Raw genomic sequence first — 72089 nt, forward strand, 5'->3', positions numbered from 1 at the left:
TCTAGGTGTACCGACGATCGAGTGTACCATTGGACAAAAAATCTTCCACAAGACCTTTTGCGACATTGGGTCGGGTGTCAACATAATGTCCAAGGTAACATATGAATACTTATTTGGTGATGAACCTTTGTTCCATACATATATGCAATTACAGTTGTCGAACCAGTCAATAACTAAAGATGTCATAGTAAGAATACATGATGAATATGCCCCTGCCGACTTCATGGTTCTAGACATGGGAGAAAAAGAAGACGATACACTCATCATCCTTGGAAGGTTGTTCCTTAACACCACAAATGTGGTCATCTATCTTAGATCTAGACAAGTCCACTTCCAATTCCTTAGAGAAAAGGTACACTGCTATTTCAATAGTTATACCACCTATGAGCAGCCAAAGAAGACCTGCTCCAAGAGGAGATGTCGACCATCCCAATGCCAAAGGAATCAACACCCAAAGAATGGATGGTAGGAAGATGAAAAGCCTGTAAAAGATGAACCTAGTCCGCCTAAGATGAGTCCATAGACCAAGCAAGTGTGGAAAGAAAAGGTGACATCATTAGAGTCATCATCACAAGAGGTGCAACCATCAAGGTCTCCATCTCTAAGACCGATAGATGCACCCATGAAATGAACAAGATAGGAGAAAAGTCCTATCCGGAGGACTTAAAATTCCAAACCCTTGCCGTGAGGTAATAATGGTGGTTATCCAAATTTACTTCCTAGCATTGCATGATTTTTTCACTTTAGCATATTTACTTTTCTGCATTAGCATTACATTTAGAAAAGAAAGATAAAAAATTTCATGACTGCATTTTGTCATGACATTATAAAATCCTAAGCTCCATGTGAATAAATCTACGGTATAAATACCCATGGGAATATTCACTGTGGTGGCATAAAAATGAAAATACATGAATTATATTCAAAAAATCAAAAAATACTAAACAAACATCCTGCTAAAGATGTGTGAATACAAAAAACATTTCTAAATCCCAAGAATAACTAATCTCTGAATGGCTGACCGCTAACCCTTTTATCCTAATCTGTTCCATGAGTTTTGGTGTTCTTGTTAACATTTTTGCAGGATGATATACATGAGATCAAGAGCAAGCTCACCCAGCCGTCTTCATCTCACTCCACTCATGGACGAGAAGGACATCTGCTGGCAAATCTGCTCTGAGAAGGATTACCCAACTTCAACATTCGACCACGTCAACAACTAGCATGGGGGAAGGGCATATCCCATGTATCTAGCTAAGTATTTCTTTCCCTTTTACAAGTGTGCTTTATTAGCTAAAAAAGAGAGATGCATAGTTAAAAACAAAATAAAAATTTATCTTTCTAGTAGATTTCTGTATTAGTAAGGTGTGATCTTAAAAAAGAAAACAAAATAAAAAGTATGTGTGTCTAGATTGATTTTGTTTTAAGAGCTAAATAAAAGGACTCTAAAGATAATCCCTTAAAATGGAAATGATGAATAGTTGCTCTGTTGTAATTCTTTTCAAGTACCTAGTTTTCAGCCTTGAATTCGCCCGAGTTTTAGATAGGACTATTTTTTATATAAGAATTTACTCTGAACTTGAAACTCATGGGTAGCATATGCTTGATCTAAGTCTAGGTAATTGGCGGATATGATATGAGAAGGTCTGAGCTGTTGTTTATCATATTCCAAGTGATACTAAAGTTCTGGAGATTTATCTTTTGAAAAAACATAAAAAAAATTTACATGATGAGCTCATGTATGACAGAGCTTAAATTCCTACCAGAGCTGAATATGATATTTAGGCTAGGAAAACTTCCACTCATATATGCTACTTATTTTGCATTGAGTTTAGTCAAGCTTTGTTAACCCTTATGAGAGGTTTGTGATTCTCTTAAAAATCAAGATCACGTACACACACCCACAGATGCACTACTCCTACACTAAGGGTAGGTGCAAAAACATGCTTTCCATCACATGCAAAAATGTTTTACTCCTGCACTAGGAGTGAACACCAAAAATATGCCTTATAGGATATCCACCAAATAAATGCTTCAAGTTCTTGTTGCTATCTCTCAAAAATTTTGTTGCAGAAAAGAAGCATTGGGCTATGCAAAAGTTATTCATAAAAAAAAGGGAGAGAGAATTGAAAAAAAACTTACAAGTGTCTGAGATATTGAAAACAATGGGTACTTAGATGCCCGCCTAAAAAAGAAAAAAGAAATGAATAAGATAGTCCATGTTTTCTTGCAAAATGTTTCAAAGTTTAAAAGAGAGATATGTTTTCAAGGAGCATAGTAGAATTAGATTAGCCACCATATATATCCACCATATGTCCACACACATACACATTGATTTGATTGTATGACTTAACTCTCTTTGGATTCAAGGTTTGACTTTACAATATATGCATTGCAAGTATGCTCTTTTATGCTATTTCCACTCCTATGAGCTCCACATAAGCCTTAGTTGTAGAAAGAGAAAGGCAGAACATCACTATTGCCTTGGTGAGGATCCACAAATACCACATATATTGAGAGACTTGAGAGTGTCAAACAATGGAAGCTCTAAGTTTTATTTTGAAAATATACAAAAACTCTAGAATAATAGTTAAGCAAAGAACATGTGACATAGTACTTGACTTGATCGTTCTATCTTTCAATTGCTCAAGACTCAAGTGAAGGCTAAGAAGCTCCATACTTGAAGATAATATGGGTAAGTTTCAAAGTCAGAATAGTTTATTCTAATCCAAAGGAGAATTCTTGTTTGAACGCATGTGTACTTTTAAGGAGTTGCATCAATGTTCTCAAAAATCTTTAAACTCCTGATCCATTACTGAGTTTAGCATTGGTCAGGGATGAGCAAAGGTTAAGGTTGGGGAGTTTGTTGACGGTAGTTAATAAACATTATAAACCATCAATGTAACATACATAAGGGCATGAATATACTCACCAACAAAGCATGGTGATAATATGTTGTTTACCTATGGATGCACCCTATATTCCGTGCCATGTGGTAGATCGTGGATGTGATAGTACCGTTGAGTCCTTTGTAGTCCACTCTCCAAATATAGGACAAGTAGGATCTAGTTACGAAGGAAGACAAGTTCTGTTCTTATTCTTCCATAGTAATATCCCTTATGTGTAGATATGAAGTTATTCTTACCCGTGATTACTAAGTGTAATTGCACTAATCAATGTATGCTTTGACTTGTAATTAAGAATGGCTTAGGAATTATTCCTCTAATATTCTACTTAGCCATGCTAATGCCATAGAAAGGAGTACTCTGAGTAATTAATTATCATTTATCATTACTTATCATATACATTTATCTCTTAACTTATCCCTATTATGAGTAGAAGTTTGGTTATGGTTTATTTCTCCATCATACATATAAGTTATCAATATATTCCAACTGCCCGTCCTTTCCTATGGTAAAAATATAAATAACAATATCTAGAATACTCTCGGGTGAAGTGCTACAATGGTATATTATCTGTGCGCTTGCAGATCCCCTTCCATTCATATATATATATATATTATTCTTTTAAGACACAAGTAAATACCAACAAGCATTTCTGGTGTCGTTTCTAGAGATTAAATTCAAAACCTTGTTCATAGTAGTGACGTTAAGAAATGGCAATAGTTACCTAGATAAATATTTTGCAGAGCTTGATGCACAAATGGGTGCCGATGCCAATGAACAAGGTGGTGATGCTAGTGGTTCAGATGGTAATGACGAAGGTGGTGCCAATAATGATGGCGGAGGATGTGTTGGGGATGAAGATGATTATGATGATTTGGATCAAATGAATCGGGCCATTGGACCAGAGATTTTATTAAAGAGTCCAAAAGGTTTAGAAAATTTGGAAAGGGTGAAAAAAACATTGAAGGAGACTGTGTATAGTGTTGAAAAAGGGTTGTCCGACACACTAGACAGTGCTACATTTTGTGCTTGAGCTACTCATCCTAAAGGCTAAGTACGCCTGGTCAGACTGTAGTTTTAATGATCTATTGCATCTCCTATCATGGTTGCTGCCATAGCCAAACTCAGTTCCTGCCAACACATACCAAGCAAAGAAGGTTATAAATCCATTAACAATGGGGGTAAAAAAATCCATGCATGCCCCAACCATTGTATCCTTTTTTGTGGCAACACATTCAAGTCACTAGATAAATGTCCTAGGTGTGGGGCCAGTCGGTACAAGAATAATGACCTTTACAATGAGGACAAAACCTCCATGGGGAACAAGAGGAAGAAGGGTGGGGAAAAGGTGGTACAAGATTCTCAACCCCCAAAGGTCACTCCATTAGGCAACGATGCAAAGTAGAAAAGAATTCCTACCAGTGGTTGACCGCTTGAGGTGTATGTTCCAAAACCCTAAGGAAGCCACACTCATGACATGGTGGTATGATATGCGCAAGGTGGGTGATGATGTGATTGCACACCTGGCCGATGGTACTTAGTGGCAACGCTTCGATGACAAGCACAAATAATTCAACAGTGACCCAAGGAATGTATAGTTCAGCTGGAGCATCGTTGGAATGAATCCCTTCAATGAGAGGACCAGTGACCACAACACATGGCTAGTGATCTTCACCATGTACAACATCCCAACATGGCAGTCCAAAACAACTAGGCATTGATATAGATGTGTTCCTCGAGCCTTTGATGCAACAAATGGTGAGGGTATGGAGGCATGGGGAGTCCATGTATGATGCGTTCAAAAAGGAGGACTTCATATGTAGAGCCATAATCTTTGTTACTACCAATGATTACCCCATGCTATTTGCTTTGCCTAGTGTTGACACTTCCTAGCATCACTACTAGAATGACACTAAGGAGTATACTTGGTATTTACTTGTGACTTAGAAAGAATATATATAATTGAGAATGTTCTACAAGCGCACAGATATACCATTATAGCACTTCACCCAGGAGTATTCTAGGTATCGTTATTTATATTTTTACTAGAGGGAGGAGCGGTGTTGAGATCATTAACTAAACACTTACCCTAAATAGGGGTAAGCCAAATGATATATAAATAATAAGTATAGGGCAATCATGATAATCCATAGATAGAAATAGATACTCATAAATGTAGTATAGCTAGACTAAGTGATTAATTAAGAGAAAGATTCCTAAGTCATTCCTACATACTAAGTATTTTGTACACCTTAAATAAATAAACTATAATCTATAGCGTAATTAACCCTTCATCTATGCATATAGAACAGAGCTTGACTTCCTTCGCAATTAGGTCCTACTTGTTCTATAGATGGGGAGTAGACTACAAAGGACTCAATGAGAGTGTCACACTCACGATCTACCACATGGCCTGGAATGTAGAGTGTGTCCGTAGGTAAAAAAACATATAAGCACCACGCTTAAATAATGTCGACCACTTAACTCACTCGAATACTGAGCTAAGCTTTTTGCAAACTTATGCATAAACTTAGTATCAACTATGACTATATCAAGCATACTACCGAAGCAAACAAAGAACATAATGGATAGAAACATAATATAGATTAAGCACAAAGTCATGGATAATACAGGATACAATGGCTATACCAGCCTCCAGATGACGAATCCAGAATCCTAAGTAGTAGCCCAACTCTACTTAAATCTACTAGCTAGCCTATACTAAAAATTTAAGGAATTGGAGATCCATTCCATTCTCTCTGGAAACTCTGAAGATGATGATCATCAACTAATTGATTGATTGATTGATGCCTCAAGGGGGTCTGGGGTGATATATATAGGCGGCAGCATCAATTCTAGACCCTCCGATCAAACCCACCTTGAGCAATGGTGTAGATTTGATCTTTATGGTAGTGGAGAACTGACGTAACGAGGATAGGCTGACTGGTGGGGCCCACTTGCTGGCTGGCCTACAGGTGGGGCCGCCCGGCCCCACATGGTAGTGGCATGTGCCCTGTCGCGGTGGTTTATCTTCTAGAGTGTTCTGGAGTCTTCCTAAGTTAGTTTCATCGTGGATAAGCATGATTAATTCTGATGATTAGGTCCACCTTAATAGTTTTTTGGATATACCCTACTGCAAATATAGATTCACCAAAACTCAAAGAATTTGTCAATTAAAACCCCTAAACCTATCTTGGTGATCATTTTCATGCATTTATACAATTTATATTGATGGTTTATGATGAATGTTAACTACCATCAACAAACTCTCCCAAGCTTAACCTTTGCTCGTCCCTGAGCAATGCTAAACTCAGCAATGGATTAGGAGTTGCTACAATGTTTTTGGTCCTAAAAAATACCCATGTGTTCAAACAAAAATTCTCCTCCAGATTAGATTAAACTGATCTAACTTTCAAACTTACCCATATTACCTTCAACCATGGGGCTTCTTAACCTTCACTGGGGTCTTGAGCAATTGAAAGACAAAATAATTAAGTCAAGCACTATGTCTCAAGTTCTTTGTTCAACCATTATTCTAGAGTTTTTTTGTAAGTTTTCAAAATAAGACTCAGAGTTTCTAGTGTATGACACTCTCAAGTCTCTTAATATATGTGGTATTTCTGGATCCTCACCAAGTCAATAATGATGCTATGCCTTTCTTTCCTACAACTAAAGCATATGTGGAGCTCATAGGAGTGGAAATACCATGAAAGAGCATACTTGCAATGCATATATTGTAAAGTCAAACCTTGGATCCAAAGAGAGTTGAGTCATACTATCAAATCAAGATGTGCATGTGTGTGGAATATTTGGTGGATATATATTGTGGCTAACCTAATTATACTATGCTCTTTTAAAACTTATCTCTCTTTTGAAACATAAAAATATTTTGCAAGAAAACATGGGCTAACTTATTCATCTTCCCTTTTTTCTTTCCTTTTTTAGGCGGGCATCGAAGTACCCATTGTTTTAAATCTTGAACATTTGTCTATTTTTTTTCTCAACTTTTTATTTTCTTTTTTATGAATAACTTTTGCATAGCCCATTCCTCTTCTCTACAATAAAACTTTTGAGACATAGTAACAAGAACTTGGAGCATTTATTTAGTGGATGGAAAACCTATCAAACATATTTTTGGTGTTTACTCCTATTGTAGGAGTAAAATATTTTTTGGTGAATCTAAATGGAATGGCATATTTTTGCGCCTACCCCCAGTGTAGTAGTAGTGCATATGTGGGTGGTGTGTATGTGATCTTGAGTTTAAGAGCATGACAAAGTTTTCTTAAGGGTCAACTAAGCTTGACAAAAATCAATGCAAAACAAGTAGCATATATGAGTGGAAGTTTTCCTAGTCTAAAAATGTTTGGCTTTGGTAGAAATTCAAGCTTTGTCATACAGGAACACATCATGTAGCATTTTTATGTGTTTCAAAACATACAACAACAACAATAGAGCCATTTAGCCCCAAGCAAGTTGGGATAGGCTAGAGTTGAAACCCAACATGAGCCCCTAGTCATGGTTCATGGACGTCAATAGCTTCTTTCCAAGCACTCATGTCCAAACAAAGATCTCTTGGCATGGTTTAGGCACATCAACAACTTTTTTTCACAATGATAATAAAATAGATAATTTATTTTGGAACATTGGCTCTGCGAACACTAAACATTGTCTGCACATCTTATTTTTAAGGATAATAATGAGACTTAAGATCTACAACCTTAAGTACAACAACCTAGAGTAATGAAGACCTCAATATGATAGCCTTGTAAAATTATATCTATGCTATATTGCATCATGTAAGCAACAACAACAACAACATAGCCTTTCAGCCTTAAGCAAGTTGGGGTAGGCTAGAGTTGAAACCCACCAAGAGCCCCAAGTCATGGTTCAGGCACTTCAATAGCTGCTTTCTAAGCACTCCTATTCAAACCAAGGTCTTGCCTCCCCACATGTTAATTTTAGTCTTCCTCTACCTCTTCTCATATTATTAGCTTGGCTTAGGACTTCACAATGCACTGGTGCCTCTAGAGGTCTCCTTTGGACATGGCCAAACCACCTTAACCGATGTTGGACAAGCTTTTCTTCAATTGGTGCTACCCCTAGGTGATCACGTATATCATCATTTCAAACTCAGTCCATTCTTATGTGACCACAAATCCATCGCAACATACGCATTTCTACAACACTCAATTGTTGAACATGTCGCATCTTTGTAGGCTAACATTCTACTCCCTACTACATAGCTAGTCTAATTGTCATTCTATAAAAGTTGCCTTTTAGCTTTTGTGGTACCCTCTTGTCACAGAGAATGCTAGAAGATTGTCGCCACTTGATCCACCCTGTTTTGATTCTATGGCTAACATCTGCATTAATATCTCCATCCCTATATAGCATCGATCCCAGATACCGAAAGGTATCCTTCTTAGGCACTACTGGACGTTCCAAACTCACATCTCCCTCCTCCTATGTAGTTCTGCCAAAGTTGCATCTCATGTATTCGGTTTTAGGTCTGCTCAATCTAAAACCTTTAGACTCAACGGTCTGCCGCCATAACTCTAGTTTCCTATTTACTTCCGCCTGGCTTTCGTCCACTAACACTATGTCATCAGTGGACAAAATACACCAAGGGATATCCCCTTATATGTTCCTGGTAACCTCATCCATTACCAAGGCAAAGAGATATGGGCTTAAGGCTGACCCTTGATGAAGTCCAATTTTAATCGGGAAGCAATTTGTGTTACCATCGTTTGTTTGAACACTAGTCACAACATTGTTGTACATGTCCTTAATGAGGGGTCACATACTTTGATGGGACTTTATGTTATTCCAAAGCCCACCACATAACATTTCATGGTATCTTGTCATAAGCCTTCTCCTCCAAGTCAGTGAGAACCATGTGGAGGTCCTTCTTCTGCTCTCTAAACCGCTCCATAACTTGTCTTATTAAGAAGATTGCTTCTATGGTTGACATTCTGGGTATGAAACCAAATTGGTTTGTTGATATATGCGTCATTCCTCACAGGTGCTGCTTGATGACTCTCTCACATAGCTTCATAGTGTGGCTCATCAACTTAATTCCCCGATAATTAGTACAACTTTGGATATCTCCCTTGTTCTTGTAGATTGGTACCAATATGCTTCTTCTCCACTCCTCAGGCATCCTTTTGATCCAAAGATATTGTTGAACATCTTGGTTAGCCATACTATAGCTATATCCCCGAGACATCTCCACACCTTGATTGGGGTACCATCAGGGCCCATCGTAGAATTTTAGTGTCACTTGGAATAAGATAAATAGCAACTCAGACCTTCTCATATCATATCCATCAATTACCTAGACTTAGATCAAGCAATTGCTACCCATGAGTTTCAAGTTTAGAGCAAATTCTCATATCGAAACAATTTTATCCAAAACTCAGGAGAATTCATGGCTGAAAACTAGGCACTAGAAAGGAATTACAACAGAGCAACTATTCATTATTTCCACTCAAGAGATCTTGAGAGTTCCTTTTTATTTAGATCTTAAAGATAGAAACTAAAGCGAACTTTATACACACTCTTTTTATTTTGTTTTCATTTTTTAGATCACAACTTACTAGAATATATATATCTAATACAAAGATAATTTTTTTAGTTATGCATCTTTTTTTAGCATATAAATAAAACAACTTCAAAAAAATAAAACACAAGAAAAATAAATACTTACCTGGATACACGGGGTATGCCCTTCTCCCAAGCTGGATGTTGACATAGTCGATCAATATGGTGGCCAGATGTGTAAGTGCTGGAACAGAGCATCCCAGTTCTGGTTCTCCTATTGCTGATTCTATTGGATGTCGATGATCGTGTTCCCCATGTTTGCCTGCCATTGTGAGTGTTGGTGTAGTGTACCTTGTATGGCAACATTTTGTTCCTCAATGGTGGTCATTCTATTGTCGAAGCATTGGTGGTCCATTTCTTAGTCATGATACCCCGGTCAGAGTAGGAATGCGTCCTCCCTGGTGGCCACTTGAGGTTTCTTTATAGGTATGCTGTTGGTAGTTGTGGTCGTTCTCGTCTTGCTAGTGCTCACTTGCAGCCTGCTGCCAAGAGCCTTCATATTGGTGAGGAGATGGTTGTTCCCAATGAGCATGTTTGGTCTGGAACCCACGGGAGGATCCCGCATGGTCCCAGACATCATAGCCAGTGTAGGCTAGTCCTTCAGGCATCGGGTCAGTGCTATAGTAGCGAGTTCACAGTGCACAGGTCAGTCTCACGGAAGAACTCCTATGAGGTGTTGTGTCTTTTGCCTGCAAATCAAAGGTGTAAGAGTCAACAAAGTATTAACTGAGATTCTGGTTAGGTAATGGAATCTTAGTTGAAAAACCGCGAAACTTCATGACAATCTTTCCATCATCTCTCTTTTTAAGCAGTTGGGCTTGACATAAATAATCAAAATCAATATATAAGCGCTCCTCATCAATATAAGAGACCAAAGCATTATTCAACAGACCCAAGTTTTGGGCAATTCAAGTGACTAAAGAAGTGCACTCGACATCACCCATGAGAGTAAAAACCTCCAACAAATGGTGAACTATAAATTTAACGAGCGAAACCTTTGTCCTTTTTACCATAGCATAAAGCAACTTGAGATAGTCTACCCTCACAGGGTGAGTATCAGGTCTAGGAAACATGGTAAATCCTAGCCATTTATGCATGAAACAAAGTGTGGGATGTTAAATGTCATATATGCGGGGACAATAAAATTTATAAAGCCCCAAAATTTCCTTCCAGAATTTTGGTCTATCAAAGTCTTGTAAAGCATGGTCTACATCAACTACACATTGTGAATTAAACCCTAGGAGTAAACTTAGGTCCTTCTATGGAGAAGAATACTATTTCTAGAAAAGCCTAAATTTAAGCCCAGTGTCGGTGATTTGCAATGTGCATAAAAATTCTAACGTCAAAAGTTTAGACCCATGCTCGGCAATATTCCAAAAACCATCCCAACCAACAACTTGTAAAAATGAAAGCGAGCTCGGTGTCCATACCTGTTGCTTGCAGTAGGAGAGGATCATACACAATGGTGTGTACAAACCTTCAAGTCTTTAGCTTCTTGAAAGCTTCATTTTCCTCCTTGGATCACCAGCAGATATGGGATTCCTCCAGCACGATGTTGTCCGTGAATGATGACAATTGTGGCGACGCTCTGGTTACATGAGATGGATCATCGACTAGCATGCCGGAGCTCGCCCTAGAGGATGAACTCCTCAATGAACGGGAAGATTGCGAGCGGGTAGACTTCCCCTTGAAAATGTTTCCACATCCTACAAAAATCAACAGAACAACAAAACTCATGGAACGGGTTAGGAAATAAAATAGTCAACGGTTAGCCATCCAATAGTTAGACATCCAGGGGTTAGTCGTTCTGATTGCCAATAATTTTCTCCAAGCAAAATTTTAGCATAACCTCTACCCATAATATTTTTAGCTTTTCATATTTTCTACAACACTTCTACTAATGAAATTACTACACTTTAGAACTGAATTCGAAATTTGGAGGAAGGAGGCTGGTTTGCAGCTATGTGTGAGGTAGAGAGTAGCCATGAGGTGGCAATTTATAGGCGGTGGCAGTAGCAGGCTGGCCGGCCAAGTGGTGGGGCCGGCCGGTCCCCCTTAGGCCCATTTGCATCAATTCTCCACCATCTAAAGCTTTACTTAGATGCTAGGCAAGTTTTGGAGCTCATCAGTGCATATGCACCAAATTTGACGATGGAGAGAGCATGAGGTGATGGTTTTGGGTTCCAAGTGTCTGTGGGTTCGTATACCTATATTTCCTCTATATACACATGTATATATGTGCTATGCAGAAAATATTTTATGATACTATGAAATATATATAGATGTATGTATGGTATTTTTAAATTTTTACGCCTCCACGGTTAATATTCTTGCAGGTTTTTACACCCCGTAAAAATTATCCACATGGGGCCTAAAGATTTTATAATGCAGCGATGGATTTTTTTTTATTTTCTAATGCAAGTGTTGGACAGTAAAAATGCCAAAGTAAAAAAAAGAATTTACGCAATGTAAAAAGTAAATATGGATAACTATCGATTTTACCTCCCGGCGAGGGTCTGGAATTTTGAGTCCGTCGAACTAGACTTCTCTAGTCTTTGCTTATTCTTTGGGTGCATCAATCGGTCACAGAGATGGAGACCTTGAGGGTTGCACTTTCTTTTCTTCCCATACCAATTTAGAGCATTGTTCCGTTCTTGGCTTGAAGGTGAGTCATTCTTCCTTCCCATTGATATGGAATCTGATTTCTCCAGCTCGGACATCAATGTGTGCATTTGTAGTGCTCAGAAAGGGTCCCCGAGAATGAGGGGTGTGTTTATGTCCTCCTGCATGTCAAGCACCAAAAAATCGACTGGTACAAAGAAATTTCTTATTTTTACCAAAATATTCTCAGTGATTCCTATAGGGCAGCGAACCGATTGGTCGGCTAGTTGTAGGCACATTGATGTTGGAGTGAGTGTTGAATAGTTGAGCTTGTCAAAGTCAGCTTTGGGCATGACACTAACGCTTGAGGCGAGGTCACATAGTGCATTTTCAAAATTCTTGTTTCTGATCGAATAGTCGATAGTGGGGCATCCTAGATCCTTCTTCTTTATAGGTGATGTGTTCAGGATGGCCGCACTACACTCCTCCATTAACTTAATTAATTTAGTGGTGGGAAGTGGTCTCTTGTTGTTCAGAATGTCTCTGAGATACTTCACATAGGTAGGTACCTGTATAGCATTTAGTAGAGGGATATTGATATATAACTTTTAAATTACCTCCACAAACTTACCAAACTGCTCATCCACTTTGGTGTTTTGATTTCTACGCGGAAACAGTAGTAGGTTGGTGTCATGGAAATCTTGTTGGATTTCTTGCTCTAGTGGCTCAACTTCTTCAACTTCATTATTCTTCTTCTCCTATTGTACTACTGGTGTCTTATCTGTCCTTGTTGGGTATGGAGGATCACGAGTAGACTTGCCACCTCTTGTGGTTATGGTGTTGACCTTTTTTAGGTTAGTGGCAAAAGGTAGAGTAGGGGCCAACTGAGCTATTTGTGATTCTATTTTTTTATTATAGCTAAGTTGGTCTTTTATAGCAGAAGAAAAACTTTCCATTTTAGTGTTTATATTTTCTAAAACCTTATCATTAAAAGCATGTTTTTTAGAAATGTTCTCATTAATCTTAGCCTGTTCTAAAATCAAATCTCTCAAGGATGGCTATTTAGGATTAGAAGAATTATTGTAATTGCCTAGGTACTTACCTTGATAGTTTGACCGTTGTTGCTATTGACTCCATCCTTGTCTCTATTGCTGTGAACCAGAATTGTTGATGATGAAGTTTACATTTAGTTGTGTTATGGGACCGTTACTCTTTGAGTGCTCGATGGTTCCATAGATTTTGCAGAAGGTTTACAAATCATAAATGTTCTGGATGGCTTGTCGATCTTTCTTGTAATTAGCTTGTTGTTCGAGCCAATTTAGCAATATGTCCATTTTGGTCAATAGTGCACACACTTCTTGTGCTTCTTCGCTCTTGTTGCATGATTGGATACTTCCTTGATACCGCCTTGGTTAGAGGCTATCTTTTCTATGAGAGCTTCAACTTTTCTAAGGGTGAGTGACATAAATGCTCCTCCAGCAGTTGCATCAAGTTGTTCATGAACTTTCTAGGTTAATCCATGGTAAAAGCCCTTCATGAACTTTCATATGACTTTGTTCCGACAACTCAAATTTTGAATTTCAAAAAATTACAACTTCAAACCAGATTTTGATACCCTTAATGATTTCAGCTGAAAAAGTCATGAATATTTAAGTTGTAGAACTCATCAAGATCTATAACTTTTATTTTGGTTATTTTTTCATCCGACAAAGTGGTAGTAAACATTGCTCACAAATTCATAAAACTCTCACATAGTTTATGAAATTATATGAGACATATGTCAATCTATGAACAATGTGTACTAACACTTTGTTGAATGAAGAAATGACCAAAATAAAAGTTGAAGGTCTTAATGAGATCTACAACTTTGGTATTCATGACTTTTTCAGCAGAAATCATTAAGGGTATCAAAATCTGGTTTGAAGTTGTAATTTTTTTAAATTAAAAATTTGAATTGTTGAAACAAAGTCACATGAAAAGATGACCAAAATAACAGTTGTAGATCTTGATGAGTTCTACAACTTTTATATTCTTCACTTTTTTAGTTAAAATCATTTGGTATTTCAAAATCTAGTTTGAAGTTGTCATTTTTTGAAATTCAAAATTTAAATTGTTGAAACTTTGTCACATGAAAAGATGACCAAAATAAAAGTTGTACATCTTGATGAGTTATTCAACTTTGATGTTTACAATATTTTTATTTGAGGTCATTTAGTGTCCCAAAATTCTATTCAAAGTTTCAAAATTCAAAATTTTAATTTTTAAAATATGTTTTTATTTTTTGTAAAGAAGAAAATGTGGAATTACATATATCAGAAAATTGTTTATATAATATATAGAATAATTAAAAATTATTATATAAATTTATATATAAAATACAAAACTAATAATTAAAAAATTTTGAAAAACATTTGTAGGGGCGGTTAGTGGTTTAACCCGACCCTACAAATGCCCTTCGGTATATAAGTAGGAGGGCGCGAGGGTCTAGAAATTTGCTAAGTTGGGCGCTCATTCTTCTCTGTGACACCGGCAGGCTACTAAAATTTCCCGCGGCTGCTGCTGCCGCCTCTGATCTGTGCCTACCTTCATCATGCCCTAACTCCCCCGGTCCGGCTCCAACCCCTGGTCTGCCTTCGTGCCCACCACACACATCGTCGTTCCTGGTGCCAACACGGCGGCTAGGGTTTCCACTGGTGACCTCAACGACCACTGTCGTGCCTCCCTACCATGTCTCTGACCTCGAACGATGTCCATACTCCCTACACCGGTGCTCGTGCACTCCGTCATCTGTGCTCCCTCCTCCAGCGGCCCTAGTTCTCGTGCGCACCAGTGGTCGGCCTGTGCCCATGTGCTCTGTCGTCCGTGCTCCCTCCCCTGGCAGCCCTAGTGTCCGCGCATGCTCCCTCGGTGAGGCTGCAATGATGGCCGCGTCCTCTGGTGTCCGCGCCCACTTCCCTAGTGGGGCTGCCCCGGTGGCCGTGTGCTCTAGCATCCGTGCCCCCTCCCTAGTGGTCTTGCCCCAGTGGCCGTGCATGTTGCTTTCGAGCAAGCTCCACCGCCCTGTGCCCGCCACCCCTTGCTTTGGCCAGGTCTTCTACAGGTATGCTCCAACCCCTTCCCCTCCACCCCTTTTCCTCCATTCCTGCCATGCTCAATTTTGGTAATACTTGGATATGTTGCTGAAATGGGTTGTGAGACTTGGATAAGCAATGCTCAATTTAGATTAGAGTACCATGTTGTCCTAATGTGTGCTGAAAATGACCTCTTCTCTAGCATTTCTATTTTAAATCCTTTTTTATGTTGTCATCATGGTATTAGTCTTGAGCTAAACAATATTGTCATCATGGTATTAGTCTTGAGCAACTAAAACTGTGTTTATATATTCTCACTATTTTTTATATGCCCACTGTGTTTATATATGCTCAGTGTGATTATATATACTCACTATTTTTAGATATGCCCATTGTTTTTATATATGCTAATTGTGTTTGGATATGCTCACTATTTTTATATATACCCATTGTGTTTATATATGCTTACTGTGTTTAGATATGCCACTATGATTATATATGCTCATTATTTTTAGATATGCCCATTGTTTTTATATATGCTCACCGTGATTATATATGCCCACTATGATTATATATGCCCACTATGTTTATATGTCCACTGTGTTTATATATGCTCGCTGTTTTACATATGCTCATCGTTTTTAGATATGCCCACTATTTTTATATATGCTCACTGTTTTTAGATATGCTCATTGTTTTAATATATGCCCACTGTGATTATATATGCCCACTGTGTTTATATAATGTATTTATATATGCTCACTGTCTTTATATATGCTCATTGTTTTATATATGCTCACCATTTTTAGATATACCCACAATTTTATGATATGCTCACTGTGATTATATATCCTCACTGTGATTATATATGCTCATTGTGTTTATATATGCTCACTGTTTTATATATGCTCACTATTTTTAGATATGCCCACTGTTTTTAGATATGCTCACTATTTTTATATATCCCAATTGTGTTTTTATATGTTCACTGTGTTTATATATGATCTCTATTTTTATATATGGCAACTTTGTTTATATATTCTCATAATTTTTAGATATGCTCACTGTTTTTATATACGCCCACTGTGATTATATATGCCCATTGTTTTATATATGCTCACTATTTTTAGATATGCCCACTATTTTTATATATGCCCACTGTTTTTACATATGCCCACTGTTTTTATATATGCTCACTGTGATTATATATGCCCACCGTGTTTATATATGCCCACTGTGTTTATATATGCTCACTGTGTTTATATATTCTCACTATTTTATATGTGCTCACTATTTTTAGATATGCCCACTGTTTTTATATATGCTCACTATGATTATATATGCTCATTGTGTTTGGATATGTCCACTGTGTTTATATATGCTCACTGTTTTTTATATACCCACCGTGTTTATATATACTCACTGTGGTTATATATGCTCATTGTTTTTAGATATGACCATTGTTTTTATATATGCTCACTGTGTTTGGATATGCTCATTGTTTTTATATATGCCTATTGTTTTTATATATGCTCACTGTGTTTATATATGCTCTCTGTTTTTATATATGCCCACTATGTGTTTATTGCTCACTATGATTATTTATGCTCACTATTTTTAGATATGTCCATTGTTTTTATATATGCTCACTGTGATTATATATGCTCACTATTTTTATATATACCCACTGTGTTTATATATGCTCACTGCTACTACTGCTTCAACTTCTCCTACAGCTCTATGTTTAGCAGCAGCTGCTATTTTTTGGCAACCAGCAGCTGCTTTTTTTTGGTAAACTTTGATCTTCTTTCCCCTCTTTGGCCTATGATGAAATTGTCCAACTCTAGAAATTATCTAGAATATGAGTTGATAATCATGAACTTGTGAGGAACTTGGCATCATTACTAGCTAGCCCTACTATCTTTTTCCATATGCTCACTGTTTTATATATGCTCACCGTGTTTGTGATGCCTTTATGCTCCAAGTTCTTGATCAAATGATGATTGACAGGATGATGAGGCCTCCACCACTACTACTATTACTACTCATTTTGTGATATATGGCAGTAGCTACTGCCTGCATATATAAAAATAGTGAGCATATATATGCTTTTTTGGCCACCTTTTCCTCTCCTCTATATTTGGGAAGTAGCATCTGCTTTTTTTGGCCAACTCTCTGCTCCTCTCTTTTACTAATGATCAAATTCTCCAACTCTAGAAATTATCTAGAATATGATGAGCTGATGATCAAGAATTTATGAGGAACTTGACATCATTACCATCCGTTGGGGAAGTGCCAGACTTGTCAGTATCTCCCTCCTTGTACCTCAATGAACACCTACGCTACACTTTGTCGGGTTCGCCCGCTAAGTGAGTGTTTGTGGTTCCTTTTGGTTATAAAGTCTTTGATTAGTTAAGCTTTACTCTTACTTGTTTGTGGGTTCATCATCCATCCTCGTGGAGGATGCTCTAGTAGAAGGGCCCTGATAGAGACGGATAACCCTTTCATGCACGCTAGAGTAATAGTTGATAGCATAGACGTGGTGTCTAGGCTAGAAGCTATCTTCGTTTGCTTCATTTTTTACGGTTGAGGGGTAGACGGCAGGTGGTGATAGTCGTGTCCGTCCTTCGTACTCCCCCATGTCCGGGTTCGATGTAGAGTGAAGGCCGGTATCGCTTGGCAGACCTGGTGTAAGATGGCGCCTGAAGTGAGCAAGTAGCGTAGACGTAGAGCGAAGTGCTACAATGGTAATTTTATGCGCTTGCGGATTATTTCTGTACGCGTTAAGAAATACCAACAACTCCATCCTTGTCTTTGTTGCTGTGAACCTAAATTATTGCTGATGTAGTTTACATCCTGTTGTGTTTCTGGGCACTTACTATCTGAGTGCCCGATGGTTCCACAGATGTTGCAAAAGGCTTGGAAATCATAAATGTCCTAGATGGCTTGTCGATCTTTCTTGTAATTGGCTCACTATTCAAGCCAATTTAGCAATACATCTATCCTAGTTGATAGTGCACACACCTTTTTTTGTGCTTCTTCGCTCTTGTTGCATGATTGGATGCTACCTTGAGACCAGCCTTGATTAGAGGCTATCTTTTCCATGAGAGCTTCAGCTTTTCCAAGGGTGAGTGATATAAATGCTCCTCCAGTAGTAGCATCAAGTTGTTCATGAGCTTTCTAGATTAATCCATGGTAAAAGCCTTGCATGGGCAACCAATCTTCCATTCCATGATGAGGGCAATCTAAAATATATTCTTGGAAACGTTCCCATACTTCTGGAATGGTTTCACCTTTTGTTGTTGGAAGTTTGAAATTTTTCTTCTTAAGGTATTAGTTTTGCCTATAGGGAAAAAGTTTGCTAGGAAGGCCATTAAACATCTTGCCCATGTGTTGATGTCATCTTTGTTGACGTTGAACCACTACTTTGCCCTTCCCACTAGCGAGAATGGAAAGAGATGAAGTAGTATGATATCTTGAGCAACATCCTTGATGACGACCATGCTACTAATCTCTAGAAAAATCTAGAGATGAGCACTAGCATCTTCATGTACTTTTCCACTGAATGGAGTAGCTTGCACCATGTTGATGAGGCTTGGCTTGAGTTCAAACTCAAGGTTGTTGATTCGTAGCAGAGATTAACTGTCTTGGCAAGGTCAACTAGATTGTGACACGGTTGATAACCAGAAGAGACGTGGTGCTAAGATTGCAGGGTTTGGGTCTTTGTGATCTGAAGCCGGATCGGTGTGTCGCTCTTCGCCCAAGTCGATAGTTATCTTGAACCTGATAGAAGATCGGGAACCCCGTCCTCATCACATGGTCGTTGCGCTCACCATCTCCCTCACCGGTGCTGCCCATGGCAAGGATGGGGAGCCGTGCGTCTGGCTCAGCACGTTCGTGAATGAGGTGGCGCCCGCGCGTGGCTATGATGTCACCACGCTATGCTTTCGCAACCATGCCCAACTTCCTCGGCCACGCCGATGCGGCGGAGATTGCGTCCTCCTCGCGTATGCGTACCCTGGCCCTATCCTCTGAGCGTGCGATCGTTGAGCCCCAGCACCACGCCGCCGATGTTTAGGAGAGTAGGAGTCCTTGAACATCCTCCTATGATGGGTCCACACGCATCTCTCTGTGGTCGCGCTCGGGAACCCACAGCAACATCGGGACCTAGACCAACTCATCGTTTCCATTGGCGGCGGCGAGGCTGACTAGAGGGAGCGGGAACGGGGCACAGCGAGGGAGCAAAGGAGGCTTTGGCCAGGGGGCATCACGCTGGGGGCATCAGCGTGGCCTTGGGGAGTCGTGACATAGGGGCGTCGGCTGCCGACATTGGAATTCATGTGGAGCCAATCTTCCATGGAGGAAGAGACATTGAGATAGTGGAGAGAGACAAAGGAGGAGCCTGACAAGTGGGCCCCATATGTCGAATGCACAATCAGCTTGCCACGTCACCATATAGAGCGGGTTTAGACCCGTTTGGACCTAGATGACACCCACAGCCAAGTTCATGTACAAAAAAATAGCACTTTGATAGTATAGGGACCTAGATGACATCATTAACCAAGTTGAAGGACCGTCCATTTATTTTCCTCTTTATTGGATGATTACACGCACTACATCTGGACTTTCCCTCTTCGACATAAGTCTGATGTGCTACCCTCCCTTCGCTCTTTCCATGCCTATTTGCGCACCCAGTTCTGACTGCCCATCCTAGCATTGCAAACAGATAACCGGAAGGAGTTCGACAATGGTGCTGCAAGTCTCTTTCTTTCAGAGAATGGCATTGTTTTTTGTCTTTCCTGTTCGCATACCTCTCAACAAAATGGCAAGGCCGAGCTATCCTGCGCACTCTCATTGACTGCATCCGCACGCTCCTCATTCACTGCGGCGCGCCTCCCATGTTCTGGGCCGAGGCCCTCTCTATAGCCATGTTCCGGCTGAATGGGCGGCCATGCCTTTCGAGCAGCCTTGTGACACCACATGAACCGCTCCTCAGCACGCCGCCAGATTACAGCACTCTCCGTGTAATCGACGCCCTGTGTTTTCCTAACCTTTCAGCAACAATCACCAACAAGCTCGTCGCCTGATCCGTACCCGGCGTGTTCGTGGGATACACTGTTGCTCACCGCAAGTACCGTTGCTGCGACCCCATCACAGTGTCACATGCCGCATCATCACGTCTAGGCACGTGACCTTCGACGAGCATGTGTTCCCCCCTTCGATCTTCACTGCCACCGCCACCGAGTGCTCCACCGCCCACTACGGCCCTCGACGATGAGTGCGCTCCATGACGCACCGGCCAGTCAACCACAATGATTGCCCGTATTCAGGGCACAACGGTTCCTCCACCAACCTCGCCCTCTTCAACACCTACAAATTTTGCCCCGTCGCCTACGTCCTTGGTGCCATGACTGTCTATGCCCAGCGATGCAGTCGCCGCAACGGAGCGATCATCAACACCTCCGCCCCCTGGGACTCCAGCCCCACCTGATCCCGCACCACGACATCTAATGACGGCCCGCTCCCGGTCTGGCATCTTCAATCCCAACCCAAAGTATGCCATGACTGCGGAGGCCACATCCACCTCGGCATCCCTGATTCCATCCTCAGCGCAATCTACTCTCAACAACCCTAACTGGCGTGGCACGATGCAGGAGGAGTTTGATGCACTGCAATGGAATCGAATGTGGACACTCGTCGATCGACCACCCGACGCACGGATCATCACCAACAAGTGGGTGTTCAAGCACAAACTGAAGTCCAATGGCTCACTCAAGCGCTACAAGGCGCGGTGGGTCGTACGCGGGTTCAACCAGCGGCCGGGGGTCGACTTCAGCGAAACATTCACCCCGGTCATTAAACCCACAACAATCCGCAGTGTTATGACCATCGTTGTGACGAAAGGATGGCCACTACTAACTTCTAACCCTTGCGCAACGGCGAAAAAACGTTGGAATAGGCCCAATTTGGTTGCAAAAGGTAGATGTTGCAACCAAATCGCGTTCACTGCCAATGGTTGCAAAAAGTCATGTTGCAATAAGGTATTGCAACCGTTGGTAGTTTGGCGTTGCAAGTGTTAGGGTTTCTTACAACCATATGTGTTCGTTGCCAAGCATGGCAATAGGATGATGTCGCAATATTCACGGTCGTGGCAATATAAGCACTTGCCACGCCCATCTTCGTAGCAAGAGGTGATACATGCACCGATCAATAGCGTAGCGATAGAGACATTTGCCAAGAACAACGTCGCTGAAATAGTTTGTATTGCCACGCTACAATTTTGTTGCCTAAGGTGTTACTGCCACGACCTCCATGGGTCGTGGCAAGTACACCATTTGCCACGCAATTTTATTCATTGTGAGAGATCATATGTTATTGCCACGATCGTTGTGCCGTGGTAATAGTATCATTTGCCACGTAATTTTATTCGTTGCAAGAGATCATATGTTATTGCCATGGTGGTCATGTCGTGGCAATAGTATCATTTGCCACGCAATTGTATTCGTTGCATAGATCGTATTGCTACGCATAGCAGCTTGTTGGCATAGTTTGTATTGCAACGCTAGTAGCATTTGTTTGTGGTTTAATAAATCATCATTGCAAAAAACAATAAACCATAACAAAAGCGATTGCACTCACACATATTAATTATAATCAATCATGCAATAAATTGAGAAAGCATTGAAATAATAGCTAAAATCACTAGCTAAAAGAAGGTAAGAGCAATTTTCCTCCTTTGGCGCGCTGTGTGATATTTGAATCCCATTCAGAGTTAGGATTTCAGTCTTAAATCTTAGGCATGGTTCTAGGCCAGAGAGACACCTCTTTGTTAGTACAGAGGCATGTCAGAGATCATGCACCCTAGTTGGTCGATGAAATGCCTATATGTGATAGATTCCTAGAGGAATTGCCCGTGCTATCAATCCATAGGCAGAATCCATAGGCAAGCAACTGACTTGATCTCAGCTCTATGTTAAGAAATTGCAGTCAAAGGCAGGGCCATGTCTAGGACTCTAGAGTGGGGGCTGATCTACATTCTGCACTCTAAGCACAGTAGCAGGTCCTATGGCCCTTCGATGCTTGCACATCATGGGAATACCTGGTATTCCCAGTCAATTAGCGGTCCTAGATTTACTAGCGGTAGGATGCAACCACAATTTACTGTTTGTTCAGCATGGACAGTACTTAAAGGTAATGCAGTGCAGCAGCACAATAGCTAAGTACTTTTCACCTTGATTAATGCAGATTTTCATACTGTACTTTTCGGTAGAAAGGTGTGATAGTAAATTAGCTTTTGCTTCCAGCTAGCTTATAGTGGTCTCCTAGGCTTAAGATTAATTTCTTTGCACTTGTTGGCTGGTGTTAGCAGTAGCTCTTGCATGCTTTTGATCTAGTGACCTTGACAATTTGTTTCACATGCTTAACTAGATCAATAATTACTAAGATTATTTTTGAATTGCTTAATCTATGTTACTAGAAGGGCAGGCCTGGTGCAGTGGTGAGAGTTGTCTCACTGAGTCACCAGGTCGTGGGTTCGAAGCAGCCTCTCCACATATTTTGCGGAGGGAAGGCTTGCCTCGGTTTTTCCCTTTCCAAGACCCCACTAATGTGGGAGCCTCCGCCACTGGGTCTGCCCTGCCCATAATCTTTGTTACTGAATCATGATTTTTTGAGAAAACATCAAAAGTCACAGGTCTAAGCTAAATACTAGAGTAAGGATACTGATATTGTGGTTGACAGGCTCATCAGTTGAATTTATCCAATGGATGGGTTTTTTACAGGAAAATTGATGCTAACCCCGACATTTAAGTTTCTCATAATCATAGTAGACGATGTTTATTTGCTACAAGCATAGTTTTAGGAGAACTAGACAAGTCAATGTTATGAATGGATTTTACTCCAAATTTTTTCATGATTGAGCTACTTGCTGGACTATCATCTAAATAATTTTTGTTATAAATTTTCAAATTTTTAGTGTTTTAAGTTTCTCCTAATTGTAGCAGATGTTTTTTTTTTTTTTTGCTACAAACATAATTTATTAGCTCCCAGCGTGTTGAATAGCAATTCAGCACGTCAGCCAACTATTTAGTGTATACTGAATTTATCTTACCTGAATTTGTACTGAATTTATCTTACCTGCAGCCAACTATGTTAGTAAGAGCATTCTTTCGTGCAATGTTGATATATGATCTGGTTTGAACAAGTAACAGGAAAATAAATTCAGTTTGTACTTTTGATGGATAGTAGCTCTTTTAAAATTGAGAATGTCAAACTTATAATTGTTTGTGCATGAATCTATCAAATTATTTCCCTGCTGTTTCTTAATGAATCCAACACCACATATCTGAAGGTTCACAACTCTGTTTTATTGTTTCTAAGTGATATGTTCAGTCATAATGCATTTTTTTTATTGAAGGTTCCTGATGACAGTGACGAGGAAGATGACTCTTTGTCGGATGCATCAAGTGCAAAGAGCAAATCCTCCCCTCATTTCGATCCTTTTCTGTGCCATATAATTACTGTGTTGATTATGTGCCGTCAGATGTTTTCAAGTAATGAAACAGTACTGATGTTGTAAGTTTGTGTTTTTGAAGATTTTATATGTTCATATATAATAATATTCTTTGAACATGGACGTGGAGACCTGTTGTGCACTAGCAGCCCGCATGAATTTTTAAATGCACAGAAAGAAACACTCAAAATGTTGAGAGGGACTCAGGCCTCTTCAATTATTACAGGTTCAATGTTTCCTGAAAACATGTCTGCAAAAATATCAAATAAATATATGATCTGGCTTGAACAAGTAACAGGGAAATATATTATGATTTTGTTTTGTACATGACTCCATGACACCTTGAACATGGACACGGTGCAGTTTCTGATGCATAGGTGGCTTCAAAAGTAGTATCAATAAAATTCTCGAGTACTGCTTGCCACTCATCTGTTGACCGAGACAACAGCATCCAACTCCGATCATCATCATGTACCATTGATTCTATCTTCCAAATGTCACAAGATCGACTTTCCTGCAGCGCGTTAATTGAAAGGGATCACGACATTATAAACTATATTGGAGATAGGGAAAAGGCAACGATGAAAGATCTTGCAATAGTGCATGCATATGAGATCCTCTTTTTCTCGTCGATGATGGTCGGCCAGCCGCAGATCGTCTCTTTTGGTCGATGATGGAGGGTGGTGCGTGGTGGCACTGGCTAGACACTCCCTTCTCGTGTGCCGAGGAAGGATGGTGCACTGGCTGGTGCTCCATCTCTTTATCTTGTGGATGAGCAGAAAGGAACTAGGGCACCACGACGCCGGCTGTAGGGAATTCAAGGGCCACGACGACGCCGGCTGCAGGGAGGCCGCGACAACGCTGCTGGCTGTAGGGAGGGCTGCCACCACGTTGGCTGCAGGGCCGGTCGCGAGCCCGCGACGCCGCCTAGGAAATTGATCGAGTTCATCTACGTAGGTACAGAATAATTAGATCCTCTTTCAATACCTCAATGGGTCTACATTAATTTATATAGGTTCCTGTGGCTACCAATATGACAAACAAATATATGGTGTAACAGTATGAACCTAGCTTCAGGACTCTTAGGTCTCAAGTTCATAACCTGTGAGTAGCATTTTTTTATTTATTTTTACTTAACCATTGTGGTCGAGAACCTTAGGTATTGCAATGATGTAATTTTTTTGTTGCAATATGTACAACCATTTTGCAACAAAAGAGACCATTACATACAATGAAACATAGACATGATATTAAAATTTGTATAAGGTTCTGTGGCTACTTATAACAAAAATACTATTATGGTGTAGTGGTTAGTAGCTTAACTTTAGTCTCAAAAGTCTCCGGTTCAAAACCTGGTTACATCTCTATTTTTTTTTAAAAAAAATTCCTATAAGCGTTGTTCTCTAAACCTTAGTGATAGCAACGATTTATTTTTTCGTTGCTATATGTACAACTTTTTTGTAATGCGGGTGACTATTACACACAACAAAACATATTCGTTGCAACATAGACGGGCTATCATAACCATCAACTAAACAGTAGCAATATCATCATAGTTTTGCAATGCCAATAAAATTACCCGCGACGCAAATCAAATCATGGCAACAGTGATCACTTATTGCAACCGTTCTATAATTGGTTGCGATAACACTTACTTTTCGCAACGATCTCCATACGTGCTGCCACAAAACAATTTGCATGGTAAAAATCTCATCTATCGCAACCAAAAGTGCTAATGGTTGCAATAACACCCCTGTTGCAACCAAATCTTGGCGTTGCAACAAAAAAGCGTGGCATAAGGGTTAAAAGTTAGTAGTGGGCCAGCTCGGCAGCTCGACGTCTCCAACACCTTCCTCCATGGCCATTTCCAGGAACGTGTCTATTGTCAATAGCCTGCAGGTTTCAGCGACCCAGAACGCCTGCAAGCGGTGTGCCTCTTGTCCCGCTCACTGTATGGCCTCCGTCAAGCACCGTAGGCGTGGTTCACAAGCTTCATCGAGTTCATCAAATCTCTGGGTTTCACACAAACCAGGTCTGACTCCTCGCTGTTCGTGCTTCGGACGTCGCTCAGCACGGCATATATATTGCTCTACGTCGATGACATGATCTTGAAATTGTCGACCAGCAATCTGCTCCAGCACATCATCGTCAAGCTCAAGGCCGAGTTCACGGTGAAAGACATGGGTCCAGTGTCTTACTTCCTCGGTATCAACGTCCAACGCACGAGCAACGGCTTCTTTCTCTCCCAAGCTCAGTACGTTGAAGACCTCATTGAGCGTGCAGCTATGCAAAATTGCAGGTCTGTCACAACTCCTGCAGAGACCAAGCAGAAGACGTCCACCACCGCTGGCAACCTCCTCACCGACCCGACGTTCTACCAGAGTATGGCCGGCGCCTTGCAGTACCTGACCGTGACACGGCCCGATATCGTGTATGCCGTGCAGCAGCTGTGCTTACACATGCACTCGCCGCGCGACGTGTACTCTGCCTTGCTGAAGCGCGTTCTGCAGTACCTGCGCGGCACGCCGGCCCTCGGAGTTCACCAGCACCGCATGTCCTCTCCGACAATCACGGCGTAATCTGACGCTGACTGAGTCGGGTGCCTTGACACACGACGGTCTACTTCGGGGATATTGCGTGTTCCTCGGTGAAGCTAGACGTCCACGACGCGCGCACGCCCACCACTGCAGCTCGGACTGCGTCCGCACGACTCCGCCGACTCGCCACGACGCGCTCCGCTAGCTTAAGCAGTTAGGCATCGTGTCTCTGTGTTGTAATGCAGTGTAGATGTAACACAACATTATTAATACAGATTGTGTTAGATCATATCTTTCTCTACAGTGAAGACCAAGGAGCTGATGCACTGGCTTAGCGTCATCGAGGTTTATGTTCTTGAGACCTTGTCGGAAAAAGGTCACCTTCAAGAAAAAAATCCTTGGGTTGCAATGAATAAAAATCCTAGCATACTCAAGCCTAATAAACATGCAATTTTTTCTTACATTGTTAGAAGATAATATTGATCTACGTATATTTAAATCAATTCTCGCAAATTGTAGAATTGAGTCCATACCTTAAACTAAGTTTCACCGTAAAATTCGTTCCTTCCGTTTCACATTGTCGCACCGTAAAACAATTCCCTAAAATTGTAGATTTTGCGCGTACTCTTTCCTTTTGTTAATTTAAGTGTTGTGGTGCATGCATCACATGTGTTACTAGGTCCTTTCGTTTCTATACACATTGTGTTATGGTGCATCGTAGCACATTGTGTTACGCTGCATCACACCGCAAAATTTATGTGCATAGTAAAACTTACATTTACAAAAAAACAAAAACAAATTCATGAATCGGATTACTCCCTCAGTCCCAAAATAGCTGTTATTCTCACTTTTCAACAAGTCAAACACTTTTAATTTTGATCAAATATATATAAAAAATAGAAATTATTTCTTACTCCCAGGGAGTAGTTACTCCCATGTCTATATCTCTAGATTTAGGGTGTATATGGCCCAACGAAGTGTATGTAGACAAAGTATAAGATCATACTACTATACCATCTAGGATAATATTTACGTCAACTATGCAAGTATTCATGAAGTATATGGTTATACTTATTTTATATACTACTATAACGATATTATAATAATATATTAAAAAATATAGGCTCTTTCGAAAAAAATTCACGTAGTAAGATTTGGAGTATCACAAAATGAGTATATAAACATACTCAAACTTTGATAAATGAGTATGCAAACATACACAATGTGGTTTATTGAAGATGGGAGTAACTACTCCTAGGAGTAGGGAAAATGCACCCCAAAAAAATATTAATATTTATAATACATAATTAGTATCATTAGCTTGATCGTTGAATATACTTTCATAATAAATTTATTTGGAGATATAAATGTTGCACATATTTTCTGTGGATCTAGTCAAAGTTGAGAAAGTTTGACCTACTAACTGATGTTTCTGAACTTAATATATCTGCAATCTTACTGTCCTACTGCTATCAGTGTATGCACTCATTCTTTTTTTGTTTGAACACCATACATTAGCTTCCACGCCCCCCCCCCCCCCCCCCCCCCCTCTCTCTCTCTCTCTCCCTCTCTCTCTCTGCCCCCGTCTCTCCCTCCTAAACCACAGTCTTCATATCACCACAGGGTGCAGCTTGCGGCACATGACAGTTGTAATTACATAAATTAAATGTGCTACAAGTGGTAACCAAACAGAGAGTCATCAAATAAATTAAATTTGCTACAAGTGCAAAAAAAATGAGCATTCAGGTAAGTGGTAACCAAACAGAGAGTTAAGATCTCTATGGTCAGCAAATGAGCATAACCCACCAGCACAAGAACAAACCAAGAAGAAAGGAAGGCATCAGAAAGAGTGACAGAGCAGTAAACCATGACTGGATCATTTAACTCAAATAGAGTTTGATATGCAGTCTCTCATGAGCTGAAATTAATTATATCAGTATCTCAATGTTGTTTAATGACCTTGTCCCCTATATATAGCCCGGAGTGTGATTTTCGATGTTCACCTTATGAACACCAGCACACTAAGACCGGCATTAGCCACGCTAATGCTAAAGATCTATCCCACTATAAGGCTCATGCTATTTATCATTTCCATTGCTACCACCAACAAATTTCCCATTGCCAAGAAACCCCACGGTGTGCACCTTAATTCTGTCAAGCACTTGAGCAACTCGGTTCCTCACCTGTTTAAGGCTGCTCGTAATACTGCAAAAATACAAAAAAAAAAAAACAAATGTCAGCAGACTGAGAAGAAATCAATTCCCCTTATTAATTAAACATTTTTTCTATGCTAGCACAAAAAAAAAACTAAAGCTGATGCTTAAGTGCTAATGGCTAACAGAACATGCACGTAACAACAACACATTATATGCAGCTCCACCAGTTGAAAGTTGAAACCCACACTTGGTCATATTAAAAGATGGCAGACTTCGTTGTTTGGTATAAATCATGATCCACTTCTATGTTGTTAAGTGACACCATGTGACATATCATATACAAGTGCACACAGTGTTAAATACCGTGAGGGATTACTCATGGATGGGCATTGGCCTTGGCATAGTCGAGCATTGGCCTGGACCACAAGCCGTCACCTACAAGATCGCGCAGCTGGAAAGATCATCAACCCCCATTCGATTCGCTGAAAAAACAAGCTGAAATACTGTTCCGACTGATTTGTTGTGAGAGAAAAATAATATTCCGACTAAAAAAACAAGCTGAAAAGTACGGATTACAAGAGAAGCGAACGGGTTGTTAACATCTGGCACAAGAGCTCCTACTGCTGTTCTTCTAATTCCCCTCTATTCTCTACAAATCCTTGAGCTCCTACTGCTGTTCTTCTAATTCCCCTCTATTCTCTACAATCCAGCTACAGGCATCTGGTACCAGAGCCGTCGATTTTGGTCCTCCCCCATGGATCCTTCTACCAAGCTTGTCCTCGACCAGATGTGTAGGCTCTTTGCCGAGCACAACGCGTTGATCGCGCCCACGCCCGCACCATCCCCGGCCATTTCGGTCACCACCGTGCCCGCGCTTTCCGCCGCCACATCGGTCATGCCCGCTGCCGCACTTTTCGCCGCCGCCTGAGTCAGGCCCGTGCCAGCACCTTCCGCCTCCGCCTGCGTTGCGCTGCACGCCATCTCCCTCGAGCTCGTTGAGACCACCGCACTCTCCTGCAACCTCGCCGTGCAATTCAGAGTGCACAGTTGCGGGACCTCTCTTTCGTTTGCATCTCATTACAACTAGAAGAGTCAGGATGCTGGTGATGAACTAGGACTATATCTAGTTCAAGGTCCATTGGCCACTACCTGCATGTGTTTGTGGGACTGTACGTAACATGATTTTTCTCTAACATAATGGTGCTAGTATATTGCTTGCCCCTATTACAGAAAGGACCTGGTTCCAACTGTTTGGGAAGGCAATACAACATTCCTCATGTGCAGCTGATTTTGTGGGTGTGTTTGAATTGAGTGTCAGTAACACAGTATTATGGGGGCTCTTGTTAAATACTCATCAGTTGTGTTTCAGTCAATTTTGGCAGCTCACAGAACCATCTTTACCACACAAGTATTTTAAATGGGAAATTATTGAGCGTGTGGTCCAATGTGGGCAGCATTGCCATGAATTACTCAAACCTGCAGGGCAAGTAGACAAGTTCAACAAGGAGCTTCTGACATGTATATTGGTGCTGTTAGTGAGTATGGTTGGCTATGCACTGATTCCAGAGCTAGTACAGTGGAAGTGTGGTGGCAAGTGTCGGTGTTTCTTTCTTGAAGGTAATCGGCTAAGGGATATTGGTGAAGCTTTTGAATGTCTAGTGCTTTTCTAGCGTCAATTGGGGCCTCCACCTCTGCTGTTGAGCGATATGCATATTTTGACTCTGATGCCTTGGTTGTTCTTCAGTATGGTTGATGGTTATTGGATGATTAGGTATTTCTGTTTTCCTTGGAAGGCCCCATGGACTTGGACGCCCCAATGCTTACCTTTAATTCGATGGCTAATCAGTGGTCGTGGTGATCTGGGAGCAGTAACAAGGAAATTGTCCTATTCCTACCAAACTGCAGTAGTGGTAGGGCAAGGATTCAAGCCCTAGAATGAGATTTCTGTTCATGTCACGATGATGACAACATTGAAACTAGTCGATCAATCTTCTGAACATGTTCCTCGTCTTCTTCGTGCTACTGAACTCATCATAGTAAAATTGATCGATGGGACTCCAGTGAGAATATGGGAGTTGGTTGATCGATCATCAGTCCATGGAATTCCCTAGGTTCTCTTTTTGGCTATTGCTTCTGTCTATGGGTACTGGAACTTGCAGTGCATTCTAGCATTATTCAGCTTGTACTAGCCTATAACTTTTGATAAGGAGGTGGGGCTTGGCTGCTTGATTTGGAACATACACATGAGCAGAGTTGTCGAGTGTTTGTATCATTATTTTTTGGTACTCCACTGTTCATTAGTATGAAAGCAAAGGACTACAGCAGGAAGAACATGCATAGTCCAGCTGCTGAAGCTCTCATTGCCATACTTCTGAAGGACGCATCTGCATAATGTTTAGTAGGCTCTAGTCAGATGATGAAAGGATTCTATCGTGTTGCTGAGAGTTTTGTTGCTATCATTCTTGCTATACCATCTGCCAAGTCGGCAAGTCTGAACCAACTGTGACGCATGTTGTAGCTCCACATGCCCTATCCAAAGATACTAGAAGACAACTTTCCAAGAAGGAATTGAAGAAACACATGATCGTCCAGTTTCCTTGGGATCCTAGTGGTTCTGATCTTCTCCATCGGCTTGGGGGCAAACCAAAGCTTAAGAAGGGGAGAATGTCAGGGATTACTCATGGATGGGCCTTCATAAGGGTAATGGGCCTTGGCCTTGGCATAGTCGAGCATTGGCCTAGTTGTCAAGCATTGGCCTCGACTGTAATAGAACCGACCAATTATACGAAATTAAGTAAGAAAATCATCCGTCAGCGTAGATGATTTAACAGACTTAAGCCCGTATAACCTGGTAGTCTGTGAAATCACGAAGGATTTCAAATCAACTCACATACCAGCCAAGATCGTAATAAGTTTAGCGGTCACCATCACATATTACATAAAAGTTCGCATCTCAGACACATTAGAGTTTAAACATAGTTATTACAAAACGAGTTCAAATAGAAGTAGCGGAAGCCATTTGTTCAAAACCACACACACTCACACGGAGTTCAAGTATAGTGACAGCTAATGATCATCTCCAACAAAAGCATCAGACGAGACGTAAGAAATGACCATGCCCATGATCCTAAGCATCACCCATCGCAGGATAAAGGCAGTTGATACAGTAGCCGTAATACATCTGCCCATCTGCAATAAGTGGGAATAAAACCCTGAGTACGAGAAGGTACTCAGCTAGACTTACCTGATATAACCAAAAATAAAGTGACACCAAGGATTATGAAGGGCTTTATAGTAGGGTAGCTGACTCATTTGCAAAAAGAGGCATTTTTTGCATTTCAAGAACCTTTCCAAAAGCATTATTGTCAAGTTAATTATTATTAACCTGCCGACTACATTTGCACCTATACTAGAGCAAGCATGTGATTAAGCAAATAATGATAACCAATGATCATTAACAACTTCCATAATGTCATATTCATTATAACTGTCCAAGTGTTCCATCAACATTACTACAATGAAGTCACTCAAGTCAAGTGCTCACTATCCAGGAGCGATGGCGATTCGAATCTATTCCTAACCAGCTGGTGATTTATTCCTTACACAAACCTCACTCACCCGCTAAAGTGAGGTATCGGTCACCGAGTCAACTATCCAGGAATCTCGAGTTTGCCAGGAACCACATGTACCCGGGGGCCGACCGACTGCACTTTGGTCTTATCATCTCGCCCCCGTGTCCTACCACACCTGCTCCGGCACAATGCGCTGCGGGCAATCTACTCGGCCCCAATAATCTCCTAGCTTTGCGGTCGAAAGGTACTTTATTCGGCTAGCTAAATGTAAGGCATGCGTTCAACATGACTCGAGGCCCAACAACGATCGGTCCTTAATCGACACAGACGAAAAGCACTACAGTTCAAAACTCTATAAGTCTCCGTCCGGTCTTAACTTCATTTAACACTTAGTTATACCATGACTACATAGTTATCCAAGCAGATCCAGGTAACCACCTATAGCTCGCAGGTGACAGGAAATCACTCGACTTCTACCGGTCTAAGCTAGCTAAGCATTGACTCGACTGCGGATACCAGGGTAACAAGGATATAGTATAACAAAGGTAGACAAGGTATAATGCAGCAACAGTTGCAAATAACTCCTGAACATAATGCATCAATTAAAGTGAAGCATTTAATTGATAATTGCAAACCAGGGAGAAAATGCTCTGGGGCTTGCCTCTCTCGAAGGAGCTCAGGCGGTGATCGGGGCACTCCGGAAGTTCCACAACGTCCTCCTCGTCGGCTTCGGTCACTTCCTGTGGCTGCACCTCGAGCTGTTCCTCGGGCTCCTCAGGTATGATGACTGGGCTCTCGGTTTGCGATCCTGTATGATGCATGTGCGTAAGTGCTTATGCAAAAGTGCATCGGATGAAATGAACACACGGGATATGCTTGAATGCAAGGTAGTCAACATCATCCAAGAACATATACTACAAGCATATGTCATCTACTATATTCTCTTCTACTACTAATATGCTAAGTTAACACATCTCATTAAATGCTTTAAAGATACACCAAAGCTTCACTAATTCCTTAAGCATACACAAAGTAACATTTGATTAACCCTAGTTAATAATAGGTTTGAATAACAACATCTATTTTTAAAGCTTAGAAAAATCTTAGAAAATTACCATAGCTCAGTACTACCCTAAGTAGTCTACCATCAGATTTTTATGGCATTTGGATGAGTGGATTAGCCTACACAAAAATAACAAGCTAGGGCTTGATTATGAACATGAAAATACTTTGTACTATGAAAAGTGTCAAACAACAGATGAAATATTTTTCCCATGTTCTACACAACAAATAATCACTGTACAAAAATTATCACATGCATGTTTTATACAAATTTTGCTCTCTACCAAAAATAACAAAAATCAGCCATTAAAGGCACTTGAACTACACCTCATAATTTTTCTACAAGACATGCATGGCATATATTTTTCCTAGGAAGTACATTACACAAGAAGAATAACACACTTGGAAGCATATTTTTCTAAAGCATATAAGTTTTACTACACATTTTACAAGATATCAGCAATATCAAGGATTAAATAAAGCTCTACAGAAAAGTATCTCAAAAATGACATGCAATATTTTTATCATGTAGATCTGGTGACAAGGAACACAACAAAATTTGTTTCAACAAATTTGGAGCAAATTTGAGCAAGTTATAAATTTCAAAAGCAATTAACAGAATTCTGAAAAGCATTTCTTAAATTCATTTTAAAACCGGCCGACAAAATTGCTGGGTGCACCCGGTGCTGTACACCCAGAGGGGCTGCCACGTAGGACCCGCGATCAAGCCGGACCCACGCGTCAGCCGGAGCCGAGGCAGGGCCGCCGTTGACCGGCCGGCTCTCGCCGACGGCGAGGTCCCCGGCGAAACGGAGGGCACCAACGTGCTCCCCATGACAAACCGTGTCGGATACAGGTGAATAGGGAGGGGCGGTTCATGGGAGAGAGGCTCGTCGACGACAATGGCGGAGCGGCGGCGCTGGTCGTCGCCGGTGGAGCGTCTCCGGCCACGGTATGGCGAAAGGAGGCGCTCGGGAGACTCAACGTCACAGTGCGGTGCTTGTGCGCGCGAAGGAAAGGCGGGAAGGGAAGCGGAGTGGGGGAGTCCACGGGAGCGGAGCTCACCAGTGAGCTCGGCCGTGCTCCGGCGAGCAATTCCCGAGGAAGGGATGCTTACCACGGCGAAGTAACGCGAGCACGGGGTGCGCGGGGTGGAGGCGGAGCTGCTGGCGGGACGGAGTGGTCGATGGCGAGCTGTGGTGGCCGGGCGAGCCAAATCCGGCGAGGGAGTTGGTGGCGGAGCTCGTGGCGTGCGCGGAAGCTGCTGCTGCTGCTGTGGTCACTGCTGCTGAGTGAGTGAGGGAGTGGAGTAGAGAGTGCAGCGCTGTCGGGCAGAAGAAGGCATAACACCGGGGTGTTACATCGACCACAGGCCATCACCTACAAGAGCGCACGAGCACCAGCTGGAAAGATCATCAAACAACAGAATACAAACATGTTTCTTTCCTCTCGTCCTCTCTCTCTCCACTGTTCATCTTCCTCCCAAATCCCTGAGCTGCTACTGCTGTTCTTCTAATTCCCCTCTATTCTCTACAATCCAGCTACAGATTGCTAACAAATACATGCATGTGTGCGGCTGATAATTGCAGTGTAAAAAGATAGATCATATATGTACTAGGAACGGCCATTTAAGGTACTCCCAGCCCAAGAAATTCCTACTGTGCATGTCTAGCCGATTAATTCCAACACTGGTCATAAAAGAAAATACGACTATAGGTGTATCACATTGGGAGAACATACAATTTTGTGAAGTCATTGTTCTAGACTCTAGAGCACATAGAAATCCAACCATAATATTCCTCATACTGAATCATGGTGCAGCTACCCGTGCGCCTATAAATCCAGCCTATTTATAGAAAAAAATCACAACTGAACAATAACAATGACTGTGAAACGCTAACGTTAAGTAGGACCTCATCTGGCCGTACCTGGAGTGCAGAAGCTCATGAAGGGGATAATGTCATAGCAACCATAGCTAAAAACCTTGGTGCCCTGCCGGGACTTCAGATCAATAGTGTAGGTCCCATCAACCGTATACATGAAGACGACACCCACGACATCTGCAATGGCAACCACAAAGAGCGCGAGGGCATGAGCAGGGAGCAGGGTCTTGAGCTCAATGTCTCTACTCAGTACCCATCCTCCTGCATTTCCATCAGGACCAATCTCCATTGACCAGAGTATGAGATTAGACTACATGTCCACTTCTGTGAGCTCCAGCCCACCGTCGTCCATGGCCATGGGCACAATGCGGCGAAAAAAGTGAGTGGCTGGTACGGGGATCAGAGACATATCCCTTGTGGCCAGATTGTACTTGAGCATTGTGATCCCCCTCTCAAAGATGAAGTAGAGTGCGTTCCCTGCTAGAGCAGGGAGCACCTCCCAATTGAGACGATCATATGTGAGCTGTGCAGAGGTTGCCTCACTCCATGCGACGGGATCTGATGAGTACACGCTAGCAAACATCTCCTCGTCGTCAATGCCGATGAAGATGACGCAGAAGTGGCCAGGATAGCAGCCCAGGTGGTTGCAGGCGTCATCGCTGATAGTGGCGCAGAGTACCGTGGCGGTCCAATTGCGCATCGGCTGGTCCCGCAGCAGCAGGTAGCCGCCACTGCTCGTCGGTGATGGGATCCCAGACGATGAGCGCGGCCTCCACTCCTTGGAACACATCACCGCACCGGGCGATCCTATTGAGGAGGACGTGGTCGTGGCGGGCGTCATGCGCGCGGTAGTCGCGGTGGTCGGGCCAGGCCGGCCGGAATGCGCGCGTGGGGATGAAGCGCGCGTAGCCGCTGTTGTCGATGAGGTGGTTGCCGAGGAACCCCAGCAGCAGCGGCATCCTGTGGCGCTCGTGGTAGCGGCGGCAGAATCCGCAGCTCGCGAGGAGGCGGGCCCAATGCTTGGAGACAAGGGCGGCGTAGAGGAGGCACTCGTGGTCATTGGGAGGGACGCGGAGGAAGATCTCCTCGACGATCTCATCTGGCATCCACGGTGGTGTGCGGTGAGTGCCCAGTAGGTCAGGGAAGCTGAAGTCCGTGCTTCCGCTTCCGATAGAGAGGAAACTAGGGGCAATTTCTCCATGGATTCAAGGAGCGGTTTCCTGACTTGCGGGGGCCACGAGACTTGGACTATACTTTTTTGAATTACTTGACCTGTCAATAAAGTATTTTAAATAAAAAAAACATGCCTTAACATATAAGAAATTTATCAAATTTCTCGGCTTTGGCGACTGTCAACTGTCGAGCCCCCCGGCTTAGACGGAGGCTTGTTGGCCCCGTGATGATAGGCAATGGGTGGGAAGGTGGTACGGCTAAGGTGTCGCCATGGCGGCAAGGGCTGATGGATGAGCGGGGACATCAGTAAGAGCAACAAATCTTGGATAGGATTAGCATGGAGGCAACAAGGAGCAGTGGATCTGTCACCACATACATGGGAGGAGTGGGTGTGTCTTAGCGGATTAGAAGAGCATCCAAACATGAAGGCAGATCTGTGTTGGCGGAGGAGTCAGGAGCGACGGCGGGGCTATCATTGTGCGTTGGTGGAGGAGTCAGGGGCGACGACAGAGCATTGGATAGGAGCTTGAGTGCTTGTGGCCGTGGGTGGGAATGAGGAAGAGGATTTAGGGTTGAGTTTCTTATATAGATATATAATCTTAATATGTGACGTCTAATTCTAATCGAAGGGATTAAAATCTAACTAACTCAACCTTTCTAAATTTGTCATCAGATAATCAGACATGCATAAGAAAAAAGTTTATATGGAGTCCCTTTTTGTATTTGGGCTTGTGTTGCCTTCTACTTCTAGTAAGTCATCACTAGAGTATGAAACAATGTAGTCTTTACTACTATAAACGTATCAATGATTTTACCACCAACAATAACAATGGGGTGTATCGTGCATAGCAGATCACATGAGTAGCATACGGAACATAGAGTTTATGCTGGTTAAGACAAAAGTGCCCTACATCCAGTGTATATGGGTGTTTGTATTGCTTCTATCACTACTGCATATAGACCTACCACGGTCGGTTCGCAACCCCCATCGCAGCAGTTTTTCGGCCTCGGTAGTATACACTCGACAGTGATCTGCCTGCGTCGAGGCTAACATCATCGTCATGTGGCATCTCAACTACCTTTGTAGTGGTCACCATCACCGTAGCCTTGTACTTTGACCCGATTGTTTGTAGTATGGGTTCATTGTCGCTTCGACGATCGAGACGTCTATGTAAAGGTAAACATCACATCGCTTCAGCATATGAACCGTCGGTACAAAGGTCATGGTCACTGTCGCCTTGCACCATGATCCACCTTTGATGATCCTTTAGTCGGTGTCGGGTTACTAAATGATTCGGTGGTAATACACTTTTGATCCCTGTCACATCATACATATAGTGACGGTGTTGGATGTTTGCACCACCAACGGCGGTGGTGATAACAAAACAATGGTTGACCCTTAATAGCTTACTTAAAACAAAGCATATAGATATAATCATTACATCCATGAATCATGTTTATAGACAAGAGAACTTTTTACAATAACAATAGATGCAACCATAACATCTTTCTCAACCGATGTCCTAACACAAGCGGTATATAGATTGCATACTAAAGGTACTGATCTCTACATACTTTAGATAATGAAATGACGTAGTTGTGCTCCTCCTATGTGACATTCCTTGCAAGGCAAAATGAATATAATTAGTGCAACATTCGGATTGGTAGCCAAGGCACCATGCAACACCTCTTCTTCCTCCCTTAGCCAATGCAGGAAAAATATGTTCAAAAGCACTCAGACTCCACAACCTACACAAAGCAGTAGAATTAATGATATTCAACACACCATTCTTTTAGTTACTAAGCCCAAATTGGCCTAGATATAGAATCGAAACAACTACCTACCTGAACAAAAACATGTCGTAACAACAAAAAACAGCATATGCACCTTTACTGCTCTGTTAATGACTTCATGAACAAGAGAACATAAGGAAGAAAATGAGGTCCACCGTTCATACATAATATTTTCTAGGTAGTTCTAGGATAGCCGATGGCCCGGGCAGGGAAGACATGAACTTTAATGCGGTTCATGCCATATGCAATCATTGTTTTGTCCTCCCTAACAAGGAAAAACAAATTCCATTTTGGATGAACTACAATCGCTCTATAAGTCACATCGCAAATCTTGGTACCAATTACTGTTCTGTCTAAATAGGTCCAGCGTGGTCACCTTATGCTTCAATGTCCATTTAATAGTACCATAGCCTTCAAGGATCTAGATTGAAAGCTCATACCTATTCAAAATATTAGCAGTATATAAACATAACTCACCATGAGCTTCATGGATGGAGATTGTATCACCACTTGGTCTATGAATTTTTCTCCATGTCTTTCCCTCCATATTAACAACAACTATCTAGGAGAACTCTAGAATGTGCATAAAACCATTAAGAAACACACTTTTCTCATATGTGGATACCACAATACCCTCGCCTCATTTAGATTCTTTAAAGATCCAAGCTCTAGTTTTAGATGAGTAGATGTTGACACCTAAGAAGTCATCATCGTTGATCCCATATTCAAACACATGGAAGTATGAGGAGACTGCCGGATTGAACCCCAAGTGAGCTAAACCATAAGAATGGTTGCTACCTAGTATTAGTCACTAGATGCAGACAACATAGTGAAACCCAGCGTACCAGCAGAGGATGAGGCCCTAGGAGCAATCTGAGATCACGACATCCAAAATGAGGAAGGGCAAGAAGGATAAGTAGGGGTATTCATCGGTGATGTTGGCAAAGTTGCGTTTGCCTTTCTAGCTACCTTGGCTTGAATAGGCCACTCTTGAAGATGGAGAAGCGGGGAGGAGCAATTAAGATCCGCATGATCTATGCATACATCATGGAAGAGGCCGGTTCCCGAGGAAAGTGGTGAGATGGTGTTAGAAGTTGGGACATTCATTACTCACACCATATGAATGCGTATTGATAACTTAATGACGCGCAATATCTGGCGGACCAAAGGGACGGGTGCATGTGTACATGGGAACTTGAAGTTGCCATGCCAACTTACACCGTATGAATGTGTATTGATAAAAGCAGTGTAGATAAGGGATCATTGTACTCGTAGATAACCGCTTCTTCATAAATCCTTCTATGAAAGCGGAAGCAGAACGAACAAGGGTACTATTGTGGGGTCAGAACCATGGCAAGCATTGTTGTTCGAGTTGGTGTGAGCGTACGCATCTCTGGTGGCTCGGGTGGACTCAAGAACACAAGAATCACAGAGAGCACCCAAAATCGTGGGGTGTTGACGGTAGTTAACACTTATCATAAACCATCAATATACCTTGTATAAATGACTAAAATGGATCACCAACATAGACTTAGGGGTTTAAACTAACAATTTTCATTAGTTTTGGTGAATATGTGTTTTCAACAAGATTTAATCAGAAAACCACCAAAGAGGACCTATTCATCGAAGGAAATCACATTAATCCACGATGGTACTAATTTGGGAAGACTCTAGAAGACTCTAGAGGGTACTCCACTGAAGCAGGGCATGAAACACTGACATGTGGGGCCGGTCAGCCCCACCTACTAGCCGGTCGACCTATGGGCCCCACCTGGCAACCTCTCCTCGTTACGTTAGTTCTCCACCGCCTCAAAGGATCACATCTTCACTGTTCTTTTAAGTTGGTTTGATCCGAGGGTCCATGATGCTTGAAGGCCCCTATATATACCTGCATGTACCCCATCCTCTAGGTAGATCCTAAAACCCTAGAAACCAAAGCCACAATTCATATCCATTCCATCAGGATTAGAGCTAGCAATCAAGAGAAGATTAGTCCTCTAAGTTAGAATATAGTCTTGTATTATAAATAGAGAGATAGAGTGTGAGGGAAGAGTTTGGAGGAGTTCTGCCTATCAGTGCTCTCTCTATGGCTTGTACCCTGGCGGAATCAAATTCTTCTTGAGCTTGCTTTTGAGATTTCTCTGGTAATTAACTTCTAATTCACGTAAGTAACGTGTTTATATTGTTCTTCAGGTTTGTGACTCTTTTTGAGTACTTTAATCCTTGTCGCTCCTAGGTTAAAGTAGTATTCGTAGTGTAAGCTTGGTGCTTAGACTCGGTTACTCGTGGATGCACCCTACTTTCTAGATTGATGGTAGCTCATGAGGGTGACTCTTATAGCCTCATTAAATCCTTGGTAGTCCACCTCCCATTTGTAGGCTGAGCAGGACCTTATTACTATAGAAAACATACTTTGCTTGTGTTTTACTTAGTAATATCCCTAGAATTGAACAATAGAAGATATAGCTTACCAAAGTTAGAACTAGAAGACCTTAGCAATCTCCCCTACGCTCTTGTTATCTTAAGCCTTGTTGCTACTCCGGGTTAAGTTAGACTTGGTTATTCTCACACATATTTCCTTGAGTTCGATATTCTAGAATATTTTTTTGGTGAAGTGCTATATCGGTATTTGTGCGCTTGCAGATTATTCTGTGTGCATTAAAATATACCAACAAGCATTTTTGGCGCCGCTGCTGGGCAAACGGTTGTAGAGTTAAGTTCGAACCTAGATTAACCTTGTGTCATTACTCTTTTATCTTTTATCTTTTTCTTCTTTTTTCTTTTCATTATGGATTTTGAATCCACTCCTGTCCATGAACACGCTGCACCTATGAGCGCACACCGAGAGCCACCAGAATCTTCAAAACCTATCCTAACACCTGGCTATGAGTTGTGCCCGTGTTTAATCAACATGCTGCGAGATCAATCTTTTTTTTGGTGAAGATGATAAAAATCCATACTCCCACCTAAATGAGTTTGAGCAAACCTGTGCATGCCTACGCATTATAGGCATGTCAGACAAAACCTTACGATTGAAGTTTTTTCTTTCTCTTTGATGGGAAGAGCTAAACGTTGGTACAAGCAAACCATAGGGAGTAGACAAGGAGATTGGGAAGCCTTATGCTCTAGCTTTTGCTTGCAATTCTTTCCCATCTCTAGAGTAGTCAACCTTCATTCAAAGGTTCTAACTTTTAAACAAAAAGAAAAAGAATCTCTAGGCATGTCATAGGAACACTTTAATGCTCTCATTAATACTGGCCCTGACCCTGCCATTCAACACCCCATTCTTCTTCAACATTTTTTTATGGGTCTTGATCGCGAAACTTCAAAGTATCTTGATACAGCATCAGGAGGATTGTTCTTGCATGTCTCCGCCAATTTGGGGAGAAGCATTCTTACTAAAGTCTTAGAGAGCACTCCTGAAGAAGTAGAAGAGAAGCCGCTAGGGAAGGAATCCTAGATAGCTAAACTAGAATCTCTACCTAACCCATCACAAACTTTAGCTATCCCAAATCCCAAACCACTGGAAAGGAGGAAACTCCAATTTTGGATTTTATGCTTGAATTCGAGGATGAACTTTTTGCCGAATATGGAAATACCTCAAATTATCATACTATGAGCAGGCCTCAGAAGCCTAGGAAATCATCATCTAATGAAGAAATTGTAGACCCTTCTGAGGAAGCTTTTCTTAAAAAGACTATGAAAGAGCTAGTGCCTATTATAAGTAATGAATGATTAGAAGAATCAGAGCTTTCCTCTGATGTGATTCATCTAGATTCACCTTCTATATCCATTTGTTGCCAAATTAATAAAGCTCCCTTCAATGCTCTTTATAATCCAGTTGTGGGTGTTAATATCATGTCTGCATCTTTTGCTCATGATTTATTAAAACACATGCCATTAACCCTAACAACAAAGTTGTTCAAAAGGCTTTCAGGACACATTCTTCCAAGTTAGGGAATTCTGTATGTCCTCCCTATCTAGGATACAAGGAACCATGGTTCATTTGAGCTTCTATATATTTGATATCATAGAGTTCGACCTATTGATAGGATAACCAATTGAAAGACTTATCGAAGAAGGACAAACAGGGAAGTTGAAAATTAGTCTCAGAAAGAACTTTAAACTTTCTATACCCATTACTCATTCTCTAAATAATAAGACTGAGGCAATTCTTGAGAAAGAACCAATGGATGATGTTAAGGTAGCATCTCTTGATGATTTGATAGAACCCAACCTTGAAGATGATGCCCAGTTCTTCATCGAGGAAGAAGATGAAAATCCCATAGAACCTAAACCCTTAGATGAACTGCTGGAACCACTTAAGCCCACCATTGAGCTTAAACCCCTACCTTCTAGTCTTAGGTATGCTTTTCTCAATAATGATAAGGATTTTCTTGGGATCATAAGTGATAAACTTTCTTAGAAAGAATCCCTCCACTTGCTAACTATTTTAGAAAAGCATTGTTAGGCTTTTGGCTACTCGCTCCAAGACCTTAAGGGAATTAGCCCTACTCTTTGCACCCATTGTATCCCTATAGATCCTGATTCTATAACTTCTAGGGAGCCACAGTGTAGGCTTAACAATGCGATGAGAAAGGTTGTTAAGAAAGAGGTTTTAAAACTCTTGCACGCCGGGATCATCTATCCCGTCGCGTATAGTGAGTGGATAAGCCCTGTTTAGGTTGTGCTTAAAAAGGGAGGCATGACTGTTGTTAAAAATGAAAAGAATGAATTAATCCCCAAAAGAACCATCACAGGATGGCGGATGTGCATTGATTACCAAAAACTTAACAAGGCAACAAGGAAAGATCACTTTCTGTTGCCCTTCATTGGTGAAATGTTGGAGCGACTAGCAAATGACTCTTTTCTATTTTCTTGATGGATATTCGGGTTATCATCAAATACCAATCCACCCTGATGACCAAAGAAAAATCACCTTTACATGTCCATATGGAACATAAGCTTATCGTAGAATGTCTTTTGGACTATATAATGCTCCAGCTTATTTTCAAAGATGCATGATGTTTATATTTTCTGATATGATTGAAGAAATCATGAAAGTTTCATGGATGATTTTTCTGTTTATGGAAAAACTTTTGATGATTCTCTTGAAAATTTAGACAAGGTTTTGCAGAGATGTGAAGAAAAGAACTTAGTCCTTAATTGGGAAAAATGTCATTTCATGGTTAGAAAAGTCATAGTGCTTGGACACTTGGTGTCTGAATGAGGGATTGAGGTAGATAGAGCTAAAATTAAAGTAATTGAACAGCTACCTCCTTCCATAAATATCATAGGGATCAGCAGTTTTCTTGCTGATGCGGGGTTTTACCGCCGCTTTATAAAAGATTTTTCACATATTGCTAGACCACTCATAAACTTTTAGCCAAGGATGTTCCCTTTGAATTTGATGATGCATGTTTAAAATCTTTTGAAATTCTTAAGAAAGCACTCATCTCTGCACCAACCATTCAACCCCCTGATTGGTCTTTGCCTTTTGAAATTATGTGTGATGCTAGTGATTATGTTGTGGGGGTAGTGTTGGGACAAACAAAAGATAAGAAGCATCATGCAATTGCTTATGCTAGAAAACTCTGATAGGATCTCAACTTAATTATGCAACAACTAAAAAAGAACTCTGGTTTGTTGTTTTTGCTATTGACAATTTTAGATCTTACTTAGTACGAGCTAAGTTGATTGTTTATACTGATCATGCTTCTTTAAAATACATATTCACTAAGAAAGATGCTAAACCTCGACTTATAAGATGGATTTTGCTACTCCAAGAATTTGATGTAGAAATAAAAGATAAAGAGGGAGTAGAAAATTCTGTTGCCGATCACTTGTCCAGAATGTAGTTTGAAAATTCTTAGGAAATGCCCATCAATGATTCATTTCAGGATGACATGCTCTTCAAGATCACAAAATCTAACCCCTGGTACGCAAATATTGTCAATTTTATGGTTGCAGGTTGTGTACCACTAGGGGAGAACAAAAGGAAGCTCATCTATGAAAGTTGTCTCCACATATAGGATGAGCCGTACCTCTTCAGAGTCTGCTCTGAAGGCCTACTCAAGAGGTGTGTACCGGTAGAAGAAGGCATGAAGATCATTGAACGATTCCACTCATCACCACATGGAGGGCATTATGGTGCATTCCACACTCATTCAAAGATGTGGCAAAGTGGATTCTTTTGGCCAACCAAGTATGAAGACACGAGGGACTTCATCTGGAGGTGTGGAGTGTGTCAGAAGCACGGGAATATCAATTCAAGAGATGCCATGCCACTCACTAACAACCTCCAGATCGAACTCTTTGATGTCTGGGGAATCGACTACATGGGACTGTTTCTAAAGTAAAAAAATTATGAGTACATGTTGGTGGCAGTTGACTATGCCTCCAAGTGGGTTGAAGCCATGCCATGTAGAGCGGCTGATGCAAAGAACTCCAAGAAGGTGTTTGAAGAAATAATATTTCCATGATTTGGAGTTCTGAGAATTTTGATTAGTGATGGAGGCACTCACTTCATTGACAAGAACTTTTGCAAGTACTTGTCAAAACATGGGATTTGTCACAATGTTGCTACTCCATACCACCCTCAAACAAGTGGCCAAGTAGAAACATTAAACAAACAAATCAAGAACATTCTACATAAGACGTTCAATGAGATGGGGACTGCATGGAAGGATAGACTAGCTGATGCACTATGGGCTTATAGAACAGCCTATAAAACACCACTTGGAATGTCACAATACCAACTTGTCTTTGGGAGGACCTGTCATCTACCTATTGAGCTAGAATTCAAGGCTCACTAGGCCATCAAATAATGGAACATGGACTTGGAAGCTATAGGAACTAGGAGGAAGATGCAATTCTCTGAGCTTGAAGAATGGCATGAAAAAGCATATCACAATGCCAAGATATACAAGGAGAGAACAAAGAGATGGCACGACAAGAGGATCAAGAAGAAGGAGTTCACCCCGATAGATAAGGTATTGGTTTTTAATTCTAGGGTATAATTATTCATACATAGAAAACTTCATAGCAAATGGGAAGGACCATTCAAGGTTTTAAGCACTTCGTCGCATGGAGTGGTAACACATCAAAATGATGAAGGTACATTATTCAAGGTAAATGGTCACCATCTTAAGATCTTTCTAGAACCAGAAAAAACACCTGAGGATTTAGATGAGGTAAATTTTATTGTTTTGCCATAGATTTACACCTCTGCCCCCACCTTATGATTCGTAACATGGTAATATATTTCTTGGGATTAGATAAACATTAGAAACCGTCATGTGAAAAATCTCCATGAGGTGGTGACATGTGGGGTCAGCCGGCCCTAGCTACAGGTTGACCAGCCCACCTATCTGTCTCCTCTCCCCCGCTCAATTGGATCATGAAACTTCTAGAGGATTCTCATGAGAATATCTAATTTTTCGATGCCATTTGGTTTTTGCTCATTATGAGACCTCTAATTTAAGAATTATGAGTTAGGTTGCAGATTGATAGGGCACATTTAGGTCAAATGTTTAGGTCATTTGCTTAGCTCAATTATTAGGTTGGTTAAATTTTGTGCTAGCTAGTTAAAGTTTATGTTTAGGTTGGATTGTGTAATAAAGTGCCTTATCAATGGAATCTTGTTGCTACTACCTACTATCTATTTCTTTTGTATATGTGTGTTGTCTCCACATGTTGTGCATAAAGGTACATAGGAAACAAGTGTGGGGAAAGCACACCACGACAACAAAACAAGAACCGTTCACAAAAATCATGAATTTCATAATGTAATGCCAATGGGCTCCGAGGCACGCCTTCCGGTCTCCTACATGGGTCAGCCAACCCAGCCTAGTGCCGCCTCGCCTCATACTTCATCCACGGTCAGGTTTGCACACTATATAATCTATTTTCATATGTTTCACTTTCTATTTCGAACCAAGTTGAAAATCCTTTGATAAAACAACTTTAAAACTTGAGGAAAGATTATTTCAGTCATAACTTGAAGGATAGATTCACATAATACTTTTCCTAGAAGACTTGCTACTATTTGGAACTTAATATTAGGGACCCCATGTTACTTAAGTTGTTGTGGAATGAGATATAGTAGAATAATGGAACTTGATTCTTGATGTCTTGTTATTGGAGAATTTTATTTCAAAAAGATAACAGAATAGCTACACCTCTTCTTTGTGGTAAAAGCAATGTCCTACTAGAGCCATACGTGATATGATAGACTAGGAAAACCTTCTACATATACTACTTGTTATTGTATTGAGTTTGGTCAAACCTTGTGACCCTTGTTGAGAAATTTATCATGCTCTTAAGATCAAGATAATGTACACTCCACATATATCTGCTGCTCCTACATTGGGAGTAGACACAAAAATATGTTTGTTAGAATAAATGCTCCAAAGTTCTTGTAAATACCTCTCTTGAAGAGTTTCAATTGTAGAAGAAGAGGCATGGGCTATTGAAGAGTTATTCATAAAAGAAAAAGAAAGTATTGAAAAAAAATGGACAAGTGTCTGAGAAATTTAAAACAATGTGTACTCTGATGCCCGCCAAAAAGAGAGAGAGAAGAAAAAGAAAGATGAATAAGATAGCCCATGACTTCTTGCATAAAAAATGTTTCAAAGTTTCAACAAGAGAGATATGTTCCAAGGAGCATAATAGAATTAGGTTAGCCACCATATACATATCCATGCACATGCACATCTTGATCTAAGAGTATGATATTTTTCTCCTTGGATCCTTGTTTTGACTTTACAATATATGCAATGCAAGTATGTTCTCATATTTATCCCTACCTGAGCTCCACATAAGCCTTAGAAGTAGGTAAAAAGAAGGAAAAACATCAATACCTTTGTAAGGAACCAAAAATACCACATATATTGAGTGATTTGAGAGTACCACAAAATGGAGAAGGTAAGCTATGTTTTGTTTTCACAAATCTTAAAATGTTTCTCCAATTGACTTCACTGAAGGAAGATGGTGATCTTTTTCAAGCTATTCCATTCTTCAACCGCCCAAAGTTTCATGGAAGACACTTGGAATCCTGCAGAGCATACATGACTAGGAGTGGTTTTATGTTAATGTCTTGTCCCAAGGTTATGTCTTAAGTAATCCATCCTTTTATCGAGGACGAGTAAAAGCCTAAGTGTGGGGGAGTTTATTGATGGTAGTTAACACTTATCATAAACCATCAATATACCTTGCATAAATGACTAAAATGGATCACCAACATTGACTTAGGGGTTTAAACTAATAATTTCAACGAGTTTTGGTGAATCTGTGTTTTTAGCAGGATTTAATCAAAAAACCGCCATGGTGGACCTATTTGTGAAAGGAAATCATGTTAATCCATGATGGTACCGACACGGAAAGACTCTAGAAGACTCCAGAGGGTACTCCACTGAAGTAGGGCACATGCCACTAACATGTGGGGCTGGCGGCCCCACCTGTAGGCCAGCCGGCCTATGGGACCTGCCTGGTAGCCTCTCCTCATTATGTCAGTTCTCCACCGCCTCAAGGATCACATCTATGTTGTTCTTTTAAGTTGGTTTGATCTGAGGCTCCAGGATGGGTGAAGTCCCCTTGAAACGATCCACGATTTCCTCAAAGGGAAATCCATAGATTACATCACAATGTGATTGTCGAGGACCAATACTAGGGTACCCAAAGAGGAGGGGCTAAAGGTCACCGACGATAGTTTGTTCGAGCAATCAAGAGCGTGACTATAGCTCCAACCAACCCCCTGGTGCGCAAACTCTGCCTTGCCCAACCTCTAAGGATTGGCTCTACCTCGCTCGACCCCTAAGGGTTGGCTCTGCCTCGTCCAACCCATGAGCATTGGCTCCACCTCACCCAACACCAAGGCTGTGGGCTTCACCTCACCCAACACTGAGGCCATGGGCTATGCCTTGCCCGACCCTTGAGGGTGGCTCCACCTCGCCTAACACCGAGGCCACGGGCTCTACCTCACCCAACCCTTGAGGGTGGCTCCACCTTGCCTAAAACCGAGACCATGAGCTCCACCTCGCCCAACCCCTAAGGGTGGACTCCACCTCGCCCGACCTCTGGGGGCGGGATTCGTCTTGCTTGACACCAAGGTCATGGGCTCCACCTCACCTGACCTCTAAGGGCTAGCTCAGCCTCGCTCGACTGTTGGTGTTTCGAGTTGCCACCAATAAGTAAATTTCTAATATTGCGCATCTGGCTTGGATCGTGTGCTAAGAGGACACGAGGTTTATACTAGTTCGGACAGAATGTCCCTACGTCCAGTTCATTGCTGCTACTCATATTACTAGCACTAAAAGTTCATAGTAGGGGTTATAAACGATCGAGAGAGGGACATGTCCCAAGTCTTTGGTGAGAGGAATGAATGGGTGCCGAGAGCTCGGTCACCTCTCCACTGTGCGTTTGTGTGTTCTAATCGGTTCAGGGTTCGAGTATGAACTAGTGTGAAGTGTTGAGATGCGATTGATTTGATTCTAATGTCCCTTGTGGGATGCCCAACATTCCCTTTTATAGGCCAAGGGAAGCATGGGTTACAGTAGAGGAAGAGAAGAGAACGAGAGGAAGAAGTCCTTTAGGATCGCTGGGTCCTTCTCCTATATGCGGGTCCAGCCAACCCTGTAGACGTCAATAGGGATAGCTTCCCATCATGGCCCTATCCATCACTAGCACCATGTGCTGGCATCATCTGCTAGTCATGGTGCTCCACTTTGTACTAGCGGATGTCATGGCGAACTGACGTGCCCGTTAGTGTTCCTATGGGGGTTAGGCAGAACAGTACCGGCACACCCGATGCTATTCCTGATGTGAACCCCCAGGTATGTCCCATTGTGGGTCATAGGCTACATTGAGGCATGCCAGTCTCTTACCTAGTGTCAAAGCTTTGACCCAGGCCCAAACACTTGGACCTAGAGTGGTTGGCGGTGGTATGGATGTCCATCAGGCGAGATGGAGCTCCTGGCCTTGGGGTCGAGCGAGGCGGAGTTCCTCCATAGAGGCCGTGCGAGGCAGAGTGCAAACCCAAGGCTCAGGCGAGGCAGAGACCAAACCCAAGGGTCAGGTGAGGCGGAGCCAGCCCTTAGAGGTTAGGTGACATAGAGCTCACTGCCTTGGTGTCGAGCGAGATGGAGCCTGCCCCAAAGGTCGGGTGAGGCAGAGTTCGCCCTTAGGGGTCGAGCAAGGTGGAGCCTATGGCCTCGGTGTTAGGCGAGGTGTTGCCAACCCTCAGGGGTCGGGTGAGGTGGAGCCTATGACCTTGGTGTCGGGCGAGGTGGAGCCAACCCTCAGGGGTCGGACAAGGCAGAGCCCATGGCCTCGGTGCCGAGCGAGACAGAGCCTGCCCCTAGAGGTCAAGCAAGGTAGAGTTCACCCTTAGGGGTTGGGCAAGGCGAAGGCCATGGCCTCGATGTTGAGCGAGGTAGAGCCAACCCTCAGGGATCAGGCAAGGTGGAGCCCGTGGCCTTGGTGTTGAGCGAAGCGGAGCCACCCTCAGGGGTCGAGTGAGGTAGAGCCCATGGCCTTGGTGTCAGGTGAGGCGGAGCCAACCCTTAGGGGTCATGCAAGATGGAGTTCATCGCCTCAGTGTCGGGCGAGGCAGAGCCAACCCTCAGGGGTCAGGCGAGGCAGAGTTCGTGGCCACGGTAGTCGCGCTCTTCACTGCTCGGATGAATCAATATTTATGGTTATTAGCACCTCTTTGGGTACCCTAGTATTGGTCCCCGACAGTAGCCCCCAAGCCTATGGAGGAGTAGAATACTCCTTCAGGGGCTATTCCGAATAGGAGGACTCTAAAGGCCTTGGCCTTTTTTTGTCACCCACAGTGTGACCTAGGGATGGTGATTCCCTTTCCTCGAGCCCCTCCCATAGTAGGGGCATGGTCTAGAATCAGTTCATCTTCATGATTGTCTTCCATCAAGTGTTTCTTCTAATAATAATGGAGGGGCCGAGCCATGCCATGATTTTCCTCTAAGTATGAATCATGGCATCCGGTGAGCTATTTAATGGACAAGTCTGAGTGGGGCCCTTGGCATCCCGTTTGTGGGGATCTGGCTTGGGTCAGCTTGGCGACTGTCCCTAGATTCTTAGTGGTCAATCCATAAAGTTCTTGGGTCCGTTCGACCAGTCCCAAGGGCTAAGTACCTTTCTTCGAGAAAAACCATGGATCATAACTGACTGAGACTCGATCATGGGTCGGGATGCTCGCGGTGCTCATGCACCCAGGTACTAGCCGCTAGCAGGGCCCATCCCTTTCCACCTCTCACCCTAAAGGCATATGGAGCAGTTGTTGAACCTATCGATGGGCCGACCTACAAACTCTTGGGCCTAGGTAGGCCGTAGAGGTGCTTTGAGATTCATATTTCTCTTACACATGATGAGTCATGGCCCATCCGAAGAGGTGAAATGTCCAGTGAGTTTTCCAAGGAAATGGATAGAGAATGTGTGCGCATGTCCCATGGTGGGATGTTGTGGCAGATCATGGCAGGCGTGGAGATCTAGGCTGGCGGTTGGTTTCCTAGCACCCATCACCCCTAGAAAACCAAAGGGTTGGCCCCTAGGGTTCCATACCTTGTGTCCTTGCCTCTGCAACCATGACCATCACCGCCAATCACCTAGGTTTCCTGCCTTTGCATCCCCATCATCATCGAGCTCGCATTCATCCACCCCTACCTCCAATGGATCCATGGTGCTGCTCCAACATCACCTTCCAGCGCATGGAAGGCCTTGTCTATCGTGGTCTTCTCCGCGCACAAACCTTGACCGAGGAGTGGCTACTGCGTGATGAGGAGGATCTATTGTAGCCACCCGATGGCTATGTGGTGTTGTTTGCCCACTTCCATGAGCATGGGCTCATGACCCCTTCCCATAGATTTCTTTGGGGGCTGTTGCACTACTACAAGATCGAGCTACAACATCTCAACCCCAATGGGATCCAGCACATGGTGGCATTTGTCTCCCTATGTGAGGGATTCCTAGGGATTAGTCCCCACTTCGACCTATGGAGGTACTTCTTCACCATCATGCTCAAAAGAAGAGGGAGAAGAGTGATAGGCAGGAGCTGCACATGCCGATGGTGTGTGCTGGCATCCAACTCTAGAACAATCAGGTCAGCGAGTACTTGCCGATATGGCTGTCGATGTCTAAGAAGGGGTGGCCTTCGTAGTGGTTCTACCTCAAGAACAATGTCGCTACCCCTTTGCTAGAGTTCATCGGACGCCTGATCGAAGAGGCCCTAGAGTCATGGAGGAAGTGGGGCATCCCAAAGAAGGACATGAAGAAGATCCGGGACCACATCGCCACCATCCACATCCTCAAGGAGAATGTCCTAAAGGGGTCAAGCATCATCGGGGCCTACCATGCAAGGAGGGTGGTGCCATTGATGATGCGCGCACTCCCGCTGTACGCGATGGCACCCGAGGCATTACTCGACAAAATGATGCTTGCTAAGGGAGCACTCCCCCACTCCGAGGTCACACAATGCATCAAGGAGGCGATGGAGCCTTCATGGGATGATGTGGGCCCCCTCAATTTTGTCTTCTTGGTGCTGAGACATCCTTTGATGCAGTTAGAACCAGGCCACATCATCTTTGTAAGTTTCCTCTCCTCATACCTCCTCTTCAATTGATTTTCTGACCTCTTGATACTAACTTTGAGAGGGATGGGACTAGCTGAGGGACCTCATCTTCAAGCACCACATGATGCCATTGCTGAGGGATTCATCCATGAGGGCACAAATCATGCTGAGGGCGAGCGGCTAAGGAAGGCGAAGGAGGGCAAGAGGAAGAAGAAGTAGCGGAAGCTGCAGGCATAAGAATGAGAAGAGGACACCGACAATGATGACGACGATGATGATGGCAATGATGTTGAGGTAGCCGATGATGTCGAGTGGGACATCATGGAGAATGAGGATGCGCTGATAGGTATCGGTTCATCCTTGTAGGAGTCGGGACGCTTCCCATTCCATGGAGGGGAGGGTATGTCCGGGGAACAGGTGGATGTGGGATGTATCGTCGGCCTCCCTTAGGAGTCAATAGAGGCGGGTAGCTCTACCACCACGCCCAAGGTGCTAGCGGAGGTGGGTGGCTCTACCGTCGTGCCCCAAGATCTAAGGGGAGCGAGCCCCTCTACCTAGGAGTGGGGGGTGGGCTCGAAATGGCCTCGCCCTGACGAGGCAGAGCAGAGGTCGAGGGGTTCACCGCACAAATGTATCTGCCGCCCGACGGCGTGAAGGTGAGTTATCATCTCCTCTATTTTTCCCTGTTTTGGGTCAGATTTCATCGTGACTTATGCTTTTCGTCTCTTGCAGCATCAGGAGGTAGCATAATCCTTTGGCGCTGGTGCCAAAGAAGAGCATCGCCCTTTAAGCAAGGCGGCAACCATTGGCTAGTGTCGCGCTCATTTTGGGCACGAGTGGTGCCAGTGTGAGTGCATCGTAGGCTAGTCAGGCACCGCCCATAGTGGCGCCTGTGCCCTTAGTAGGACGGGCGGATGTAGGGGCTTAAGGGTTGCATTTGGAGGTCATGGAACAGCCAGCGATGGCGATGATACCGCTACCAATGATAGGGTAGACGGGGCTGCCAACCACGCTTGTGGTGCTGACCATGGCGGGCACGATAGAGCCATTTAGGACCCCGTAGATGCAGGCGGAGGTGGCGGTGGCTGTGATAGATGGGTCACAGCCAGTCACTATCATGGTGGCGCCTAAGGAACCGACGCAATCTATGCCTTCGATGGCCCAAGTGGCAGCGTCTGGTGTGTGTCGGATGGAGGGGGACATGGCCAAGGGTCCTCGGAGGTCATGGTGCTAAGAGAGGAGTCAGCGTCCATACCGCTGACCCCTTCTGTCGCCGAAGGGAGTGTCCTAACAGGGACACCATGGCAAGAAGGGTCGGCAGCGATCAGAGCCAGCGGGGAGCCGTCCCTAGCCCTAACATCAGTGCGTAGCGACTCACCTATGTGGGGTGAGCCACTGCTTCGATGGGCAAGTCCAGAGGATCCAACATCGATGCTCTTCACTCTCGATGATGTCGTAGAGAGCATGGAGCAGGAGAGCCTCGATGTGGGGGTCACGTCCATGCTCAAAGCCCTAAAACACACCCAAGGTGGCTTGCATGATGTTGTCGTTCCCTCTGGTAGGGTATTCGCTTGACCCTACTTCTCGCCCTTTTCTTTCTCTATATATTTTTTGTGTTCTGACCATTGTCTTCTTTTAGTCCCTTATCGTTCGCAGTCAACGGAAATCTCGGTTCCTTTGTGAGCAGAAGGAAACCTAGGACTGCCTCATTGAGGAGGGACAACTATGTGGGGAGCTGACCACTCAGCTTGTTGTTGCCTAGTAGAGGGTGGCTGAGCTGACTCCCATTGCTGAGGAGGTGGACAGTCTTCAGTCACAGGCGGCCGAGGCCTGTCGGCATGCTGACGAGGCCAAGAGGGCATTTGAGGCCCTATCGGTGAGATCATGGAGGGACAACAAGGAGGCCACCAAGGTTAGGAAGGAGCGGGACAAGCTACTCTAGAAGGATGCTGAGACCCACCAATGGATCCTCAACCTTCTGGATGAGGTTGAGAATGAAAGGGAGCTAAAGCTGGGGGCTGAGGAGAAGCTCACGGTCTGGGAGAAGAGGGCAAGCCTGGACGCCATGGTGGTTGGCCGGTTGTGCAAGGAGCAGGATGAGCTACTCCAAACCACAAAGATGCTCCACTTAGAGCATGGCATGGCTCACAAGGAGCATGACCAGGCCCTCTAAGAGCATGACCAGGCCTGCCTAGAGCGCGACGACGTGTAGTAGATGGTCGGGTCCCTCTAGGCCAAGCTAAAAAATGCGATGGCCTAGAAGCTGGAGACCGAGAGCATTTCTGTCGGGCTACCATGGACCTCACCAAGGCAAAAAGGAATCTTCAGGCAGAGAGCGACAAGCTCAGTATCCTGAGCGCTGCCCTCGAAGTGGTCTATGACAACATTGAGGTGGTGCGGTCAGAGGGGACGAGCTCACTCGCGGCCTGTGCCTTCGAGATCATGGCTTGAGTGTGCCAGCTCGAGAGGAATGCCCTTTGCACTAGGGTTAATCACTCCTTGGTGATTGTTCATTCTTATTGTGGGGACAGCATCGACCTAGAGGCGATGAGCCATGGCTTCACGCCTGGCTATGAAGCCCATGAGCTAGAGATAGAGACGGTGGTGGCTCCCCTTTCGTAGGACTTGGTGGATAGAATAGAGAGCATAGTTCTCCCCTAGAGGGGTTAGTTAGCGAGATAGGTCAGGCAATCATTCATGTAACAAGCGGACAAGCACCTACCCCTCTGTATCATTTTAAACAAACTGTTATTTTGTTTCATTTGACCAAGTCTATTTTTTTGTTTTGGTGCGTTCTGACCCTTCCGCTTGTTAAGACCATAGAGCTCAAGGTGTAGGAGGGAAACTCTGATCATGCTGGTAAGCAAGACTACCATAGCTACTAGGGCATAGGTTTCTCATAGTCCGACCAGCCTTGCTCAATCATTCATTTCTATAGATTTTGCTACTAGGTTTAATGTGAGGAAAGGTTGGGCGCGGTGACTGTTTTAGAAAGGGTGTATTTATACCCTTATCAGCCCTCGAGTGAGGTCTGACCCCTTGCCATTAATGGGGTCGGGTGTCACTAAAGATTGAGGAGAGGATAGCGACACTAGTAAGAGAGAGCGTCTCTTGTTTTCGTGCATACCCCCTCCCTAGGATCTAAGCCATCATTCTACGACCGCATGTTTAGTCTCCTTGCGAGTCCAACTTTCATTGAGACCCCACATGTAGTAGGGGTTTGGTCGAGGGTTGGCTCATCTTTGTGACCATCGCCCCATCTATTGTTTCCGCAACCGAAGGGGTTGAGCTAACGTCGCTTGCCTCGATGGCTCGAGTGACATGCTCGGTGAGCTCTCTATCGGGTATGATCGAGTGGAATCCAGGTCCATCATTTAGTGATGGGGTTGGCATAGCCCTCATGTGGCATTCCACTTCTCCATAACCCGCCTCCCAACAGATGCCAAAGCTATTTTGGAGGGTGACTCAAGTGGCCCGATGGCCTCCCCTCAATGGGGATTCTGTGGGCTCGGCTCGAGTTTAGGATTGCACGAGAAGGTTCAGATGACCCTGTCCACTTCTAAGTGGGTCAGGCAAAGGCCACTGGGGCTCATCTGCATTTTCTCCCCTAGCTCTGTTTGACGCGAGGCGGCCTCAGGCCCATCATGGGTTGGCCTTCAAACCTCGATTAGGTGGATTCCCAAGTTTGGGTTGGGTAGCTCAAAGCTCTAGTTTGGTTTTGGTGAATTGATGAAACCCTAAGTGCTAACCTAGTTTATCAAGTGATCATGAAATAGGTAGCACATTCCAAGTGGTGAAGCAAATGAAGATCATGACATGATAATAGTGATGCCATGGTGATGATCAAGTGCTTGGACTTGAAAAGAAGAAAGAGAAACACAAAAGGCTCAAGGCAAAGGTACAAATGGTAGGAGCTATTTTGTTTTGGTGATCAAGACACTTAGAGAGTGTGATCACATTTAGGTTTGATAGCCATACTATTAAGAGGGTTGAAACTCGTATCAAAATGCGGTTACCAAAGTGCCACTAGATGCTCTAACTCATTGCACATGCATTTAGGATCTAGTGGTGTGCTAACACCCTTGAAAATGTTTGTGAAAATATGCTAACACATGTGCACAAGGTGATACACTTGGTGTTTGGCACATTTGAGCAAGGGTAAAGAACTTCACCGATGGAGTGTCCGCCCGTAGAGTTTGGACAATCCGACAGTGCCATCGGCGCCCTAGACAGAAAAGACAGAGGTCACTGTAAGTGATAGGACACTGGTCTCGGTTAGACCGGCACGTCTAGGCAGTGGCAGCAGAGGGCATGCATTTTGGTCTCATGACCAAACGCTGGGTCGCTCAGGGACTGGATGCTAGAAGGCTATGTCCGGTCATGCTAACGTAGTAGCATAGAGGAAGATATCGGGTGACCAGACGCTGGCTGTGTTTGGTCAAGCATGATCAGACGCGTCCGGTCGATGAAATTCATTTCTAGAACCTTACTGGAAATGACCGGACGTTGGCGGCTCAGCGTCCGGTCTCTTATGCCGCAGCGTCTGGTCGACTATTGACCATTGAGATTGGGTGAACAGTATTCAAAGAGAGGGGACATGTGGCGTGTATCATGTGACCGAACGCTGAGGGCCAGCGTCCGGTCGATCTGATCGGAGCATTCGGTCACCCTGAGTTGTGCCCAGTGAAGGGGTATAACGGCTCTATTTCGTGGGGGCTTCTATTTAAGCCCCATAGCCAGCTCAAGCTCACCCTCTTGGCCATTTACATTGACATAGCAACCTTGTGAGCTTAGCCAAAGCCCTCCCACTCATCTCCATCATTGATTCATCATCTCTGTGAGATTGAGAGACAATCCAAGTGCATTGCTTGAGTGTTTGCATCTAGAGGCACTTGGTGTTCGTGTTTCACTGTGGGATTTGCTTGTTACTCTTGGTGGTTGCCGCCACCTAGACAGCTTGGAGCAGCAAGGATCATTGAGTGGAGGGTGGTGATTGTCTCTGGCTTTGATCGTGGTGATTGTGAGGGGTTCTTGACCTTTCCTCGGTAGAGAGCCAAAAGGTACTCTAGTGGATTACTCGTGGCTTTTGTGATCCTCATCTTGTGTTGGTTGTGCGGCACCCTATTGAGAGTTTGGCGTGTGATGCCAATTAGCTCGTGAACCTCCAAGTGAGTGAATCGCCACAACGAGGACTAGCTTGCCGGCAAGCAAGTGAACCTCAGTAAAAAATCATTATGTCATCATTTGATTTTGAGGTGATTGGTCTTCATTGTTATTCATTCTTGTGATTGATTGGCTTGTTCCTCGACTCGGCAGTATAACCTTCTTGCTCACTCTCATTATATTAATGCAAACTAGTTGTCAAGCTCTTTAGTGTAGCTAGTTATGAGAGCTTGTTAGTTTGGTTAATGTGGCTCTTTAGTTAGCTTTTGAGAGCACACTAACTTAGTGTAGTGACATAGCTATTGTGTGGATAAAAACTATATAAACTAGAATTGTGGTAGATGGCTTGCATTTTTAGTAGGCTAGCGCAACACTTGCTTCGCCTCATAATTGTCTAACCGGTTTGTTAAGTGTTGTTGGAGAAATTTTTATTAGGCTATTCACCCCCCTCTAGCCATTAGGACCTTTCAAGTGGTATCAGAGCCGAGGTCACTGTGATTTGAGGCTTAGCAACCTTCAGTGTAAAAATGGCTCAAATCAACAACACCAAGAAGCCACCCCAATTTGATGGATCAAATTATCCATATTGGAAGTCAAAGATGACCACACATATCAAGTCAATCAATAGAACAGTGTGGAAGGTGGTAGAAAACCAAAATTGAGATTGAAGATCTGGAGAATCCCACCATGGTCGAAGAAGTGCTTCTCCAAAACAATGACATTGCTGTAAGTGCTATTCATGATGCAATTGATGAAAGAACATTTGAGCAAATCAAGAATATTGAGATGGCTCATGAGGCATGGAAGAAGTTCCATAGGCTTCAAGTGCTTGTCAATGATCTTAAAGCACTTGGTGAAGAGGTGAAGGACAAGGACTTCTCACATAAGTTCTTGAGATGTTTGCCTTCAAGATTTGGTACATTGGTCACCATTCTAGTGAGAAGCAGTTTGGACACCATGACACCAAACTAAGTATTGGGGGATATAATGACTGATGATACATATAGAGATGATGATGAGAAGGAAGAAAAGAAGGAGAAGAAAGATGAGAAGAAGGATGACAAGAAGAAGATCATGGCATTCAAAGCCACATCATCCAAGGGCAAAGCTAAGCAAGAAACATCAAGTGAAGATGATGATTCATGGGATGATGATGATGAGAAGATGGCTCTCTTTGTCAAGAGATTTGGAAAGTTCATGGTGAAGAAGGGCTATCATGCTAGGAGAAAGAAATCTTCATCCAAGAACAAAGAAGAGTCAAGAAGATGCTTCAAGTGTGGAAGCAAAGATCATCTTGTTGCTCAATGTCCATACAATAGCGACAATGATGATGACAACAAGAAGAACAAGAAGGACAAGAAGGAAAAGAAAGAGAAGAAGGACAAGATGGCCTTCAAGAAGAAGAAGGGTGGTTCATATGTAGTCACTTGGGATAGCGATGCTTCATCAAGTGATGATGATGATGATAGTGATGATGACAAGACCACCAAGAAGAAGGCACTTGCAAGCATTGCTATCAATGAGAAGCCTTCTCTCTTCAACACTCCATCATGCTTCATGTCTAAAGCCACTAAGGTACAAATTTGTGATGATGGAAGTGATGAGGAACATGATAATGAAAAAAAATGAAAGTGATAGTGATGATGATGAACCTACTAAGGATGAACTATTTGACATGCTAGAAGATGCTAAAGAACACTTTGACATCAAGAGAAGGGAATGCAAAAGCTTGCATAAGGAACTTATAGCCCTTAAGCAAGCCTTTGATGAGCTCAATGCATCTCATGAGAGGCTAGAGGAAGCCCATGAGAAGCTTGGCAAGGCTTACAAAAAGCTTGAAAAGGCTCATTCCTCTTTGCTTGATGAGCAAATTAAAAAGAAGCATGTTGAAACTTGCATTGTAGGCTTAACTTGTGATATAATTGATGAATCATTATCAATGCCTATCATTGTTGCTCTCGCTAACCCTTCTTGTAGTACTTCTACTTCCACCTCATCTAGTAGTGATGGTTTCACTTGTGATGCCTCACTAATAGTTGAAAATGAGAACCTCAAGAAGGAGGTCAATAAGCTCACTCACACCTTGGCTAAGGCCTATGGTGGTGAGGACCGCTTGCTTATGTGCTTGGGTAGCCAAAGAGCTTCACTCTATAAAGAGGGATTGGGCTATACCCCCAAGAAAGGTAAGGCGGCCTTTGCTCCTCATAAGACTAGTTTTGTGAAGAACAATGGTTGGTTTTGCACTAGTTGTAAGCAAGTTGGTCATGTAGAGCAAAAGTGCATGAACAAGAAGTCACAAGCTAATGTATCCTCCATTAAGCTTGATTCTTTCTATGTACTTACCAACAGTGCAAATGGTGTAAAGGCTAAGTTCATTGGTAAACCATGGATGGGCTCAAAGAAGAAAGCCATTTGGGTACCAAAGAGCTTAGTGACTAACCTTCAAGGACCCAAGCAAGTTTGGGTAGCTAAAAAGAATTGATCTTTCTTTGTAGGTAAATTATAAAGCTGAAGGAAGGTATTGGGTTCTTGATAGTGGGTGCACTCAACACATGACCGGTGATGCAAGAATGTTCAACTCAATCAACACCAATGGCAATGATGGTTATGATAGTATCACATTTGGTGACAATGGCAAAGGCAAGGTCAAAGAGCTTGGTAAGATTGCAATATCCAATGACATGAGCATTTCCAATGTGTTGCTAGTAGAGAGCTTGAACTTCAACTTGCTATTCATGGCTCAACTGTGTGATCTTGGATTCAAATGCATATTTGGGGTAGATGATGTAGATATCATAAGTGTAGATGGCTCTAACTTGATCTTCAAAGGCTTTAGATATGAGAATCTATACTTGGTTGATTTCAATGCTAGTGAAGCTAGATTATCAACATGCTTGTTCACTAAGTCTAGCATCGGTTGGTTATGGCATAGAAGACTTGGTCATGTTGGAATGAAACAATTGAATAGATTTGTTAAGCATGACTTGGTTAAAGGCTTGACAGATGTTGTGTTTGAGAAGGATAAACTTTGTAGCTCTTGTCAAGCCAGCAAACAAGTTGGAAACAGCCATCCTAAGAAAAGCATGATGAGCACTAGTAAAGCATTTGAGTTATTGCATATGGACTTGTTTGGGCCAACACAATACACTAGCATTGGTGGAAACAAATATGGCTTTGTGATTGTGGATGATTATACTAGATACACTTGGGTATTCTTTCTAGTGGATAAAAGTGATGTGTTTGCAACATTCAAATCATTTGTCAAGGGCATTCACAATGAGTTTGAAACAACCACCAAGAGAGTGAGAAGTGACAATGGTAGTGAGTTCAAGAACACTAGAATTAATGAGTTGTGTGATGAATTTGGAATTAGACATCAATTCTCGGTCAAGTACACTCCACAATCAAATGGCCTTGTTGAGAGGAAGAATAGAACACTTATTGATATGGCAAGGTCTATGCTTAGTGAGTACAATGTGAGTCAATCTTTTTGGGCCGAAGCTATCAACATGGCTTGCTATTGTAGCAACCGCCTCTATTGTCACCCATTGAAAGAGAAGACACCATATGAGCTCTTGAATGGTAAAAAGCCCAACATTGCATATTTTTGGGTCTTTGGTTGCAAATGCTATATCTTGAAGAAAGGCACTAGATTGGGCAAGTTTGACAAGAAATGTGATGAAGGATTCCTACTTGGTTATTCCACTACAAGCAAAGCATATAGAGTTTGGAATTTGGATAGTGGTTCTCTTGAAGAAGTTCATGATGTTGAATTTGATGAAACCAAGGGTTCACAAGTAGAGAATGAGAACTTGGAAGATGTCAGAGGCATTCAACTTTCAAATGCCATGAAGAACGTGGATGTTGATGAATTAAGGCCTAGACAAGTAGATGATGATGAAGATGTTCAAGTGCAAGTGCTCTCTAACTCAAATATGCAAGATGATACAAATCAAGCTAGTACAAGTGGCTCTCATGACAATAAACAAGATTAAGTGGCTAGTACATCATCTCAACCTAATAATCAAGCAAGTGCAAGCAATCAAGTTCCAATCCTCCAATCAACCAATGTTGCAAGGGATCATCCATTGGACACTATAATTGGTGATATTTCTAGAGGTGTGCAAAGTAGATCAAGATTGGCTTCATTTTGTGAGAATTTCTCATTTGTGTCATCCATTGAACCAAAGAAGATAGATGAAGCATTGAAGGATGTTGATTGGATGAATGCTATGCATGAAGAATTGAATAACTTCACAAGAAATCAAGTATGAGAATTAGTAGAGAGACCAAAGGGACACAATGTGATTGAACCAAATGGGTCTTTAGAAACAAGCAAGATCAAGATGGGATAGTAGTAAGGAATAAAGCAAGATTGGTAGCACAAGGGTATACACAAGTTGAAGGTCTTGACTTTGGAGAAACATATGCCTCGGTTGCTAGATTGGAAGCAATAAGAATCTTGCTAGCCTATGCTTATGCCCACAACATCAAGCTCTATCAAATGGATGTTAAGAGTGCATTTCTCAATGGTTACATCAATGAAGAAGTATATGTTGAGCAACCTCCTGGTTTTGAAGATGACAAGAAGCCCGACCATGTGTACAAATTGAAGAAGGCATCATATGGCTTGAAGCAAGCACCTAGGGCATGGTATGAGAGATTGAGGGACTTCCTACTCTCTAAAGGGTTCATGATGGGCAAGGTTGACACCACTCTTTTTATCAAGAAGATTGGAAAAAACTTGTTTGTGTTGTAAATCTATGTTGATGACATCATATTTGGATCAACCAATCAAGACTTCTGTGATGAGTTTGGAAAGATGATGGCTAATGACTTTGAGATGTCCATGATTGGAGAGTTGAGTTACTTCCTTGGTCTTCAAATCAAGCAATTGAAGAATGGTACATTTGTGAGTCAAGGCAAGTATATTAAGGACGTGATCAAGAAGTTTGGCATGAGTGATAGTAAAGCCATTAGCACACCAATGGGAACAAATGGCAACTTGGATAGTGATGCAAGTGGAAATATAGTGGATCAAAAATTGTATCGGTCTATGATTGGAAGCCTACTCTATGTGACCACATCAAGGTCGGATGTCATGTTTAGCGTATGCATGTGTGCAAGATTTCAAGCCTCACCAAGAGAAAGTCATTTGAAGGCTACTAAGAGAATATTGAGGTACTTGAAGCATACACAAAATGTTGGTTTGTGGTATCCCAAAGGAACAAAGTTTGAGCTAGTTGGTTACTCCGACTCGGATTATGCGGGATGCAAGGTTGAAAGAAAGAGCACCTCGGGCACATGTCAATTGTTGGGAAGATCACTTGTTTCATGGTTATCAAAGAAGCAAAATAGTGTTGCATTATCAACCGCCAAAGCCAAATACATATCCGTTGGTAGTTGTTGTGCACAAATACTTTGGATGAAGGCCACTTTGAGTGATTTTGGAATCAAGTTCAAGAAAGTGCCATTGCTATGTGACAATGAGAGTGTAATCAAGTTGACCAACAATCCGGTTCAACATGCAAGAACAAAGTATATTGATGTCTGCCACCATTTCATAAGAGACAACCAACAAAAAGGGAATATTTGCATTGAGAGTGTAGGCACCGAAGATCAACTTGCCGATATATTCACCAAGCCATTGGATGAGAAAAGGTTTTGCAAGCTAAGGAATGAGTTGAACATATTGGATTTCTCAAATATGTGTTGATGCACCCTCCACTTATATGACATGCATCTCCTTCGAGCAATCCAAGGTAAAAGTTGATTGGCATGGCATACATCCTTACTAAGGACATGTCTAGTACATCTAGACATCTTTCACATTTAATAGGCTCATTCATGAAAATCAAATGAATTTGATGATTATATGGTACCACTATTGCTTCTATGCTTATTTTGATCTAGTGGTAGCATATGACATGTTTGTGGGCTTGTAAACCTAGTGTTTAATCTACAAAATGGGCTCTAAGTATTTAACTCAACATGGTACAAGATAACCCTTATTTGGAGGTGTGAAGAAGCTTGTCCTTGGATCAAACCGAGTTAAATATCTTTGGCAAATGATCTAGATTGGACCAAATTTGGGAAAATAATCCTCACCCCATTGATTGACTTTGATAATCTCAACCTATCTACATTTTGAACCTTTGTGGTCATTGATGACAAAGGGGGAGAAAAACAAAGATATTAGTAATATTAGTACATGGGGAGAAAAACAAATATTACATGGGGAGAAAAACAAAGATATTAGTGTGCTAAGATCATGAAAAGACAACAGAGGGGGAGAACTTGACATAGGGGGAGAGATATGACAAAGGAAAGGGATCAATTAAAATCTTGAGCACATAAGTAGGGGGAGCAAGCTCATGAACTTGTATGGTGCATTTGAATGTGCATTTCATATGTTTGCTTGCATGGCACAAGTTTTAAATTTCAATATCCATGCTTGTGTGGTGTATGCTAGTTGTAGGTTTGAATGATGAAATGAAAAACTAGCATGCGTAGGATATCTAATAATTTCATTTCCAAGTGTTTCCAAGTGGTATCAAGCTAACCATGGTGCTAAGGATGGTATAATGGTGCACTCCGATTAGTATCACGCTTTAAAGATCCATCTTTTATACCTTAGCATTATTTGGTAGACATTGTCTCCTATTATTTCCTATCTAAGCATATGTGCAAGCTACAATCCAAACTCTTAGCACATATGTAGGGGGAGCAATTGCTACCATATGGGGTTCATCAAACTTGTACATATCTTTTACACATGGTAAATATGCTTGGACACGCAACATGGATTCAATAGAATTTCAATTCATATCTTTATGAAAGGGTTGTCATCAATTACCAAAATGGGGGAGATTGAAAGCTCTAGTTTGGTTTTGGTGAATTGATGAAACCCTAAGTGCTAACCTATTTTATCAAGTGATCATGAAATAGGTAGCACATTCCAAGTGGTGAAGCAAATGAAGATCATGACATGATAACAGTGATGCAATGGTGATGATCAAGTGCTTGGACTTGAAAAGAAGAAAGAGAAAAACAAAAGGCTCAAGGCAAAGGTATAAATGGTAGGAGCTATTTTGTTTTGGTAATCAAGACATTTAGAGAGTGTGATCACATTTATGTTTGATAGCCGTACTATTAAGAGGGATAAAACTCATATCAAAATGCGATTACCAAAGTGCCACTAGATGCTCTAACTCATTGCACATGCATTTAGGATATAGTGGAGTGCTAACACCCTTGAAAATGTTTGTGAAAATATGCTAACACATATGCACAAGGTGATACACTTGGTGTTTGGCACATTTGAGCAAGGGTAAGGAACTTCACCGGCGAAGTGTCCGCCCGTAGAGTCCGGATAGTTCAACGGTGCCACCGACGCCCTAGACAGAAAAGACGGAGGTCACTATAAGTGACCGGATGCTAGTCTCGGTTGGACCGGCATGTCTGGGTAGTGGTAGCAGAGGGCATGGGTTTCGGTCTCATGACCGAATGCTGGGTCGCTCAGTGACTAGATGCTAGAAGGCTGTGTTCAGTCATGCTGACATGGTAGCATAGAGGAAGATACCGTGTGACCAGACGCTGGCTATGTTCGGTCAAGCATGATTGGACGCGTCCGGTCGAAGAAATTCATTTCTGGAACCTTACTGGAAATGACTGGACGCTGGTGGCTCAGCGTTCAATCTCTTATGCCGCAGCATCTGGTCGACTATTGACCATTGAGATCGGGCAAATAGTATTCAAAGAGAGGGGACATGTGGCATGTATCATGTGACCGGACGCTGAGGGCCAGCGTCCGGTCGATCTGATCGGAGCATCCGGTCACCCCGAGTTGTGCCCAGTGAAGGGGTATAACGGCTCTATTTCGTGGAGGCTTCTATTTAAGCCCCATTGGCCATTTACATTGACATAGCAACCTTGTGCGCTTAGCCAAAGCCCTCCCACTCATCTCCATCATTGATTCATCATCTTTGTGAGACTAGGAGAGAATCCAAGTGCATTGCTTGAGTGTTTGCATCTAGAGGCACTTGGTGTTCGTGTTTCGCTGTGGGATTCGCTTGTTACTCTTGGTGGTTGCCACCATCTAGATAGCTTGGAGCAGCGAGGATCATCGAGCGGAGGTTGGTGATTGTCTTTGGCTTCGATCGTGGTGATTGTGAGGGGTTCTTGACCTTTCCCCGGCAGAGAGCCAAAAGGTACTCTAGTGGATTGCTCATGGCTTGTGTGATCCTCATCTTGTGTTGGTTGTGTGGCACCCTATTGAGGGTTTGGCGTGTGATGCCAATTAGCTCATGAACCTCCAAGTGAGTGAATCGCCACAACGAGGACTAGCTTGCCGGCAAGCAAGTGAACCTCGGTAAAAAATCATTGTGCCATCATTTGATTATGAGGTGATTGGTCTTCATTGTTATTCATTCTTGTGATTGATTGTCTTGTTCCTCGACTCGGCGGTATAACCTTCTTGCTTACTCTCATTATATTAATGCAAACTAGTTGTCAAGCTCTTTAGTATAGCTAGTTGTGAGAGCTTGTTAGTTTGGTTAATGTGGCTCTTTAGTTAGCCTTTGAGAGCACACTAACTTAGTGTAGTGACATAGCTATTGTATGGATAAAAACTATATAAACTAGAATTGTGGTAGGTGGCTTGCATTTTTAGTAGGCTAGCGCAACACTTGCTTCACCTCAAAATTGTCTAACCGGTTTGTTAAGTGTTGTTGTAGAAATTTTTATTAGGCTATTCACCCCCCCTCTAGCCATTAGGACCTTTCAGCGGCTCGAGCCCCCAAGCCCCATCGGGTCAGTAGGGGCTGGCTAGATTTCATGTGTCACCCCATCATTGGTTTCTGCAACTAGAGAGGCTGAGCTAACGATAGTTGCCTCGATGGCTCGAGTGTCGCGTGTGGTGAGCTCGCTAACAGGCACGTTCGAGTGCGATCCAGGTCCATCATTCGCTAACGGCGTTAGCATAGCCCTCATGTGGCATTCCACTACTCCTTAACCTACCTCCCGGCAGATGTCCAAGCCATTTGATTGGCTTGGGTGGCCCGATGGCCTCTCCTCAATGGAGATTCTATAGGCTTTGCTCAAGGTTAGGATCAAACGAGAAAGGTTTAGATGTCCACTGTCCGCTTTTGAATAGGGTCAGGCAAGGCCGTTGGGGCTCATCTAAGTTTTTCTCCCCTGGCCCTATTTGGCGTGAGGTGGCCTCGAGCCCTTCGTGGGCTAGCCTTCGAACCTCAGTATGTCATCGCTATGTCGAATGAGAGGACTACCGCTTCGTGACGCGACATGAAGCATTGTGATGTAATAATTGCATATGCAATGCTTTGATGTATGAGTTGAATGTATGCATGAATGGGTATGAATGAATGTATGAATGCATGCATGAGAATGGATGAATGAATGCTCATGTACTGGAAAAGTAAAGTGGGGGTTGGTAAAGTTACCTCGATGGCTCGAGCGATGGGTTCAGGGAGCTCTTACTGGATATGTCCGCATGGGGTCTAGGTCCGTTGTTCATGACAGAGTTGGTGTGACCTACATGGGACATTCTGCTGCTCCCTGCCTATCTCTCGAGAGTGGTCGTAGCCGTCCGATCGACTTTGGGTGACTTGCCGACCTCTTGTCCATGGAGATTCCGTAGGTGGGCCCCTCCAAGCCTTTCCCAAGAAGGCAGAGGCTAAAGCTCAGGGCGCGAGGAACAAACTCTGATCATGCTAGTGAGCAAAAAATGTTGTGGCCGTGGGGGCATGAGTTTCTTGCAGTCCGACCAACTTGACCCAACATTTGTTTCTGCACACCTTGCTTCTAGTTTTTTAACATGAGAAGGGGTCAAGCATAGAGAATGTCTAGCGAATAGATACTCTTGCTAGCCCCCGAGCATGGCCTGATCCCTTGCCATTGCTAGGGCCAGGGGCTCGATAGCGAAATGAATGCACGTAAAGTAAGGGTGACCCCTCTCTCAGCAGTGGCCCGAGCCATCTGATTGAACCGTCGGCCTCTCCTCAATGGATATTACGAAGGTGGGCCTCTCTGAACCCTTTTTGAGAAGGCAAAGGCTAAAGCTCAGGGTGAAAGGAACAAACTCCGATCATGCTGGTGAGCAAAAATGTCGCAGCCATTGGGGCATAGATTTCTTGCAGTCTGACCAATTTGACCTAGCGTTTGTTTCCACACACCTTGCCTTTAGGTTTTAGCGCAAGAAAGGGGTCGGGCATTGAGAATGTCTACTGAATAGCCACCCTTGCCAGCCACTGAGCATGACCCGACCCCTTGCCATTGTTGGGGTCAAGGGCTCGATAGCGAAATTGATAAGAGAAAACGTGCGTAAATAAAGGGTGACCTGCTGGCGCATGACCTACCTTGAAGGCACAAGTGATGAGTTCGGGGTGCTCTTACCGGATATGTTCAAGTGGAATCCAGGTTCATCGTTTGTGATGGGGTCGGCATAACCCCCATGGGGCATCCTGTTGCTCCCTACCCATCTCTCGGTAGTAGCCAAGTCGTCCGATCGACTTGTGTTACTAGCAAGGATAGGACTTACCTATGGAGAAAAGGGGGAGGACATCCCGCGCAAAAACTTAGTTAGGCAGATAAGTCTGGTGATGAACTTGTAATAAATGGACAAGCTCTTAGATTTCATTAAGGCCAAACATTTTTTAGCAGCCTTCATCATTTAGTAGCCTTTGTCTGTCAGCAGCCTTCTAGTCAGCGGCCTCCATCAACAATAATCGACCATCAGCAGCCACCAAACCTTTGAACCCTCTAATGCTAACACTTTTCTCCTTTTTGCAGGTTGTATTGTTCAATTTTTCTTTCTCAATGTTTTATAATATGCATCAAGCCAATGTTATTTTTGTTAACCTTCCCAAGAAACTAATAATGCAAGTTCCCAAATGGCAGCCTTCACTAGCCATCCGAAACTATAACCCTCTCATTCAAGTGCATTATTTATTATGTGCGGTGCTTAATTCTTGTTCAAGCATAACTACCACTTTGGTAGGGTGCGTGATATGTTTACCCCTTTTAATATTTTCATGCAAATGCACTTACTTGCATCATCATATGCATACATGCATTACATAAATACATTACATCGCGGTAACCCGACAAAGACCTGTCCAAGATCAGGCATCGAGGCCATCACTCTAAAAAGCTTCAAAAAGCTTTACCCAACAAAGACCTATCTGCAGTCAGGCATTGGGACTTTTGCTCTCTCAAAGCCTTCAAAAACTTCACCCCAGCATATTATATGAAATGACTAACCATCTTTTGTAGCAAGTAGAAAGGTAGTGCCTTTCTGAGTGTCGAAAGACTTGCAAGCAAGTAGATATTCAATGAAGCTATAACGCCCAACCTAAGTCCCAAAAAATACAAGAGACCAACTCAGGTGCATTTTCACATGACTTGTTCGGTCTTCGGCATGTGGCGTCGGCACCTACATTGTAGTAGAACTGTCCAATTTATAAGAGCACAAGTACAATAGTAGCCCGCAAATGGTCGCATTGTCATACTTGAGTCCATATAAACCTAGTAGTCCATCAAGTACCATGAAGGGTCTCGATTAACCATCAACATACAACCAAGATCATACATGATTCAACATACATGTCACATGTTACATAAAGTTCACAATTACAATTCCATACATCAGAGTACGATTAAAAGTTATTACAAACCAGGTTCAAATAAAGTAGTAGAGGAAGCAAATAAAGTTTGAAACCAACGTCTCACATCATTGTTCAAATATTGTGCTAGCTCAAGATCCAACCACAAAAGCATAATAGAGGGATTAACGAGAGATGCCTTGCCTAGGGCCCTACTCCTCATCCACGGCAGGACATAAGCAGTTTTTACAGTAGCCATGATACATAGTACTATCTGCAACAATGGGAAATAGACCCTGAGTACAAGAAGGTACTTAACTAGACTTACCCGTGATAAACCAAAAATAATATGACTCCCAGGATTATGCAAGGCTATATAAGTGGAGCTAGCTTGACAACATTTTTCATAAAAAACTTACCAATTCAAGTATACAGTTATAATTCGGTCATCAAGTTAATTATAGTTATTCATCTCTAGATTAGCAACTACACTATGCCAAACATGTGGTATATCATTTAGTATCATACAGTTGTAACCATAGCCGATATAATAATTCCATGTTCATCCAAACCATCATATTCCATAACACGGTTACTATGATGTTGGTGTGAGTCAGAGTTTCTCACTATCCAGGAGAGATGGTGATTCAAATCGATTTCAACCAACTAGAAATTTATTCCTAACACAAACCTAGACATACCTGCACCAAGGTAGTCTTAGGTCACTTTTGGTACAACTTAGGTCCAATTCACGGGTTCGATCAGTGCAGCACAATCAGGGACAACCAGCTGTGGCAGAACCTCCTAAGAAATCGGGCCCACGTGCACCTACCGTTGTCTTGACAGACCTCGGATAGAGTACACGAGTTCCCAACAACTCAACAGGTCTGTTGGGTGTCCTCGGGAAACCCAAATCATCCACGATTCTCTTTTCAAACAGGATCCCAATCACAGACATTGCAGATTACAACAGTTTATTCAAATATATACATCAGAGTAAAAGATAGCAGAAGTCTTAAGGTAACATAGGTTACAAACCAGTTGTTTTCAAACTTACAATACCATAAGTGTTATACAACCATAGCAGCGGGATAATATTACATTAACTTTATTTTATCATACAAACTAGTGCCTTGTCCAAAGGCCATTCAGCACTCCTCATCGTCATTGACTTCAAACACAGACATACAGCAGGGACCAAAACAAGCCTGCGCATGCGACTCACCTACAACAAGGGTTAACAAACCCTGAGTACAAAGGTACTCAACAAGACTAACCCGACATAATGGGATGTAAGACTTTAGAGATGCGGGGCTTTGGGACAAGGTAAGGATGTAGCAAAATTCAAAGTCCTTTGCCAAAAGCATACTATATTTATCCTATTCTCAAATTTTACCCCTAAGTCCTTTTAGTTTATTATCTCAACTAAATATACATTTCCCATATTTCACTCCTTCTCATTCCATTCTTTTCTTATATTTTAGTAATTCACCAGTCCTGTATTGCTTCTGTAATGAATCGAGTCTCCATATCCGCAGAGCACCAGCAATTCAAATTGATTCAAGTCCCAGCTGGGGATTCCTTATCACACGACATATGTAGAACTTAATCTTGCATATACCAACCTTGCTACCGGATCCTCCTATACTAAGTCATCTCCACACCACCCGAGAGCACAGCACACCTCAAATCCAACCACATTCCAGCCACAAGGGTACACGCTACTCCCGCCGTCTCTCCACTCCCAGTGCGTGGGCATTCATCTTAGTATCGGATTAGCCGAAGTAGGCTTACCGGAGTATGTGACCAGTACTACAAAGTGTCTCGTTCAGAAGATCCATAATGAGTGGCCTTTAAGCGACATAGTCGGCAACATTACCCAACATTCAAGATAAGTCACCCGACTAGTCTCTAGTTCATTCAACCTTCTTTCTTTCTTTGGCCAGTATGCCATCTTTAATTGTATCAAAACTTTTATTTTGAAAGCCTATCATAAAGCATACTAAGCATTCTACGCCTTTGTAAAAGAAAACATCATCAAGGATGGTAAACAATTAACAAGGTAGGCAATGCATCAAGTAGGTAACATTTGAATTAATCAACTTAATGCAATAAGTAACATAGGTGATAAACTTTTCAAAGTAACAAGGTAAGGGCTTAATGCATAAACCAGGGCTTGCCTTCGTTGACGATCTCAAGTTCCGGATCAGTACCACAATTATTGAATCCCGTGACAACCGGGGATTCTTCCGGAACTTGCTCAACTAAAATCGTTTCACTCTCGGATTCTACACGAAATAATAACATATGCTTCAACATGATGATAATGTAAACATGATGCTTTCATGGTACATGAAATGTAAAAACACCTCGCAAATGATTTTATTTCACGGTACAGTTGCAAGCCAACAAAACCAACTTGCAATCCTACCATCAAGAACCACACATGTGACTTGACCAAATGGATCTTGAAACCCTACTAGTCACAAAACATGACCAAAACAAGATCCAACACTAATCAAACACTTAGGGTTTGCCTTTATTTATTTTTGAATTAATTTGGAATTAAGCCCAAAAATGAACTTGTTCCAAATGACCTGAAAATTTTATGTTAGCTTCCTCATGACAAATTAGTGTACCAAAACAAATTTCATAATTTTTGGAATTATACAGTGACCTACAAAAATCATGGAAATTGCATTTTTCAATTAATGGATTGAATATTTGAACATTAAAAATTTATTCAAATTTCAAGTTTCAAATTTTTAAGTCATACTAGAACATGTACAGAAGCTACACACAAAATTTCATAATTTTTGGAGCTATCATGAATTTCCTTCAAATTCCCAAAGTTTTAGCACTATTCACAAATTCAGAAAATAAAATTTTTTACTGTTCTTCTTCCTCACTCGCACTGACAGGCTGACCCCACCCATCAGTGACTCAAACTTGTCACGACGGCGCTGCCCTCACTGACCGGCCGCAAAATGCGCCGACTGTGACGCTCCGGTGAAACAGACCTCACCAAAATGATCTACTACTTCCCCCGAACCAATCTCAGCTATCACAAAGGAAAAAGGTGCACTGGAGACACCTCCACGCCGGGCATGGCGGACTGGGCATGACGGTGTATGGCGTAGCCACGGTGACGCTGCAGTAGGGACTAAAGCGAAACGGTCTTCACATTCAGGAGCTCACCGTGATCACATAGGTAGACTCGGTGAAGGCGGAGATGTACCGGATCGACGGGACCACGTGAGACCGAGGATGGTGGAGCTCCGGCCGGCTCCGAAGAAGACGAAGTCGCGCGGCGACGCTGGACTTCTAGGAGCGACACGATCAGGCTTGGGAGGAGCAGGAAGACGAGGTGGAGCTTCTGGCCAAAGCAATTGGCCCTAGATACTATGGCGAGGACGAATTGCACGAGTGCGGGCAAGACACCGGTGGCGAGCAGTCGACGGAAAAACTCCGAAATGACGACGGCGTGCTCCTATTTATAGCAAGGAGGGCGTGTGGTGTTGACAGCACATGGGCGAACTCACCACGGAGGTATTGGCATGTCACTACGTGTGAAAGCGGCGAAATCTGATCGGCGGTGATCTCCGCGTGGCGCCAGCGGCAAGCAGAGAGGTGGAGGTTGATTTTTGAAAAAATTACAGAACTGCCACTACGTCCATTTTTCAAATTACTCACAAATTTTCTAAAGAAGTTGAAAATCTCCAAAAATGAAAGTTGTTTAATTTTTCAAACTCTACAACTTTTCTTCTAGAAATATTTTCAAATTCTACCTCCATTTTGAAATTTGAATTTGGGGTGCATTTGAGCATTTGAATAATTTCAAAATTACTCCAAA

At 42.7% G+C, this 72089-nt stretch overlaps 1 protein-coding gene, 1 non-coding gene and 1 pseudogene across 2 annotated transcripts; 2 read left to right on the forward strand and 1 right to left on the reverse strand.

Annotated features, from left to right (window-relative positions):
- The first annotated feature begins 18404 nt into the window (after positions 1-18404).
- LOC136514657 (small nucleolar RNA R71) lies at positions 18405-18510 on the forward strand. The gene has a single exon (XR_010773800.1). It is a non-coding gene; the product is annotated as a small nucleolar RNA R71 (small nucleolar RNA).
- Positions 18511-25547: 7037 nt separating this feature from the next.
- Positions 25548-26269, forward strand: LOC136510684 (uncharacterized mitochondrial protein AtMg00810-like). The gene is made up of 2 exons (XM_066505056.1): positions 25548-25618; positions 25723-26269. The coding sequence occupies exons 1-2, from the start codon at positions 25548-25550 to the stop codon at positions 26267-26269; spliced, it is 618 nt and encodes a 205-aa protein (XP_066361153.1).
- A 2137-nt stretch (positions 26270-28406) lies between these two features.
- On the reverse strand, positions 28407-50477 carry LOC136510685 (uncharacterized; annotated as a pseudogene).
- Between the last annotated feature and the right edge of the window lie 21612 nt (positions 50478-72089).

Source organism: Miscanthus floridulus, chromosome 16 (genome assembly GCF_019320115.1).
Source record: "Miscanthus floridulus cultivar M001 chromosome 16, ASM1932011v1, whole genome shotgun sequence".
Classification (NCBI taxonomy): domain Eukaryota; kingdom Viridiplantae; phylum Streptophyta; class Magnoliopsida; order Poales; family Poaceae; genus Miscanthus; species Miscanthus floridulus.

Coding starts and splice junctions, on each gene's coding strand:
- LOC136510684 (XM_066505056.1), top strand. CDS start 25,548: ATGGCCATTTCCAGGAACGTGTCTATTGTCAATAGCCTGCAGGTTTCA. Junction 25,619..25,722: donor ACCCAGAACGCCTGCAAGCG/GTGTGCCTCTTG, acceptor CACACAAACCAG/GTCTGACTCCTCGCTGTTCG.